General features: G+C 42.7%; 2 protein-coding genes across 2 annotated transcripts; one reads left to right on the top strand and one right to left on the bottom strand.

The window, feature by feature from the left end:
• Window positions 1-14,220: 14,220 nt before the first annotated feature.
• LOC142842431 (propionyl-CoA carboxylase alpha chain, mitochondrial-like) lies at window positions 14,221-57,213 on the bottom strand. The gene is made up of 8 exons (XM_075959153.1): window positions 57,182-57,213; window positions 56,409-56,730; window positions 34,534-34,611; window positions 31,722-31,769; window positions 31,557-31,625; window positions 16,914-17,027; window positions 15,038-15,091; window positions 14,221-14,648 (listed from the first exon to the last, which is right to left on the bottom strand). The coding sequence occupies exons 1-8, from the start codon at window positions 57,211-57,213 to the stop codon at window positions 14,610-14,612; spliced, it is 756 nt and encodes a 251-aa protein (XP_075815268.1). The 3' UTR covers window positions 14,221-14,609.
• A 109-nt stretch (window positions 57,214-57,322) lies between these two features.
• LOC142842432 (large ribosomal subunit protein eL43-like) lies at window positions 57,323-58,305 on the top strand. Its single transcript, XM_075959154.1, has 2 exons — window positions 57,323-57,395; window positions 57,881-58,305. The coding sequence occupies exons 1-2, from the start codon at window positions 57,323-57,325 to the stop codon at window positions 58,216-58,218; spliced, it is 411 nt and encodes a 136-aa protein (XP_075815269.1). The 3' UTR covers window positions 58,219-58,305.
• The last annotated feature ends 3,283 nt before the right edge of the window (window positions 58,306-61,588 follow it).

Raw genomic sequence — 61,588 nt, 5'->3', positions numbered from 1 at the left:
GTTTCTATTGCTGTGAAGAGACACCATGACTACAGCATTTAACTGGGGCTGCCTTGTAGGTTCATAGGTTCAGTCCATTATCATCAAAGTGGGAAGCATAGTGGTACTCAGGCAGTCATGGTGCTGGAGAAGTAGCTGAGAGCTCTACATCTGGATCAGCAGGCAGCAGGGCTGGCTTCTGAAACCTCAAAGCCCACCCTCAGTGACACATTTCCTTCATCAAGGCCACACCTCCTAACAGTGCCACTCCCATTGGGCCTGCTGAGGGCCATTTTCATTCAAACCACACTGTCTCAGGTCAGGCAGTAATCGTAATCCAGTAGATCATTGCAGTGTCAAGATGACACAATGAAGAAAACACGGCAATTTAATAACTGGAATTACATGCAAAACAAGGCAAAGAAAGCACAAATCAAAGTAGAAAGTCAAGTATTCCTGACTAAACTGAGTTGAAACCACAGGAATTATTAGCAACCCAGGACAGTAGGCCCTCACTGCCCTACAAGACCAAAAGTGCAGTCAGAATGGCCACTTGCGTGGAAACTCAAATACCAACCGCGGGTTTCCATCTTCTTAGAGAAACGCAGCTGCCACCTGCTTCTCAAGTGAGAGCACAGCACCATGGAAGGCAGGTATAGAAGTCATTGTGAGCACCTGACTCCAGAGAATACATATTTCACTAGTATTATTCATAAGCATATAGACTGGATTTACTTATAAGACCAAACCTATCAACAGAAGTAGTAACTAATGTAACAGGGCCCTTAAGGCACAAAAATATAACTTTATTAATTTTATTATATATTTATATAATAAACTTATACAAAAACAAGTCTAAATTAAAAGAAATATGGCTTTGTATATAAATTATTTTTAATAAAGAAGCATTAAAATATGGTTCAAAGAAAAAAAATGTCTTAGATAAAAGATACTCTGGGTCCAAAACAAAGCCACCCACCCCAGCGCTAGTACAGAATTGTCATGAGAACCCCCTCCTCCCACTTGGTGCTCACAGCGTCAGCAGCTGCAGCCAGCACTGAGGCACAAGTCCGTAGTCCACAGCCACCATTATTAAAATCCCCTTGGGGCTTGTTGGCAGGGAGTAAATTAAGTCCTTATGTATTGAGAAGCACACCCATTTGAAAAATGTACAGAGGCAATGAGCCTTAACGTTACCAAGTACTGGAACAACAAGGAAACGTGTTCTGTACAGTTTAACTGCGAGGTCTAAATTTAGTATATTTCACTTGTGTTCCTAACTGTGTAAAAACAACTCAACTTGGCCCTTATATTTAATATGCCACTTCCTAATCACACATCCAATATTGGGTTTATTTGCCAAGCACCCACCTTTTTTTAACACTAAAATAAAACCCCTACCACCTCTATTAAACAGATAGCACAGTTTGTTTTTGTTCTTTGTTTGTTTTTTTGGTTTTTGTTTTGTTTTATTTTTTGAGTCAAGGTCTCTGGCTGTCCTGGAACTCACTTTGTAGACCAGGCTGCCTCTGCCTCCCGAGTTCTGGGATTAGAGGTGTGCACCATCACCACTACCCAGCTGAAACAGATTTCTGCAACCAAATTACATAACCCAATAATATTCCTGGTGCCAAAATGTATAATTACATAGCATACTCATAGGGTATTCACACATACAGAAAAGAAAAAAAAAAATCCCACTTTAACTGAAGTCCATTAATACCGAAAGACTAATCGAAAGAAAAGTTGATAAAAGACAGAACCACCTTTAAAACATGACTCTACCCCCAAACACATAACACCATTCATCATGAAAAGAGAAACTCCAGTCTCATACCAACAAGTAGGAGAGTTATAATGGCTCTTTCCCAGGTGAATTTTCAAAGACTTTAAAGCGGCTTTTTTTCGTTATGTTCTAGTTTTGATAACTAGAAAACAAGAATGTAATCCATATGACAGCAATATTTTCAGTCTTTCTCAATTCTAAAAATGTCTGAGTCTCAAGGGAACCGAATCCTTTATCCTTACATTTGATGTGTGTATGTGGTAAAAACAGAAATAATCATTTTCTTTTCCAGCAGGGGCCATGTAAACCCTCCCATTCCAGAAGTCAGACAGTGCCTCCTCAACGCAGGAAGGCCATGTATATCAGAACAGAACATGAAGCTCACTTCCAGATGGCTCAGCCTTTTACCACAAGGAATTTAACTGCACATTTACTAATAAGCAATCAACTGCCGAAGCAGAAGATGCCTCGTGTAAACTATTACCCTAATCCTAGAACGCTCACTCTGCAAGCGACCTGCCGGGGACTCACGGTCTGGAGTTGACACGGCAGAGCAGCCACGGCTCCATCACCTTAGCCCCCCAAACCCGCAGTCAGAACTCTGTTAGATGAGTCAGCACCCTAACTTCTCCCATCTGTACAGCTGCTGGAAGCAGCTCTTACTGACAACTGACAAGCTGCTTAGCACTGCAGAATTTGATAATTCATGTCTTACCAAATTTTTACTGACTTGGAAGAAAATAAAACGCCAATTAAAAGCAGATGTCTCTTTTAATTCTAACTGACTGAGAAACTTACCATTTTTTTTAACACAATGTGGACACAGAATGGACACAGATGACAGTTTGGACAGTTAAATACTCAAAGTTTGTGAAATCTCACAACTTTGAAAGTGATTTTCCAGAACTTAACTCGCGTGGCTTTAATCTGGCAAGGAACCACAGTGAATCACTTCAGGGGGTCATGCCATACGTTTACATGGTTGCATGGTCAAAACATTAACAGACTAATATTCCCAAGATCTTCAGTTTTATCTTCTCACATACAGAAACTTTGCAAAGCACATTGTTCAACTATAAAAGCTTTCCCAACAAAAGCTAACGTGACCCAAGGGCCAGCCACATGTCTGGTCATCAACCTCTGACCCGAATAGACTCTTCAGTACTGTGCGGTACAAAGTCACTGACTTCACACTCTAACCATGAGTTCCAAACAAGTTTTTTTTGTTCAGATCTATTTCCATTTTATGTATATGTGTGTGCCTACTTATCTATATGTACACCGTGTGCATGCAGGCTCCTGTGGAAGTCAGAAGAAGACGTCAGAACCCCTGGAACTATAATTGAAGGTAACAGTGAGCTGCCCAATGTGGGCGCTAGGATCTAAACCCAAGTCCTCGGCTGAGCAATAAGAGCTCTTAATCACTGAGCTGCCTACGTAGTCCCTGAACAAATTTCTTAAATTGGATGTTTGGGCTAGCGCTACAACAATAAGTACACAAATACATAGACAAAGCGTGATGAGTACCCATATACGTAACTGATAACATTAAAACTCATTTTCTTGTAATAAGCTAAAGTTCTGACCACAAAATAATTTAAAATATATTTAAAAATCAAGAGAGATGGGCTAGTGAATTCTCATACCGCTCCATCTTGTTACAAAGTGACCTGTAATAAAATCCCATGTCTCGGAAATACTCCATTATAAAATATCAAGGTTTTACTACAGTTACATGACATCAGTAAGCAACCTATCCTCATGTCCGATGACACAGACCACAGCCTTGGAAGCCAGTTCTCCTTTACTGACCTTGCGAGCTTCCAACAGCTATCAGCAATCGCAGGGTGAGTCCCCAAAATAATTTCCACAATGATCCCAAGCACTCATCCAAAAACCTATGAGATTCAAAGCCTAACAAGCCCTCAACTTTGGAAACAGTCAGCTGAGCTGAATAGCTTGGAAGCAGGAGGATCCTGGGCTGGTTCACGCCCCATGTGTAGTAACAGTATTCTTGCTTCACAGACAGCCTGGCATGTGAAAGCATTTGGGGAGGAGAGGAAGAGGTAGTCTCAGAAAGGAGACCTGAGCAGGAGTCAGCCTGCTGCCTGCATGGCTACTCAGAGGTCCTCGGCGGCTTCAGCACACGCTGCAAGGCCTCAGCTCCTCCGCTCTCTTTATTCCTGCTACACAGTCATCATCCGTAGCAGCTACTGCAGAACAGAGCAGCTCGCGCAGTGGAATGTGAATGACTGACAGTGCTGAAACCTGGGCTTGCCACCGCTAATGAGCACATTAAAGGGAAATGCTCACTAGATGCCTGCAACCTTTTTATTTACCCTGTGTGCATGATTCGACATCAATTAAGACTGGCTGCAGAACAGTAACACCACACTGCTGCCACTCTCAGTAATCAGAGACAAGCAGGAAATTTTCACATTGCAGTGGCTAAAATCATTTTGCAAAAACACTACCATACATGTGGTCAGCTTCAGCGAGAGATTGCTCAGCAGTTAAGCGCACTTACTACAGGGAACCAGGGTTCAGTTCCCAGCACCCACATCAGAAAGCTCCCATGTTGTCTAAAATTTCCCCACAGCATGTACCAGAAATGCAGTGTTCCATTAAGAAGACACTGTCCACAACAGCGCAGGCTTTGTCCATGCCTCTCCTGATAAGGAAGGTCCTTTAACAGTTCAGCCCAGGAAAGCAAGTGGAACCCTAAATATACAACCTTAGCTGCACTGGGACGTGAGGTATGTGCCACCCAAACTCAACCGTGACCTCTTTCTAAGCCTTGGGGACCAGGCCTATCTTTGTGCTTACTCTGCCTCTCTGTGGGCACTACACGTGGTTTCTCACTGGGCTCCATCTCACTGACTGGGTTCAATAAGAGTACCTGGCAGATCTGGGCAGCTGCGCGGGTCTGACAGACCTGAGGCGCAGCACAGTGGGTCCCGCTCAGGACTGGCGCCAGTGCATGCTGTGTTCCTGCTCTCTACCCATTTCTACCAGGAAGAAGCCTAAATAAGTGAGATAAAGGTCTCTTTGCAGTCTTGTTACCCAATGAAGCATTCCACACACAATTTAAGCCTTTGCTAGGGGAGTTCAAGTCTTTTCACCTGTTTGGTTCCAGGAAAATTCTTCTCTCTCTCTCTCTCTCTCTCTCTCTCTCTCTCTCTCTCTCTCTCTCTCTCTCTCTCTCTCTCACACACACACACACACACACACACACACCACCACCACCACCACCACCACCACCAATAGAAGCTGCTGCTGATTCTATTACATCAGTTTTTCTCAGCTGCCTCAAGAGTTAATGGTTATTCCATGAGACAGAAGAATTAGTAAGATTTTGGTAGTATGAAAAAAATAAGGACTACATTTCTCAAAAATTTATTCTATTATATATAAAACACAAATGAATCAAATTCCAATATTTTGTATGTGGCAACTAACTGGCCCTGGAGATGATGATAATTGTCTTTGTTTGCTCTACTCCAAGCACTCACTGTAACAGCACAGCGTGGAGAAAGCCCCCAGCAGCAGCCGTCTACTGGCAGGATTCAAAGGGACACTGGGATTCAGTGCTTCCTGCTTTAAATTAAACTCTAGAATTCTGTCATTGTTATCTGTTGTTGCTTGCTTAGGCTTGCTTAGGTCTGCCCGTAGACCAGGTTAGCCTTGAACTCTCAGCAGTCTGCCTGCTTCTGCCACCCGAGTGCTAGAATTCCAAGCAAGCACCACTAAGCCCAGCTGCATAAAGCTTTTTAAACAGTGGGGTGGGGGCGGGGCGCTGACTGTAAGAGCTGACATCATAGGGACTATTTCCTTTTGTGTATCTCCTCCCACTCTAATGGTAATAATGTTCAGTCAATAATGACACACCTCGAGTGGAAAGAGCTAAGGCTTTTGACAGCATATCCTGTTTGAGTTATTTTGGTTTCTGTTCACTAGCAATTAGAAAAATGACAAAACCCTGTACTCTTTCTCTGTTCCTGAACATGTAAAGACTGAAGGTAAGTGAAACCTGCATCTTTAACAACAGGGAACATATCAAAAACAATGAGGAAAACAACCTGGGCTTGGTGTGGAAGAGAGCATTACCATCTCCAAGTCCAAATTGAGTTACTGCTGAATCTCATCTCTCCTGTGCCAGGCTGGCAGCCCAGAACAGAAGACGTGGAAACACACTGTGCTTCCTTTTATAAATTTTCTTAAATGAAAAACTTCAGACACAATCAAAAGTAGGCTTTATACTATAATGGATCCCTAGGTATCAACCACCCCGCTTCAGCAATTAGTTTAAAACTAATTTTGTTTGTATTTCAGCACTACTAAAACCAACTGAGCCTTCTAAACATGATGTCATTACAAGTTAATTCCAAACCCTGAGCCCATCTATGCTTCACTAATGCAATGCGCCATCATCACAGAGTGAGTGCAGGGTGTAATCAATTCTGCTCACACTCAACATATTTTCTCTAAACTATGGCATTTTTATCAGCAATGACATATGTGAGAGTTGTTATTAATTAGTCAAAACAATTCCTTATAAATAAAACATGGTTGTTAAGAAGTGCAACACATTCTTCTTAGCCTATAATGTGCTCTTATTTCTCTTGCCATCTACAAACAACAAGCTACGGAGTGAAAGACATGCGGCCTATCCAGTGGCAGCACAGGAATGCTCGGCAGATCGGCTCACGGAAAATCACACCCTCTTCCCTGACACGCCAGCATGCCAAACACCATCTCCAACCGGTGCCTTGCAACTAATAATATTCTTAGATAAAGTCCAGTCCAAAACAAAGGCCCAATGTCATCTCATTATTTCTGCTTCTTTGCCGTTTCTAGACAGCATGCACTTAAAAGCTTAATTTTAGAATGAACATGGGGCTGGCCAGGAAGAATCACCAGCCACATGGAAAAGTGATAATTAATGTTACTTCATTTAATCCAATGAAATCCTCAACTTACTTCTTTCACTTTTAAAGTCTTTCCTACTGAATTCTAAACCTAGGAGTTGGATGCAAATACAGCAATAACAATCAATTTTAAAAGAAAGTTCTATAAACAGAATTAAAATTAGCTTAATAACACAAAAACACAAGATAATTCTCAAAATGATCTTTTCACAGTGATTTCCCGAATTTCAGATCTTAACTCAGCAACTTCTCTTGTTGCTGAGTTAAGACAGCAAGCAAGGACAAGGAAAGTCCTGATGAGAGAGGATTAAAAAGCACCTCCGCCTTTCTATCAATGAGAAACAAGCAAAATCTGCAAATAATGTCTGAGGCAAATGAGTCGGAAATGCTAATGAGAGGGGAAAATGACATACGTGTTCAAATGAGATGATCTTATTTGATTCTTCTAATCAAAGACAAGAGTTTTAAACAAATTAAGGAAAATTTAAATGTATTTTATTTATAGTTGAAACAGGCCCCATTTTCTTTGTGGTCTACAGTGATTATTTCATAAAGTTTAGCACAAGAATCAGAAACCATGTCATTATATTATAAGATTTAATATAAATATCAACATACAGCATTCACCTCTTACTTTAGCCCAAAGTAAAATAATACAGTAACAAAACCCATAAGCTCACCATGACTTACTTAATGAGAAAATTCTTACTGCACACAATGAAAAGCAGTTGTTTGTTTTCGTTTTTGTTTTTGTTTTTCAGAAAAGCTTCCCCTACATGCCATAGAAGACCTGCAAGCATGGTCTTTTGATCTCTAACAGCCTACAAAACAAGCCTGTTATGGTGTTGGCCTCCAGGACCACAGGAAGAAACACCGGAAGTCTACGGAAGCCTACAGTGTCCTGGGTTGCTGAACCATGATGTGTGGCGGCGAGATGGACTAAGTTCATTTTTCCCTAACAGTGTCTTCAACTTGCAGTGGGTCTATTGGGACACAACCCTCTGTTGCATTGACAGAGTGAAGAGGAAACTCATGATGCGAGAACATTAGCAATGATATGTACCAAAAAAAAAAAAGCCAGAATGCAAACAACTCTATACCATTTACTCAATAATAACATTACAAACCCAGCTAACATCATTAATCATCAAACAAATTCAAATCAAAAACACCATGAAACACCACTATATGATAAGACAGAAGTACGGCAAGAATATTGAGCAACTATTAGTAGAGATGTACAACTATTCCTCCTAGCACTCAGATTTTAACAAAAGTGATACTTGCTACTTATGTTTAGCAAACACAACTGAAAGTGAGTGTTCAGAAGGTCAACTGTTCTGAGCATGCTCACTTGTAATAGCTAAAAGAGAAAAGCATTCAAATGACCAGCAATACACAAATGGTCACAAGTAAAACTGACTTACCCTTACAGGAGACTATATGACTCAGAAACGAGACCAAATTAATTTCATACTGGTATTAAACAACGATCAATTACAAAATAAGTTTGCTTAGTTAAAAAAAAGGAAGAAAGAAAGAAAGAAAGAAAGAAAGAAAGAAAGAAAGAAAGAAAGAAAGAGAAAACGGGGAACTCATCCAAATTGAATACATCCCGTATGATTCCATCTGTATAAAATTCTAGCAAGGCAAAACAACGTACAATAACATAAAGTGGGTCCCAGTTGCCTAGAGGGAAGAGGGAAGGGGTGGGAAGGGGCAGGAAGGAGAAAAGCCAGGGGCACATGGAATCCTCAGAGCTGAAAGACACACCCTTCCTCCTGATCATGATTTCCTGTGATTATGATGTTAGGAGCGTGCACCTAAGCGGGGAGTAAATTACTGTGGGGACACTTAACTGAATACCAGTATATTTCAATAAAGCCTCTTTACCACAAAAATAAATAAGCAACTACAAATAAGCATTAAATTTTTTTTTAATAAATGCTGAACTGAAGACTGGAACTGACGATTACATACAATTTAAAATAAAAAAATTTTAAATAGCAGGAGTTGATAAATAAACATAGAAAAGACAAAGACATTAAAAAGCAAATATAGGAAAATATTTCAGCATGTAAATACATACTCTAATTCTTTTTTCTGCATCACTTAAATTCTTACATACAAAACCTTGGGGGAGGGATATTAGCACATGCTCACAAGCAATGGCCCCAATGGCTGTGCGAGTCTGTGGACAGATCTAATAGCAGCAGCAACAAGCTTCAGTCTATGTTTAGGACGATGTTGCTGTCCTGGTTTTCTGTTGCTGTGATAGACACCATTACCAATAGCAACTTTGGGAGGAAAGGATTTGTTCTCCTCTTAGAGGTTACAGTGAGAGAAGTCAGAGCAGGAATCCAAGCAGAACAAGAGCTGCAGCAGGGCAGGAACTCGACAGTGGTGCTGACCCCAGCAGCATGGCTGCCTATGAAGGTGTGTGATGGCACATGGGAGTCAGATCTCTAAGAGTTTGAAGCCAACCTGGTCTATAGCAAGTGCAGGTCAGCCAAGGCTAGATAGTAAGATGCTGTCTCAAAACAAAGCAGCAAAGAGACATGATTTTCTTCAAATCATGTGCAGTAGAGAATCACATAATCTGATCTCACTGTCATAAACTGAATGAAATAATTCTCAGAACCAGTGAAATGGCTCAATAGATAAAGGATTTACTCCAAGCTTGACTACCAAAGGTCTATCCTCAGAACATGCATGGAGGAAGGAGAGAACCACTCCCACATGTTGTCCTCTGACACCACACGTGCGTGCACACACACACACACACACAGGTATGTATTCAATGAAACTAAAAAAAATTATGCTTGAGGGTTTGAGTCCATACTTAGGATTAAAGCTACAATCTCATCAGTGTTCTGCCACAGGGATGTTATATCCCTATGTAGGTATAGGAATACATACCTGTATGTATTGGGAAATTGAACTATTGTGTGCCCTCATTTTTTATTTTATGACATTTACTTGTGTGTGTGTGTGTGTGTGTGTGTTCGGAGGCAGGCATATCACACGCTATGGAAGTCAGAGGACAACTGGAAGGAGCTTCTCTCTTTCCACTATGTGGGTCTCATTAGACTTGGCAACACGTGCGTTATCCATTAGGCCATCATGCCAGGCATTCATTGTATGACTGATCTCATTATGTGGCCCTGGCCTAGAACTCTCCACGTACACCAGGCTGGCCTCAAATTCAAAGAGACACACTGGCCTCTGCCAACCAAGTGCTAGGATTCAAAGCATATACCAGTGTGCTCAACCTTATAGTACCCACAACAAATACAGATCATGTGTTCAGAAAACACTGAAGCAGTTCAGTTATATATATTACATAAAACATATTAAATTGAAAAGCACAAATGTTTATTCTATTAAAAATACATTGGTTTATTGGACAATAAACAAAACCAAAAATAAATGAAAATCTCCATATTTGATTAAATTCCAAACATAAGGTATATTATTTCAAAAGCAGGAATTTCACAGTATCAAATTAAAAATACAGAGATTAGGGTCTGAGGGTATAGCTCATCAATAGAGTACTTGCCTAATATGCACAAGGCCCTGGATTCCATCCGCAGCACACACACCCATACACTATCATACACACATATCACATGCACATACACACATAAATACCCAGATTAAGAATCTGTTAGTCTTTCTCAACAAAAATTGTCACCAATGTGACAATCCACCACAGTGGCACTGGAAATCAGCCAATTTCTAAGTATATAAAAAAATCATGGGAACACAATGTTCCCACAATACAACATAACCTATAAGCAATTCCCTTTGTGCTGTTTCTATGACACTCACCAAAAGGACAAGATATTCATTTTCTAAATAATTTATTTATATTTATTTTATGTGCATTAGTGTTTTGCCTATATACATGTCTGTGTGAGGGTGTCAGATCCTGGAGCTACAGACAATTGTTAGCTGCCATGCGGGTGGCTGGGATTGAACATGGGTCCTCTGAAAGAGCTGTCAATGCCCTTAACCGCTGAGCCATCTCTCCAGACCCAGGACCAGATATTCTTTAAAAAGCATCTTTGTAGGCAGAGTTGAGAGTTGCCAGTCAGATACAGAGCAAGAGGAGAGGGAACGTGCAATGCTAATAAAGGTACTGCCACATGGCAGAGCGTAAATAAGGAATATAGGTTAAAATGTAAGAGCTAATTAGTAAAAAGCCTTAGCTATTGGCCAAGCATTTACAATTAATATAAGCCTCAGAGTGGTTACTTGGTACTGGGCAGCCGAGACAGGAAACTTCCACCCACACATCTTAAACGGTAAGCTTTGATGGGACCATATTTTATGTTAGGGAAATTATATGCCAGATATGAATCTTGTCCTGATGCACACAAAAAAGGAAGAGGGCTCCTTAATTATGAGCTACAAATTTTCAAAGCAGAGAAAATACCAAGTCTTTGGGGTCCAAACCATCTTTCTATGGTGGGAAGAACCGTAGTAGCAGTGGAGTGGAGCCTGCCGGAGTCTGGAGGAAAAATAGTGCTGCAGAGGGCAAAGCTGGAGAAGCAATCCAAGGAAGAGTTCAAAAGGTCATGAGTGAATCCCAGATAATTGGATATTGGGTCATTTAGACTGTTGGAGTTTGATTTTGCTTGCTTCAGATTGTGACAGGGCCCTAGTTCTTCCCTCTTGAAAAAAGCAATTTAGATTTTTAAAGGAGCCCACAGCTGAAAGACTTAAACTTTTAAAAGAGGTTGGAATTTTAAAGAGATGGAGATTTTAATAAGTATGAATTGATAAAGACTGTGGGATTTTTAAAAATTATGATTTTAATGTGAGATCTTGGGGATGAATAAGAAAGGAAGGGATATGGCACAGTAGTGATGTGTTTGTGTGTCAGGTTGACCAGAAGTTGGTTGTCCTGGCTGGTTTTGTGTGTCACCTTGCCACAAACTAGAGTCATCAGAGGAAGAAGCCTCAGATGAGGAAATGTCTAAATGAGATCCAGCTGTAAGGTAGTTTCTCATTTAGTGATCAATGGAGGTGGGCCCAGCCCATGGCGAGTGCTTGTCCCTGGGTGCTGTGGGGTATTTGTACACTGTGTGGTGGTGTATGGCTGTGATTGGTGCAATAAAAAGGTGAATGGCCAATAGCCAGGCAGGACTTCCAGACAGAGAGAGAGAGAGAGGAAGAGGAGAAAGAATACGGGTGCACAGATTTCCCCAGAGACTCTGAAGAACTGGACATACAGCACAGAACAGAGGTTAAAGAGCCATGTGGCAGAATGGGAGTTAATATAGACAGGGTGCATTATAAGAGTTAGCTGGAAGAAAGTCTAAGCTAAGGCCAAGCTTTCATAATTAATAATAAATCTCTGAGTCATTATTTGTGGGCTGACGGGTCAAGAAAGTCTGACCAGAAAGCTTGCTACACCTGGGTTCTGTAAGAAGGTGGGGCTGCGCAAGCCCTGGGAAGCAGGCCAGTAAGCAGCATCCTCCATGGCTCTGCATCAGCTCCTGCCTATAGGATCCTGCCCTGTTTGTGTTCCTGTCCGGACTTCCTTTAGCGATAAACCCCAATGCTGAAGTGTGAGCCTGATAAACCCTTTCCTCCCAACTTGCTTTGTCATCAAGGTGTTTGATCACAGCAATGGAAACTAACAGGGCAGTGACCATCACACTGGTGATCACAGCAATGGAAACTAACTAGGACAATGACCATCACACTTGTGATCACAGCAATGGAACCATTGACTAGGACAATGACCATCACACTGGTGATCACAGCAATGGAAACATTGACTAGGACAATGACCATCACACTGGTGATCACAGCAATGGAAACATTGACTAGGACAATGACCATCACACTGGCGATCACAGCAATGGAAACATTGACTAGGACAATGACCATCACACTGGTGATCACAGCAATGGAAACATTGACTAGGACAATGACCATCACACTGGCGATCACAGCAATGGAAACATTGACTAGGACAATGACCATCACACTGGTGATCACAGCAATGGAAACTAACTAGGACAATGACCATCACACTGGTGATCACAGCAATGGAAACAGTAACTAGGACAATGACCATCACACTGGTGATCACAGCAATGGAAACATTGACTAGGACAATGACCATCACACTGGCGATCACAGCAATGGAAACATTGACTAGGACAATGACCATCACACTGGTGATCACAGCAATGGAAACTAACTAGGACAATGACCATCACACTGGTGACCACAGCAATGGAAACAGTAACTAGGACAATGACCATCACACTGGTGATCACAGCAATGGAAACTAACTAGGACAATGACCATCACACTGGTGATCACAGCAATGGAAACAGTAACTAGGACAATGACCATCACACTGGTGATCACAGCAATGGAAACAGTAACTAGGACAATGACCATCACACTGGTGATCACAGCAATGGAAACAGTAACTAGGACAATGACCATCACACTGGTGATCACAGCAATGGAAACATTGACTAGGACAATGACCATCACACTGGTGATCACAGCAATGGAAACTAACTAGGACAATGACCATCACACTGGTGATCACAGCAATGGAAACAGTAACTAGGACAATGACCATCACACTGGTGATCACAGCAATGGAAACAGTAACTAGGACAATGACCATCACACTGGTGATCACAGCAATGGAAACTAACTAGGACAATGACCATCACACTGGTGATCACAGCAATGGAAACTAACTAGGACAATGACCATCACACTGGTGATCACAGCAATGGAAACATTGACTAGGACAATGACCATCACACTGGTGATCACAGCAATGGAAACATTGACTAGGACAATGACCATCACACTGGCGATCACAGCAATGGAAACATTGACTAGGACAATGACCATCACACTGGTGATCACAGCAATGGAAACTAACTAGGACAATGACCATCACACTGGTGATCACAGCAATGGAAACTAACTAGAACAATGACCATCACACTGGTGATCACAGCAATGGAAACATTGACTAGGACAATGACCATCACACTGGCGATCACAGCAATGGAAACATTGACTAGGACAATGACCATCACACTAGCCATATCATTGCATTCATCCATGCCTGGAATTTCCAACTTCTAAAAGGGCTATAAGACAATTATTTGGGGGCAGGGCACGCCACTGATCTCTGTTGTTCCGGGACAAAAGCAGACAGAGACAAATATATAAATGAATGGGCATGAGTGGGTTTGAATAAAACTTTATTTATAAAAAGCAGAACGCTGCCAGGCAGTGGTGGCGCATGCCTTTAATCTCAGCACTTGGGAGGCAGAGGCAGGCAGATCTCTGTGAGTTCGAGGCCAGCCTGGTCCACAAGAGCTAGTTCCAGGACAGGCTCCAAAACTTCAGAGAAACCCAGTCTTGAAAAACAAAAAAAAAAAAAAAAAAATGAAAAAGAAAACAAGTCTGCTGGATACTATGGACCTGTAGGATGAAGATGGATGCCCCAACAATACAAAATAACTTTGGGTGACTGTACAGGCAGCAAGATGTCTCTATCATTTTTACAGTTTTGGAAGTTGCTTATTTCTTGTTTACTTAGGTAATATTATATCCTTCTGGAGTCCTTGACGGAATCTGGTTAGACTCATGCCGGTAAGCCACAGTCAAGTGGCAACACACATTAATGGAGATGGGTTAAACTAATATGTGAGAGTTAGCCAATAAGAGGCTAGAGATAATGGACCAGGCAGTAATTTAATTAATACAGTTTCTGTGTGGTTATTTCAGGTATAAGCTAGCTGGGCGGTGGGACGCAGCCCACTCGTCTTACTACAGGAGCCAGAGTCACCAGAGGATAAGGCGCACAGTGTAAGTTTCAGTGAACAAATCTGGGTCTTCTGCAACAGTGGCATACGCTCTTAACCACCGGGCCTCCTCTCCAGTCCCACATTTAAAGTCTGAAATTTTTAATTTTAAAATTCAAAGGTCAAATAGAGTAACAAATTGATTGAAATAAGTGACTTTAATTCTACTTTTTTTTTGAGACACAGTTTCTCTGTGTAGCCCTGGCTGTCCTGAAACTCGCAATAGACAGACTGGTCTTGAACTCACAGAGATCCACCTGCCTCTGCCTCCCGAGTGCTGGGACCAAATGTGTGCACCATCACCACCCGGCTCTTTTCCATTCTTTTAATTACTATCAGGACCTAGATTACAGAATGAAAACATTCACTTTTAACAATTATCAAAGAGTCAGTAAATCAATCAGAATTCTATAGTTCAGGAGTCCATATCTCTACACTGCTTTCTGAAATAGGGCAATCATTTCTGCTTGTTATAGACTTACCAAACTCCTTGCAAACTCTTTGTTTTCGGACAGGAATCCGTAACCTGGGTGTACCTTAGGAATGAAAAGAAAAGGTTCTTGTAACATTATCATGTTGTAAATCTGCCTGAGCCACAGGATACTCAGTATTCTGCACGGTTGAAGGTGACTTCCTCACAGACCGGTTCTATTGCACTTTTCCTTTGTTCTCTCACCAGGCAGGCCACATTGGCATCTGTGTCTCTGTCCTGACCAGCTGCATTTGTCTACACTATCCAACAGAAACTCACTTGACTTTTCCTGCGGCTGGTCCACAGGCTTAGAGAACTTCACAAGGGCAAGTGGGTCACAGAGTTATGATCTACAAACTGTGGACAAAATAGATGAAAACCTCCACAATGACAGTTCTCCAGAGCCCACATTTGTCAGGTACAGTGGCACTCGGGAAACAGAGGCCAGCCTGGTCTACATGGTGAGTTCCAGGACAGCCAGGGCTATGTAGAGAGACCCTGAATGAATGAATCAATGAATGAATGAATGAATGAATGAATGAGAGCCCAAGCTCTAAGCCACACAGTACACCTTATTCCCAATAGCAGAAGGTGTTCTAACACTCCCAGAGCCTCTGCCAACTGCACTCCAATGGAGGTCTGCTTCAACTTCTACTTTATTTTTTCTTTTGGTATCTATTCTTCCCTCACTCCGTCTGGCCATCACCATCCGTCTGTGCTTTCTCCCCACAGGCAACAGCGTACACTCTAACCCGCGTCCTCATCTCTTTCACTCTCTTACACAGCCAGCCCCAAGCCACACCAGCAGTCAGCGCTGGAGCAATCCCTAGTAAAATACTTCTGCTGAAAGGATGGACGGGTTCCTGAGGAGCCAGAGTCTGAGCCTGAAACAGGGACAAATCTGACACTTGAGAACCAAGCGGCATGGGACAGAGTGACTTACACACTGCCCAATAGGAAGAGACCTTCACTCCATCACTCCATTTGAATAGAGAATGCCGTGTTATGACAAGCAAGAGTTAAGACAAGTTTTACTTCTGTTAAGTGCTAAGACGCTGTAAGCATCCTCAATATGGAGGCGTAGAAGAGGGCTTTGTTTAAGCATTTCTTTCTATAGAAACCAGCAGAGCCAGGTGCTGGCTGCTTCCATCCAGCTGTGGCAATAACTCTGTTTTAATATTAAATGTATACTTGGTCCTCTGGTTAAAAACAAAAATTACCATAGCTGATGTCAGAAATTAGTTTTTTCCTTGGATTCCTCTCCATCCGACCGAAATTGGGGTGGGGGAAAGGATTTACCAGTGTAAGTGATTAGCATTTTGTTGACACTAACGAACTGAGATAATTAGCAAATACACCGTTTTATTTCTAGCAATGCAAATGAGTGTGGACAATTTTTAAATGACTAAATTGAAATTTAAACAGTCTTTTCAGAACAGGAGGTTGGGATCTTTGGGGGTTTCTTGTTTTTGTTTTTCATGCTCTTATCACACTGAAAGGGTTAATGCTCAGAACTAATTGGGATTTCTTTCTTGCTGGCAAATGTGGAACTGAACTGAAGCCGCTCCCTGGTGTGAGAGCTGAGCCCGGCAGCCACCTGCAGCCGCAGCCACCAGCACTGCCAGATGCTGCGAAGCCTTTGATTTCCAGGAGTGAATCCGGCCACATTTAACGCAGGAGACACAAACTACTGCAACAGCATCTCAGTCTCTGGTGTTCTCCAATACACACTCCAGCTCTCCGCACGCTGCATAGGAAACAGCTGCGGAAGACAGGTTCATTCAGACTCAACAGCATCTCAGTCACTGGTGTTCTCCAATACACACTCCAGCTCTCCGCACGCTGCATAGGAAACAGCTGCAGAAGACAGGTTCATTCAGACTCACAGCTTGGGCCCTGGTTTTCCTAATGGCTTCCATGATGGCATCCATGTTGAGGTAGCTTTTACTGGTGGGAGCTGGGCCAACACAGACAGCCTCGTCCGCCATTTTCACATGAACCTAAGGAGACAAATCCTGCGTTAGCAGATGCTCTGTAGAAAAAATTACAACCACCCATAAGCAGACGCATGGAAGTGAATTTCTTTGCAAATATCCGCTAAAATAACAACACCGCTACAAAAAAGGCTCAGGGTCTGTATTAGCCATGACTCCATTAATTCCGCATGCCTCACCCACTGTCTGAGCAAACAATTTCTGTGATACACCTCCCTCCCCTCCTCGGTTCATCCATACATAAATCTGATATCAAAAACTACCTCACTACAAGGAACAGAGGAGCCCCATATTCTAATAGCAGACACATTCATGCCCAGGTCTGGGCAAGCTCCCCAGGAAGTGGGGTAATTAGAGGCGCTGAATGAAGGGACTCAATGAGTGTCCCTGCACAGCATCAGGTCGGCACCAGGCTCAAATTAAAGCCCAGAACTAAAGAGTTCAATATCATAACACGTGAACCAGAAAATTCTGAGAAGCATTTAAATACCCTCACGTTCGAGCTTTGTCCATTTTACATTTAGTCCTAAAAAACAATGACGTGTGTAGTAAGTGCTCAGTCTACTCAAATTCAGGCATGAGCTTTCCACCTTTAAGACAACTCACGCTACAGAATTTGAGTCCGTGTTTTTGCTGAAAGAGAGACTAGGTAGGCGTTCAACAGTGAAAGATAAACTGCTTAATCTCAAAAGAAATCTATTCTCTTTTCACTGAACATACTATGCTTTTGAACTAGAATCTTCTGATAATCTTACAGCTTAAGAAATTCACCATCAGACTATAATCATTTTTGAAAGGCAGATACATACAACTAGGTATAAACATTTATGATCCACTTCTTCACTGAGAGAGAAGGGGGAGGATCTCCAGTAGAAAACACTCGGGTGTCTCTAAGTCATAATCCTTAGTTCTGAACTAATTTTTAAAAACTACTTTTTGAGATGAGATCTGAAAACTTACAAAGCTGCCTTTTAAAAAGATCAGAATTCAATTCAATAAAATTTTCCAATTAAGTAAAAAATATCATTGCATATTAAATGGTAAATGATAACGGGCTCAAGGAAGTTACAGATCAGTATCTTAATACAAAACACTCAACCACAAAATACAAGGAAAGGTAGCCTTGCTTGAAAGGGGCTTTTACGTATTCCTTCATTTAAAGCAGGCTCTCTCCCTTTGCTTATCGCTGCTTGTTCTCACCCTCATGTTTCTCTACTGCTCTCAGACCATTTCAGATCCTGATATTATCAACTTTGTTGTTGTCCTTAAGGCTGTGCCTTTTGTTTGTTTTTTGTAAAGGAAAAATACTTACTGATCCTTTAGAAAGAACGCGTTAGCCAACTGAGGGTAGCTGCTGAAGTTAAACATGCACTTACTACTTTATATGACATATTTCTCTCATCACGTACTGAGTCTTCCCTGGGCACTCACGCTGGATGACTCTCCTTTAATCTGAACTCTCACAAATACTGGCACTGAATCACACTTGACCTAAGAACCTCATTTTAATGTCTTCACCAGCTATCTTCTTATAACATGTATCCCTTCTACAAATCTTGACAGACAAGAGAAAGACTGTGTCTTAAATTCTCTTTTAAATCTCCTAATAAGTTATGTGCTAAAAGTTCAGAATGGGAATAAATTGAATAACCTGAATTATTAAATGGTAAAGCTATTGTCTTTGAAGGAAAAAAGGAAAATGCCACAACAATAAGTCATTGTCTTTGCAGTCAAAGACTAGCTACACCCAAAGAATACCATCTCAGCCTGAAAAATGGGTCTAGAAAGTGGCATGCATATGGTGGAAAGGAAATTAAAAAATACACATGTGCCACAAACTTCTATAATAAACACACACAAATAAGGGAAATTGGGGGCTCTGATGGCACTCTGACTCCCTGAATCGTCTTGTCTTCACCTTCCATGATGTTGCATACATAACCTTCCTTTTCTGTTATTCTTTGCCATAATAGATATGGGTCTGTGCATTTCACAGACCCCTGGTAAACATACCGAGGACAAGCTCTGAGTCTAATACACTGTAAATAAATGGTACCACTCCCCCCCAAAGCTGTGATCTGACCTCCATCCACACTAGGGCACACTCATACACCCACATTTAAAGGACTAGCCATGTAGCTCAGTTTGTTCTGTGCCCACACAAAACCCTGGGTTAGGTCCCCAGCACCTCACAAGCTGGGCATAATGGCACATGCTTATAGTACCAGCACTTGAAAGGCAGAGACAGCAGGATCAGAAGTTTATGGTCATCCTGTGCTATATAGTGAAGGCAAGGACAATCTGAGATATATGTGACTATGTCTCAAAAACAAGAAGAGAAGAGGAAAGATGTTAAGTACTCCGTCAGCTTTCTATAAATTACTATAAATGATACCTGAGGTGAATCCGCTTGAGAAGAGGAAAGGATAACCGAGGCTAACGATTTTGGAAGCTTCCATCTATGACTGACAGGCCCACTACCTTGTGTCTGTGGCGGGACATATGGCGGGGAGTATATCATGAAACTAATTGTTATCTCCTGGCCAGGACTGAAAGAAGAAAGGAAAAGAAGGGGCTAGGGAGTATTCCTCCCTTAATGACAGATCCCCAGTGACAGGAAAACCTCCCACCAGGTCCCACCTCTGAAAAGTTTCTACACCCTTAGAACAGTTCCAAGTGGATGAACCCTTCTCATCAGTTCCTTTGAGAACACTTCCAGTCCAAACCATAGCAATATCTGACATACAGAACATCCTAGCTTAACGTCTTATAAACTAGGGAGTGTTGGTTCTTTTCCCTCCTGGTTTCAGGGCTAATCAAAGCTCCGGTTTCTGCCACTATCAAGTATCAAAGGAGGGGGGGGAAAGGCTCATCCTACATACAACAAGCCTGGGAAAATATCCAAATTCAGAATCAGAATGATGGTCTCTACTGAATATGCATTGCTTTTACAAAACTGTGAAATCAAAGTGTGTAAGACAACTATGAGATGCCAAAGGGCCATCTACACACAGAACCTTACAAGTGGTTTGTGTAGTTTTGAAACCGAATCCCCTTACTGCTCAGAAAGCATTCCAGCTGAGCCATATCAGTAGAGCCTCGGGATCTAGAACACTTAATTACAACAGTTCGTGGAAGATGCTTGCCTAGATTTAATTATAAAGGCTCCTTTATCCGATACCTAATATCCATTTGGGGAATAGGGCATAGGCTGAGAATCACTCTATGACTGACTCACAGAAGAACTCAACACTCAGTTGTCAACAGAATAAAATACTGTCAATACTGTTTTACCCCAACTTAACACTTCCTTCTAGATACATGACGTTCTTGCTTTTAGAAAGCCTGTGCACAGAGACACGCTCTCCTGCCCCAGCTCCTCTGAGGGCTCAGCACAGACACAGCTCTCCTGCCCCAGCTCCTCTAAACTCTTCATACTATGGGCTTCATTCAGATAAAGCATCAGACGCAAGTCTGCCATAACTATCTCCAGACAACTATACTTCTCCTTTGCTGCTCCAGCCAGGCATCCACCATGAGAGCCACTGAGAAGCAGCATGGATAGGCAGAAAGGGAACTGAGCAACTAGAGATCAGGAGAGTCAAGTCCAAAGGGGCAAAGCACACACACTAGCCCTCAGAAAGTCTTGTGAGTAATTTCATTACAGGTGTAATTCCAAATGCACAGCTTTCACAAACTGATCTTTGATACTGAGAAAAACACAATCACGTGATCGGCCATTTCTCTGGTCTTCACAGACTTGCATACAATGCAGCATGAACGAGGGCTGGCACCGTGAGCTGACACCTGAAAAGCTTCTGCTTCAAACGCACAGCAACGAATGAAGTCTACAGAAAGCAGGATGGCGGACGAGCAGAAGAAAATGGCAAATGGAATCAAAATAAGAAAATCACATAACAATGAGCAAAGCTGACCAACTATAAGCAGCTTCTTCTGCCAAAGGTGAGAGGCAGGTCCCTTAGAATGTTGGAAGGAGCAACAGGCTAAGGTGGAGCTGCCCACTGTTTCGGCTCCTACAGCGATTGGAGTCAAAAAGCAGAAGCAATTTTGTGACTGTTTGCCACATGTGTCCACAACCGTGATCCTAAGCTCCAAGCCAGGATCTGCAGAGCACAACGCCAACTGCGGCCACGAGGGCACTGCTTCTCAGAGAACTGAGTGTGTTGTTTCCTTAACCATCTTGGGGGTTTAGGGGAAGGGGCAGGGGACAGGAAAGAGGAAAACAAAGAACAGGAAGCAAGGGGTGGGGAGGTGATGAAAGGGGGTGTTTTAAATCTTCACTACAAATAAAGCCCAGAGACCAAAATTCCAGACCACACTGCAGACTAAGAAAACCACTAAGAAACTCAGCAACAAATAAAATAGTCCAAAAGAAACTAATTTTGCCAGTCTGGCAAACTTTCAAACACATTAATTTTTCATGAGTGAAAGCTTAAACATAGTTATTTCTATACATCTCTCCAGATTGTCATGTAAACTTTTTACTTTGATACTGAGACACTGCTGGATTTCCTGACATCCAAGCATCCCTGTTAATATTCATTGCCCATTGCTTAGTGCACAAAGCCCTAGGCCAGGGCCAGCAGGCTGGCTCCCCTCCTAAAAGATAGACCACGCCCTGGCCTCTGTCAAGGCTAGCCCCACCCAACTCCTTGACCTGTGACTCAAAGCTCCTACTTCTTGCTTTTCTCTTCTCCTCTGCCACTAAGCAGAGGTTCTAAGAGGCAGTCAGATAGCCCAAAATGATTTTCCAGTCTCAGAACTCTGTGCCACACAGGTAATACGGTGCAATGGTGACTTGGAGCATAAAGGTACCCCAGGACCCTCATGACAGAAAGAAATGACTCCCCCAAGTTGTTCTTTGACCTACACATACACACACACACTCTTTCTCTCTTTCTCTCTCTCTCTCAAAAAAAAAAAAAAACATAAACTTAAAATGCTTAAATAATCACAGTTAAGAACTGAACATCTTTAGGACTTCCTACATCTACCAGGCCTTTCTTCCTTGACAAGCCTTATTAGGGTCAAACAACGGTTACTAGTGAAAGAGATTTTAAACACCTCACAAAGGAAATGACAACCAAGTGAAGGGACATGACTAGATGATAAAACATTTCAGCATAAGGACCTGATCATTAATAAGCAATGAGAAACCAAAAACAGAGTAGTGATCATCATCTTAGGTCCTCTATTTTTTGTTTCCGCAATAGCATGCAAATATCAGAAACCTGGCAGTTCCATCTGGGTCGTTCCAATTTGAAATAGTTTCCAAGAGTCTGAGTAGAGATATTGGACAAGCAACAGAGAACTGAAGGCATAGCTGGGTAGTGGGGCGCTTCTTTCACATGTGCCAGGCCTCGGGTCTGGTCCCTAGCACAAAAGGGATCAGGGAAGCAGAGAAGAAGTGTCCCATAAATATAGCACAATAGTTACATCTTCTTACCCTACACATCTCTCCTGCTGGAGAACACCATGAGAGCAAAAAACGGGTTCTTCCTGGTCACTCTTCACACTCAGCCCCAAAAATACACTAATTAAAAAACCTAACCTTCAGGGGTCAGTAATGGCATGAACCTTAATCCCAGCACTCAGGAGGCAAGGGCAGGTTCAAGGCTACCCTGATCCACAGATCAAGTTCCAGGATAGCCAGAGATGCACAGAGAAACCCTGTCTCAGAGAGAAAAAAAACCACAACCTTCAAAATAATAAGCTGTACTTTCTTTGTAAGGAGGAAGGGACTTTTCACATAGTATTGAACACAGTGGGCTAGACTGGAAAGAGGGGGCCACTGAAAAGCAACAAGGAATCTGAAAGTAGCTCCACAGCTTACCAAAGGGATAGTCCTTGGCAGCTCATTGCATCTCTGCAGCACTGGACCCAAACTAAATCCAATGCACTGCATAATTCTGTACATTTCTATCTAGCACACTACAGACACCAAGTGATAAACATAGTATTGAATTTCTATTGTCAATTTGATCACATTAATAAACACCTTTGGGTGCATCTGTGAGGAAAAACCACTGAGGCAGAAGGAAGACAGCTGGATGTGAGTGACACCATCCCATGGACTGAATAGAAAGAGAAAAGGCCCTCTGAGAACTGACATTCCCCTTTCTCAGTTTTCCAATTGGTAGCAAAAAGAAAGAAAGAAAGAAAGAAAGAAAGAAAGAAAGAAAGAAAGAAAGAAAGAAAGAAAGAAAGAAAGAAAGAAAGGAAGGAAGGAAGGAAGGAAGGAAGGAAGGAAGGAAGGAAGGAAGGAAGGAAGGAAGGAGGAGGAAGGGAGGGAGAAGGGAGGGAGAGAAAGAGAAAAAAGCCACTCCCACTAATATGCTGCCCACTCCATGATGGACCGTGTCTGTCTGAACTGTGAGCCAAGATGAAACCTTCTTCTCTGAAGTTGCCTTTGGCCAGAAACTTGGACACAGGACTGAGGAAGGAAGCTAACACAGCACACACACACAATGATACCAAAACAGACTGCCGCCACATACACACTGCCCTACAAACACGGGAGCATCACAGCAAAGACACGCTGTGCTTTCTAATATTGGAGTACTTTTTCCAAGAGGTATTACTTCCAGTCCTCCTTAAATAGATACTCAGAGAAAAATGAATCCATGATTCAGTACTATTTCACATCACAAGGTATAACAACATTAAAATAAATATGTTTATTTTAACTATGTCATTCAAATTCACTGTGTGTGTATATTTCTAGGGATCAAACTCAGGGTGTTTTGTTCTAGTTAGGCAACCCAACCACTGAGTCACATCCCAGCTCCCACTTCTTTTGACCTGCAGAAAGTGCTTTTGGAAATCTGCCTTTTATAATAATGGGAGGGTTTGTCCCAAGACCTTCTTAACTTTTTATTAACAAGAATTTCTGGTGCTAAAGCACTGGTATAGCAAACAGAAGAGCAAGGCTGGTGCCCTGCTGGGCTATGGAGTTGCAACTTTGCTGTTCGGGTTATAGGATAATAACAGGAATAATAATTTTGTCCTTTTATATATACTGAAAATTTAGGAACAAACGAGTAAAATGTTGTAAGTCTCTCTTTGGGGTTTTGTTTATTTAAAATCTGGTGAGCTCAGGGCATGTTGCTCTCCCTCCAAGAGCATTTGCTGAGCATTTGTGAAGCCTTGAGTTCAGCTTCCAGCAAGAGAAAGAAGAGACGCTGAAATGTTCTGTGAGATGACCAGGTACATAAATATATAAACACATCTAATAATCCATATGTGAAGATATTAATACCAAGGTTCTTCTCCTGCCCAACTCCTGAATAAAGTCACAGCCCTTCTTCACCCGATGACTGGTTGGCCCTTCACGCCAGGGGGTTTTAGCCATCAACCATCTAAGCTGCTGTGCTGGGTTGTGACAATTTAGTCTGCTAAGCTCACAGCTCCCAAGGGAGAGAGTTGGTTGCAAGTTTGACTTCTGTTGCTGCTGACCACTATCTATGGACTTTAATAACCACAGCCCACAGGATAACACTTCGTTAGCCATAATGTTGCCTTAATTATGTTAATAAATAAAGGACACAGTTTGGTACAAAGTTTTATTAAATTCGCCAGTGTTGAAAATTTTTGAAAGACTGTGTGTTCATCTGTACAGCATCACTATAAATTTGTCTACAGATAGATACTGTTTGCTTATGGACTTATGCTGTATTTCAATTTATTTTCTAAAGGAGCTCAATTTATGAGCTCCATTTCCTCAAACTCTGTACATTTCTAACTGATAGTTTCACGACAGATGTCTCTATGCATGCTGGGCACAGAATGGGTTCACCTGGCATAAAGAGACCACCCACCACAGCAAAGGGGGCCCACCCCATCTGACGCTAGAGTGTTTTCATGGCTGAAAAAAATTACTGCTTTGATTTTTCCATAGCTTCGTGTATTAAATATTAATTGCTCTCTGAAATGCTTGAATTATTTTTCATCTTGAAAAATAAAGACATGTGAATCTTAGTTTTGAACCCAAGTCATTTATGCAGTAGCAAATAAGCCAGAGTACTCATGATGAATCTAAGAGGCTAAGCAACAAAAACAACAAACAAACAAAACACCATTTTAAGAGCCGGCGGTGGTGGCGCACGCCTTTAATCCTAGCACTTAGGAGGCAGAGGCAGGCGGATCTCTGTGAGTTCGAGGCCAAACAAACAAACAAACAAAAAAAAACCACCATCTAAAAAAGAAAAAAAACAGAAGAGAAGGCTAAGCAAATTCTTAAAGGACTCTGAAATTAAAGATGTACTCTAGCACATTAAAGGGAGGGGCGGCTACTTTAAAATGCAACCCACAAAGCCAACACAATTGACACAATTCTCTATTTTTATATGCACAAAGCAAATTGAGGTTATTTTGTTGAAAAATAAGAGAGTGATAGCTGAATTCAGCTCACATACATAGTGAATTCAGCAATAATTGTATTTTTTAAATACACAACCTGACAGGCACTATGGTAGATAATAATGAATCAGCATGGGAGCCATTTAATATACTTCTTGATTAACTCATTGCCTGTCCGGTTCGCACAGACATGCTTACATGTCATAATCGTCATAATTCCCATCACCCCCACCGCTAACACTCCAGCACCTTGATGAGTGCGCAGCTCCCAGACGGGCCATTGCTAATGCTGTGACTCTCTTCTGACTTCTGCCACTGTCCCGCAGGATCTCCAATTAAACAGAATGCCTCTGATGAGCCGTATTAATGCGAACAAATTCCTGCCAGGGATCCCATCCTATTCCATTTTGCCCCGAAATGTAGAGGAAGTAATTTAGCTAAGCCAAGATAATCAAAACATTTAAAATTGAGAGAGTATAATATCTCTGCAGAATAAGTTTTTCTAAAGACAATAATAGCAGAAAAGAAAAAAAATGTCTAAACATTTCAAATGCATTCTTCTCCTGATTAGTTCTTTATTGAAAGGTTTAGTGTTTCAAATTTGCATAAGTATATACAATATATTCCTGATCTTAAAAGGAGACTAATGGCTAAGTTTTATGAGAAAAGTGAACAACAAGTTTTTAAGCAACTATGCCATTTAAAAATCCCTTGATTCACTAGACCCAGAGGTCCTAGACTGTAAGAGTCCCAGCTACTCGGAATGTTGAGGTTGAAGGATCACTTCAGCCCAGAAGCTCAAACACAATAAAACCTCATTCCAAAGTCCTTACTGCCACCCCCTACCAAAAAATGTTAACAGCCTTCTGACTGATTACCTAAGTGCAAGGACTAAACTAAGTCGATTGAACCAAGTCCTGCCTTCCCTCCGTGTGCAGCACTAGAGCAGCTTCCAGGGGCTTTCCGATGCAAACTCTTCACTGAAGGATGTCAGTTATAAACATCTGTTTAATACCGATAAATACTCAGAATAATCTTTGGGTCTAAACATTAAGAAGTGTTATGGCCTACAAAGTCCAACTGGAAAACATGGATCACAATGGCCAATATCTTAACATATCCTTATTAGTCAAGGCAACTTAAGAATGTATTTCTTACAGGGCTGGCAAAATAATCCAGTAAGTAAAGAGACTTGATACCAGTTCTGACGCCCAGAGTTCAATTCCTACTCCCCACAGGACAGTGGGAGAAAAGACTCCTGCAAGGCATCCTCTGATCACACACCTAATATGGTGCTTGCACCAGGACTGGAGAGATGGCTCAGCTGTTAAGCATTGGCTTCTCTTCCAAAGAAGCTGGGTTCAATTCCCAGCAACCACAAAATGGCACTATTGTCTGTATGATTCAAGTCTCGGGAGCTCCAATACCTTTTTGTGGCCCTTGTGGACACCAAGCATACACGTGGTGCAAACATACATGTAGGCAAAACAATCATAAATTAATTTAATGTAATAATAAATGTATGTAAAAAGAATATGCTACTTAACTATATCACCTTAGGAATAATACTGGTAGCTCCCAAGCCTGAAATTCTAGCTACTAGAGAGGCTGAGGCAGGAAATTCTGTGAGTGTCAAGGTTTTCTTGAACAACAGATGAGTTCAAGAAAAAGAAAAAACTCTAACTTTTGCCCAGTTTGAAATGATGAGAAATATTCTGAAATCATCTATAAAGGGGGAAAATGATTGGCTGTTGCATTTCAATTATATTAATCTTGGTAGATACCTAAAGTAAAACTAGAGATGAGCTAAACCAAGATATAAATATATTTCTTCATAATGATATATATTTAAAGAAATGGGAAAAAAAAGAAGCTATTCCAACAACTTCCTCGAATGGTAAGTGTTCCCCTCAGGTCTCCTACACCACAGCCTACATTAATGTATTCCAGTTCCATTTACCTGATCATTACCCTCTGGTTTGTTCAGCTGGAACCAGCATACACTAATTACTTGGGCATCACGATGTCCTATTTGTCCTCCGGTCCTCCCCAGCCAGCAGGGGAGTATTATCAAGGGTGGGCACAAAGAGTGATGACTCCCTCACTGGACTGTCAATCACCCCTGAGTACTCCCAGGAAACACCACTCCGTCTCATTATGGATCCCAAGGCTGAAACTCAAGCACCCACCAGGAATCACACTTTAAACAGCAGGCTGCTTGGGTAGGATGTAAGTCACCATGAATAGTTTCCTGATTTTAGGGTCCTGTTTCAAAGCTATAAATATCAGATATTGCTCATTTAAATTCAGCATGACTGTACACAAAGCAATAAAATGGGAGTATAGAAAAAATACGGCCAAGTGTTGAAGCACAGAATCATTTTCCTTGTTGAAATGAAGAGTCTTCACCTTTTAAATTTAACCTTGATTAAATCTTTTCGTTCAAAAAATTAATTTCTAACTTTAGTGGTTTAATAAAAATATTTTATTCCTTTATGTGAAAAAATATTTTGATCTTTTTACTTAAAATACAAAGAATCACTGGATGCTACCTGAGAGCATCTGGGACAGAAATACGATCATCTCTAAACAGTTTCCGCACTGCTCACCAACTAAGGAAACTACTAGTCACTACAACAATTAAAAAGTTCTCACCTTCTCTGAACGATCTAAAATCACAGTAAACTAGAAATTAACAGTGTGACATGTTCCTTCCTTGCCTTGTAAGTTAGCAAAATAGTGACGAAGCCCTCATTAGTACGTCAAGAAATTCTCTCAAAATACCAAAGTAGCCTCTGCTAAGAGCCAGTGTGTTTATGCAGGCCTGTCTGCTCTTGTGCTAATGGGAGGCCCTAGCTCACTCTGGCTGGAGAACGTGCTCTCCTGTCAGCTTTCCTAGGACCCTGCTAGGACAGCAGTTCTCAACCTGTGGGCCAAGATCCCTTTGGGGGTCAAAAAACCCTTTTACAGGGCCACCTAAGACCATCTGAAGACACAGATATTTACATTAAAATTCATAACAAAAGCTAAATTCTAGTTTTTATGGTGGGGTCACAGCATGAGGAACTTACTGTTTCGGAGGGCGGCTGTGTTAGGAAGGTTAAGAACCACGGCTCCAGGCCATCCTTCCTCCCAAATTAATGCTCTGTTCAATTTCAAAACAAAAATACTGTGTTCACTAGGGTTTAAAATGAAAAACATACAAAATAACTTAGAAATAATTAGCATTTAAAATATTCAGTTTTCTGATATAAAATCTGGAAGTCCTCCTCATTTAGGTCTTAAAACTTTGATGTTAAGTTCAAATCACACAGTTTGCAGACTAGAAACTCAAGCTTATTTTGCCTTCATTGTCCACCATTCTATAGCTCTTGTCTTAGGACATTACCTAGCATGTCTGAAATGCTACTAAGTTGTCATATTAAGGTCTTGAGAATGAGATGACCAACCTCAAAAGATGCATCAAAAAGGTCTCCAGCCCCTCCACATGTGAGGGCACAGCTAAAAACCTTCATCTCTTTATGAGGGCAATTCCTAAAAATCAGAAAGGAGACCCACACCAACGGCCAAACTTTCCAGGTCCCTTACCTTGACTTTCTAATCTCTACAATTACAAAGCTAATTTTCTATTGTGTATAAGCCAGCTCATTGATGGTACTGTGTTGGTGCCGTTTAAACAGAATAATCAAGCAAGAAAGAAAACAAGACTCAAACATCTAAAATCAGGAATGAAAATGGAGCTATTACCACACCCCTCACAGAAATAAAACACTAACAAAGAAATACCATAACAAGTTCATACCAATGAACTACAAAACAGACGAAGTGGACAGATTCCTAGACCCAAACAAATTCAAATATTGACTAAAAAATAACAACAGAGCATCAGCAGTCAAAGAACAAATACCCACAGAGAAGCCAGATCCAGGCCTCATAGATGAATCATACAAACACTTAAAGAGTGCCAACGCTTTACACGTGTTCCCTGCAAAACAGAAGACTTTTCAATCCATAAGGCCAAGATAACCAATTTTTTGTTTTATTTTGTTTTGTTTTTGTTTTTCAAGTTCTCTGTGTAGTTCCTGGCTGTCCTGGAACTCACTCTGCAGATCAGGCTGACCTTGAACTCACAGAGATCCACCTGCCTCTGTCTTCCAAAGCAAGAATTAAAGGGGTACTCCACCCCACCCTCCCTACTAAGATATTTTAATACTGACCAAAGATAGGAAAACTACAAAGCAGTGTCCTCCAAACTAACAGTCAACTCAAGGATGTTTCCAGTTAGCTTCTGCCTCACAAAGAAAGCAAGAGAATTTATAAAATTCAGATGATAGGTGTTTGGCTAGCAGGCACAAAGCCCTGGGTTTGATCCCCAACATGCAATGAACTTAGAATTGGGGCACATGCCTATAATCTCAACACTTGGGTGTTGGAGACAAGAGAATCAGAAGTACAAGGTTATCTTCAGTTACAGAGTCTGAGTACAACCTAGGCTACATGAGATGTTGTAACGAGAGAGAGAGAGAGAGAGAGAGAGAGAGAGAGAGAGAGAGAGAGAGAGAGAATTTTGAAGAATATATTGAGCATGAAAGGAGCTAGCTCAGTAATTAAGAGCACTTGCTGCTCTTGCAGAGAACCAAGGTTCAGTTCCCAGCACCCACATCACAGTTCACACCCATCTATAACTCCAGTTCCCGGAATTCTGATGCCATCTACTGTCATGTAGGGGTGATGTGGGATGTCCTTCTGTATATGCCTTGCTTTTATTGGCTAATGAATAAAGTTGTTTTGGCCTATGGCAGGGCAGAATATAGCCAGGCTGGAAGGGATAGAAAGAGAGAGTAGGCGGAGAAAGGGAGACACCAGGTAACTGCCAAAAGAAAAGGACCTTAGGAACCTTAGGAACGTTACCGGTAGGCCACAGCCTCGTGGCTATACACAGATTGATAGAAATGGGTTAATTTAAGATGTAAGCACTAGCCAGGAATATGTTAGAGTCATTATTCAAACAGTGTTGTAATTAATACAGTTTCTATGTGATTATTCAGGTCGTAAGGCGGGGAAAAGAACAAGCAGTCTCTGCCTACATAGAAGCATTGCGCAAACATACATGCAAGCAAATACTAATATATATAAAATAAAATCTTTAAAAAATAATAAAGTAGCAGTTCTCACATCATCTCATTATTACCACATGAGAAATGAAAATTATTACTACTGAAATCATCAAGTTTTAAAAAATTAGCAAGGAATAAGGATCAATTTTTTTTCAAATCAAACTATATATACAAAACCAATTTAACTGCTTTTTATTAGAAGATATTTTGAACACAACCATCAAATAAATTATGCAGCTAACATTTATTTTCAGCAAATTAGTTTGCAATTCTTTCATCTAGATTTTTGAAAGGGAAGTTACAATAAGACAGAATGAGTAACAGTTTCGAATAGAACACATTTTAAAACCACTACACTTTAAAGGATCTTTCTACTAAGTTCATTACTAAACTACAAAAGTGACATTATCAAAAACAGAGCAAAAGGACAAAAACCAGTGACTTAAAAGTACAGCTACTCACATCTAGTCCACGGAGTTCTAACACTCTGCCCTCTTTTCCCATGGGATTTCTTCCTACTCATAGTTCATTGCTGCTAGAAAAGGCCTGCTGTGTTAAAGACGCCACCTAAAATTACACACCATCCACCGCTTTATGCCATACCTCCTTTTGTTCAGATCCAATTAGCATCGGCCTATCTCTCATTTATCAAACTTTCTGCTGAACGCATTAGTGCCTTTAGGAAAGATTAGACAATGACAGCATTCCCTCAGCGATCCTGGAACTATGCTGGGAGATGTTCATAAATGGGCACTGTGCAAACAGCCCATCCATCTGCCAACTGTCTTGTGCTTGGTTTTAATCTATTTGCTGACCAGCAGTAAGCCTGGCCACCTTGGTCTGCAGCTTGAGGGGGGCAGGGACAGTTAAGACATTATAATACTTCCATTGTGTTTGTGTTGACAGGGAATAACTAAATAGTTTTTAAAATGGAATACACCTTTTGCAAGTGAAGGAAAAATAAAGTAAATATCCTTTCATTTCTAGCCTGATGGAACCAAATTAAGTCCTGCCTGAAACTAAGTAAAAATATACTCACAGAACTGGCGTCAACATCACTGTGAATGGCAACTGTCTTGATGCCCATCTTCTTGCAAGTTTTAATAACCTAGTCAAAACACATCATAAGTTAACCAAGATCTAGATGCAAAGGGGCTTTAATCCATTTCAGAGAAAAATAAAAAATAATTCAAATTTTACTCACCCTACATGCAATTTCTCCTCTGTTAGCAATGAGAATTTTATCAAAAGTCTGACAAGAGACAAAAAAGAAAACTGTTACTCTTACTTTAAAAAAAAACAAGATTTTCCCACAATTAACAATAAATGTATGTTTCTAGTACACAATTACTCTCTAGAGTAATACTAAACACTATAAATAATATGTTCATTTACAACCAGAAATCAATTAAATTCATCTGGTGTTGACTGAGTTTTCTGTCCCACCAGGTCCCACAGCCGTTCAGTTCCAAATAATCACACAGAGGTCTACAATAATTATAAACTGATTGGCCTATCAGTTCAGGCTTCTTATTAACTCTTATAACTTATATTAGCCCATAATACTTGTCTGTGTTAGCAACATGGCTTGGTACCTTTTTCGGCGAGGCAGTCACATCTTGCTTCCTCTGTATCTGAATGATAACTGCAGACTGAATCTTTTCTCTTCCCAGAATTCTCATTGCCCTGCCTATACTTCCTGCCTGGTCACCCTGCCTCTACTTCCTGCCTGGTCGTCCCGCCTATACTTCCTGCTTGGCTACTGGCCAATCGGCATTTCTTTAAAATACAAGTGACAGGGTACAGTCCATTGTCCCACAGCAATCTGGTAGGCTCTGGCCCAATAATAACTTGGTTAAAGCATTAATTGACTAGGTTAAATTATTTAAATAACCAAACTATACTGGTTGCCACAGAGAAACATGCCTACTATATTACAAAGTTCTGGATTCAACTCTCAGCACTTGCTGTTTTTACAGAGGACCCAGCCTCAGTTCTCAGCACCCACATGACAGCTCCCAACCATCCATAACTCCAGTGCCAGGGGACCCAACACCCTTTTCTGACTTCCTTGGGCACCAGGCACAAGGTACACATACACACATGCACGTAAACACTCATACACATAAAATAAAAATAAAATAGAGTGTATTCTTGTATCTTAGGAAAGACACTGTTTTAGCCTACATTTGGAAAGCCTAAAATCTCCAAACTGGAAAAACTTCAGAAGTCTTGATTTAACACACACGGCTTAGTCTCCTAGGCAGCCTGAGACCATCCTTGCTGCTAAACTGGTAAACTCTTAACTTAATGAAACCTGAGCCAGTCTTGATCACAGAATCCACTCACCGAGGCCTCATAGTGTGAGGTCATCTACCTTTCCTTGTTCAAACGGTCACAATAAATTCCTGTTAAACAGTACGTATTTCCTAAGAAATGTGGTGCTCTTGAAACAGTCAAGTTTTAACCAGCATTACACAGACTGCATCTGGTAGAAGTGTTGGATCACTGCTGTTAGTTACAAGCTAAGCAACCGTTGGCACAAATATGCAGTATAAAGTATTATCAAATCATAAAGACACAGTAAAAGTCCCTCTTACTTCCTGTTCCACAGTGACTCTAAGTCAGTCTGGAGTTGCCCAGGATGAAAACCAACAATTCTGCATGTTCTCCTACCCTGGATTCCCAGGAAGCAGAGCAAAGATCATGGAAGCACCTCCCACTGAAGCCTGAAGGTAGTAAGCACACACTCAAAGAGGGTTAGCGCTAGTGACTGCTATAGAAGGGGTTAAACTCTCCCTCCCTCACAACGGAATTTAGGTTTTAGGTCTCTGAGAAGGGCAAAGCAAGTGTGTCTCCCAACAAAGGGCTGTTTATCCACATTGCCCTTCCATTCTGGGTCTAGGGAGAAAAACACAGAAAGCCTAAGCCAGCCTCACAGTGTCTCATGGACAAATCCAGCAGCCCCCTGTGAGTCATGTTCAGACTTGCCCAAGCTTGTGCAAGCATGTCTCAAAATGATAAAGACTAAAGCTCAATGAATTAAAAATATACTAATGTAACTGCTGCTGGCTTAACTAACTACGTATGAGATGACCTGACTGTCCCTCGCTGTGTCTGAAAGGAGCCTGCACACTCATCTCAGGGTCGTCACCATTTTGCACAGGTGAACGGCCCTGCAAATGCTAGAATATTAATAAACGCCCTTTGCTTTTACATACTGTTTGAGTCTGGGGTCTCGGTCCCCTTCAGCATTTCCTCAGACCCTTACAGTACTCATTCCTACAGCACTCACGCCAAACTGTCTAAGCAGTAAGAAAACTGTGTGAAAATCAATATTTGCATTTGGCATGTCTTCTATATTCATAAACTGTACAAATTCAATATGGATCAGCACATCAATCTTCCAGCCATAAATTTTCTTTTAAATTACACACATAGATGCCTCAAAACCTTTTTTTAATTTATGTATTTTATGTGTATGAATGTTTTCTCTGAGTGCATATGTATGTACATGCATGTGTGGGACTGGTACCTGTAGAGGTCAGAGGAGGGTTTCAGATCCCCTGCAAGTGGAGTCACAGATGGTTCCGGGATGTGGGAAACTGAACTCGGGTCCTGTGCAATAGCAACAGGTGCTCCAGCCCCTCAGAAATTCTAAAGCACTGAAGATACACCCTGGTCCCTGCCCCAAAGGCATTCTTCCACTGAAAAAAGGTACTGAGGCACATGGCTAACATAGATCAGAATAATGGGTTAATCAAGATGTGAGAGTTAGCCACTGAGAGGCTAGTGCTAATGGGCCAATCAGCTTATAATTTATGGAGACCTATGTGTGATTTTCTTTGGGGCTAAACAGTTGTGGGAACCAGGCAGGACAGAAACACAAACAAGCATACCATTCATGTTACAATTACAACATCAATAAAATTCAATCCGTCCACTGAACACGATGCGGCAACAAGAAAGTAAAACTATTCTAACTTAACTCTTGAGAGTGTTCATAAAATACTCACTTTTTCTTGAGGGTCATGTCCCGCAGAACTGAGGCTTCTTGACACCACGAGGTACTGCTGTGAATAGACAGGTGCACGCTATTAAAAAATAGAAAAAAGTGAAAGCAATTAAATTCTTGTGGGTTTTACCTTTTTTCAGAATACTTCTTTAAGTTTGCTTCTACCTAAAATTTTCAGTCTACATATACAATGCTAAGAGCATAACTTGGTTATCAATCAAAGGGAAACCATAACTGAAGACTCATCCCTTTGACATGTGAGAGGAACCAAAGGTGTGAGACGAAAACATGGAAACAGAGGTGGGGGCAGAGTGAGGAGCACACACCAGATGGGGGTGACCCATCAGAGCAGGGCGTGACCCACCAGAGGGGGGATGACCCACCAGGGGGGGATGACCCATCAGAGAGGGGCGTGACCCATCAGAGAGGGGCGTGACCCACCAGAGCTGGGGTGACACACCAGAGGCAGCCTCTGAAGGGTGTAGCAGGTGTACATTTCAGAGGAAGGGCGTCCAGCTAACATACTGTGGCTTTAAGGTGCTTTGATTTCTCAATTCTAACAGTGACTAGTAACTTTAAAAAAGTTCCCTTTTTATTTGCTGAGTCATTACTTTTTTCCAGCACACAGGGATCTGATGGATAAAAGTCTGAAAATAATGAAGTTCACTTCTAGTTTATTTTATTTATGGAGAAAGTGTATCTTAATGCCTTAAGACATCAAGAAAATAAATAATGAAAATTGTGACACATATGGGATGGGATCTGACTATGTCTCTGACTGGATGTCCTTATTGTTGGTTTGGGTTTGGTTTGGGGATTTTTGCTTGAGAAAGGGGCTCACTGTGCAAACAAACTGTAAAAAAAAAAAACTAAAAACAAAGCTCAAATGCAGAAGCTAGCTGGGCATTTCTCCATGTCTGCTGGGTCACATATACAGTGAGCTACACAGCAGCCCTTACAGCTTCACCCGTGGACAGAAGAGCTGGCATGCTGACCAGCTCTCCTAATATTACAGCCACACAGTGGTCTCCTGCAGCACTGTGCCAACCTACTCTGTTCAAAGTAATGCTATTTTACCCAGGCATGGGGGCACAAGGTGGAGGCAGGTGGAGCCCCTAAAACCCATGACCTCACTAGCTACACGTAATTTCTGAGTTCACAGTGCTAGACACCATGGGTCCTCTCCTACTGAGTGGGTCTTAAGTCCAATCAGATGACTGATGGTGACCCAAGGATATAAGTGCTATTATTCCATCTTCCAAAATCTCTTTTATGTAAGGCAAAAACCACATGTATCTTAGTCACTGAAATCAAGTGTATTGGGGTTATAGATGCAGCTCCTAGGCTACTTGGCACCCACAGGTGCCTGGCATTCATGAGGGCCAGGTTTCAATCCAAAGCACACAACATAATGATATTAATTGGTACACTTCATTTCTGATGAGAGAAATCAAATGAGATTTTTTTCAAGAGATTCACAGACATTCTCAGTATCACAGTTACTTCACTTAAGAGACTGTGAATAAATGATGATACTTTCTTATAAATTCCAAATGTCTTTGCAAAAAGCAAAGCTTTGACGAGGATTTACTAAGAGGATAGTTTTTAAGACCTTGCAGTAAGAAAGAATTTCTAGATTCCAGAATACTTAGCTAACTGGCATGCTTACATGGGAGGTTATGCCAGTCTGTTCAGTGCAGCATGAATAGACAAAAAAAGTTTGCTGCTTATGAAGTCGATGATAAAATGTAGTGCAGTCATACAGTGGGGAACTCTCTAGAAGCTACGTACAACAGACTAAATCTATGTATTAACTGCAAAAGAAGAAAATCATCAGGAAAGAAAGTTGAAGTAATGGACATATTATAGTGACGCCTGTGTGAATTTGAATAAAACCAGCTTATCAACCCGACTAGCATACTGATTATGAAAAACACTTTTCTCTGAAACCCTAAAGCATTAATTTTGGGCACATGTATCAGTTCCCAGAATTGGTTACGGCTGTTGATATTAAGAAAGTAAACTGTGGCCAAGCAAAGTAATTAAATGATACAATCTAAATATCCATTTTTCTTTAAAACAAAAGCTCTCTGGGACAAGGAACAACAGCAATGACAAATGCAAACTGACGCTTGCATTTGGGGGAAGAATGCAGCTTTCCACACAGGAGAGGAATGACAGCGCCTGAGGACCAGCACAAGCTCCACCTCACAACGAACGCTTCTCTCTCAGTTAGAAAACAAGAGCCCAGCTGATTTCCCCCCAAGGCTCTGCACTGACCAGAACTGCTATTATTCAAAATAAGAACTTAGTCCCTGCACACAAGAGCCACCAGGAGTTACAGAAAACACACAGTTTATTCTAACAACACAACAGCCAAGATGGTGGAAGCGCTGTCAGTATTGAGCCTCTATGACAGGAAACAAACAGAAAATGCAGAAGAGCTTTTATAATTTTGAAAATGTGAACATGCATTATTCTAGGCAACTCTCTGAATAAAAACCTCAGGTGCACCACACTCCATGGGTGCAAGAACAATGGACTTGGCTAAACTTGGCTAGAGAAAAGAGAACACTCCAGAAACCTCTAAGCAGCTAATCTCTGAAGAATGTTTGAGCCAGCTAAATCTGTGTATTATGTATTTACTCTCAAGAAAAGATCAATAATGTAAAACTAGAGTTAAAAAACACCTACACCACACAGTTCAAGAATTAACCAAATCTAATACAAGTCACTCATGAACTAATAGAAGAAACGTAACAGAATGGGTGAGTGAGCACCATGGTTGTGGAGTCTTCATGCCCTGAAAGCGCTTGGCTAAAAGATCTAAGAGGCTGTACTTTGCCAGTTTTGTATGAGATGGATACACAGAGAGAAAATACACTTTGTAGACATGTGGAGTCACAACAGTGCAGCCCAGCATTTGAAAAACCATGGATGCCTCTGGGTAGTCAGTACCTAGAGACTGAAATCATTTAAGGTGACAGAACTACCCAGGAAAAACAAGAGGCTAAGTGTGCCAGCCTTCCCATTCAGTCTGAAACTGCTGGTCTGAACTGGTTGGATCTGCTCGTTCACCTCCAGCAAGAAAGGCCTTCATAAAGTTTGAAAGCGAAGAGCCAAACTACACACAGGGCCTAGGTTCAATATCCAGTACCACACAAAATGAAAGTTTTGAGGAAAAACTTTTAAACAACTGAGAACTAGCACAAACCAAAAAAGGAAGATTGAGGTGTTCCCAGGTGGCATTGCCATCAGTCTCTCTCCTCGGAAAGGAAGGGTCACTGTATTCTTCCTTCCTAGGGAAGAAACCAATGCCTGCTAACAGTATGGTCACAGATGTGGCATGACCATCAGGCAAGGCATGAGCTGATGGGTTCTACTGCTTTGGAAGTATAAGACACGGAACAATGCACTCCTATGGGCCTGAATTTCCACCCATAAAATGTAAGTCACACTATCTCCCTAGACCCCAAGAGACTTGCTACAAAGGTCAGATGAGTCTTCACAGGCTGTCAAGTGTGCCCCAAAGGTAAGATAACACGCAAAAACTCAAAGTGCCCGCTTTGTCCGCAAAGAACCATATTAAGCCACCTAAGAACTGCCAGGAGAGTAATGTTACTCATTGATCAACTACCACCTAGACTCAGATTCCAACACAGGAACAAATCTCAACCCTGACATTTCTCAGGTGCAAAGGAAATGTCATCATGTGCAAACCAAGGTATTCCTGCTAAGAGCACTAAATAAGAGCATGTTTACCTGATGCCTTTAGACAGGTTACAGCAAGTTACAGACAGAAAGCAGGAAAATAAAGATCCTTTTTTGGGTTGGAGCTGTGTCTCCCTGTGAGTAAAACGTGCAATCATCCTGAAGAACAGTTCCCACATTCGTCCTACCCTGACCAAAACCATGTAAAATCCCTGCCCCAGCACTCAGGTACACAGCACACAAAACTAAAACAGTTCTGGAGACAAGCTAACTCAAAGAAACAAAGGCACCTTGCCGGGACAAGAAACACAAGCTGATGCTTCATGTCTTCGTGTCTTGGTGAAGGAAGGTCCTCTCCTATAAGGACTGACTTCAGCATTTCCACAGACCCCATGGCCTTCTGAGAGATCCACCTCTCTAAATGGAGACTGGACTCTGTTGACACACACAGCTCTTCCTTCAGACACACCCTGACGGCTCACCTCAGTACCCATCCTGAGCAGAACAGCTCACACTTGAAGACAGTCAAGTCTTGAGATCCTCTGGCTCTGCCTCCACACTAAGCTAGAACGTGAGGAAATTATATACTTGATGGAGCCCCAAATATACTCCAACTCAAAAGCTTTATCTACCCTCTTAGACACGGGTAGGTAATGGTAATGCCATCCCTCCTATGCCACCTGTAGGCATACAGCCAAGGTCAACGCAGACCCTCCTCACCAAGCATGCCCTGGCTACTGTGGCATTGCGAACTCACACATGCTACCTCATCATGGTCACTTTTTTAAATGTTTATTTAATTTTATGGATCTGTGTTTATGCATAGATAGGTACCATGTGTGTGCAGGAGCCTTCAAACTTCAGAAGAGGTGTCAGGTTCCCTGACACTAGAGTTACAGATGGTTGTGAGTGGGTCCTGCGACCAAACCCCATCCTTTGCAGAAGCAGTAAGTGCCCTTAACCACTGAGCCATCCCTCCAGCCCCCACAGCTATTCCCAATCCTGAAAGTTCCTGCCTCCCAAATCTGCAGGAAGACTACTCACCCAGCATTCAAGAGTCAGTTCCCATACCTCCAGGTAGAATCAGTCCAGTGACACATCCACAGGGCCATACTATCTGATGTGGCAGCCAGCCACCTGCTGTATCCTGAGCTTGTGAAATGGGCCTGGGGGCGTTAGCCTGCATCCAGATACAGTCAGAATAAATTACACACTTGACCTTGAAGACAACTGCCTGATAAAATCACAGGAGGCCATTCTTTTGACTAAGCTTTTGCTCCAGGCCCGAAATGAGTAAGGATAAACTATTTTATCTTTCTGGAAGTCAGGATTTGAAAGGGAAGCGGCCACGTTTCTGAAAGACAGTTCTAACTGCCACAATATGAAGCGCTCTAGACTTAGTTCTTACACAGAACTTAACCCACAGGCATCTGACGTTCACAAGTTAGCTACTTTTCCACTGTTCTGATCTCTTTGTACCCTTGTAAGGACCAATCATGTGCTGTCCAGCCCTTTACAGTCTCTGAGTCAAAGGTTCTCAACCTTCCTAATGCTGCAACCTTTTAATACGGTTCCTTGTGTTGTGGTGAGCCCCAACCACAAAATTATTTTCATTGCTACCTCATAACTGTAATTTTGCTACGCTTATGAATCACAGTGTAGATAATTTTGGAGAAAAGTTTGCCAAAGCCATTGGTAACCACTGCTCTAAACCAGCCTTCCTCCTCTCAGCTGCTGGGGACACTAATTCTGCCTTGGAGGAGGGAGTGACACCTGTCTCCACAATTGAAATTGAAGTTAAAAAGATGGCTGCATTGGTATTTTTTCGGTGGGGGACCAGAGCCTCACTCTGTGGCCCTGGCTAGGCTGGAGCTGCTGTGCACCATGTTGGCCTCAGACTCACAGAGATCCATTTGCCTCACCTTTCATTTAATCTTTTAATTTTCCATTGAAATACAAAAAAAGACCCTAGTATTCATTTTTTAATGTTTTAAAAATAAAAAATTGGTCTTTTTCCTTTGTGTGAATGTGTACATGTTTATGTACTTATGTGCACGCAAATACACATACATATGTGTGCGCATGTATGTGGAAGGCAGAGGATGTCCCTGAACCCAGGGCTCACTGAATGGCTAGTCTGGCTTTGCTCACCCAGCACTGGGGTTATAGTCGCATACTGTGTCAGATGCCGGAGAGACTAAGACTGTTTCTCGTGTCAAACGGCAGACACATTCCAAGCCACCTTCCCAGCTCTAAATGTCAATACTGAGTCCACTTCTTTTACATTACACAGTAGGACAACTTCACAGCCCTGATCTCAAACTGCAGAATGTATCAGAATCACCTGGAAGGATTGCTGAATACGAGACAGCTGGAGTCATCCCAGATGCTTGGCCTCTGCAAGTCTGGGGAGCTGCGGAAGGAGACTTGCAACAGGCTTCCAGTCAGGGTGCCACCCTGAGAGCCACTGCTCTACAAGCATCCCTGAGGGTAAAGTAGACGCCAGTCTCCAGCCAGGGCTGGCTGCTGGCTTGATGTTTCCTCCCGTTCTATCCTCTTGACCATACCTATCCATGATAAGCCCTACAGCTCATATCCAAAGATCCCCACCATCCCACCTCCACAGACTGTTCTCACACAGCCACACTTTTCAAACAGTGCCAAGTTCACAGCAACCAGCTAGAGGTAAAATATCTCCCCTTTAAAAAAGAAAGAAAAAAGAAAGGGGAGGAAGAAAGGAAGGAAGGAAGGAAGGAAGGAAGGAAGGAAGGAACGAAGGAAGGAAGGAAGGAACGAAGGAACGAAGGAACGAAGGAACGAAGGAAGAGCAATAACAAGTCACCTCTTAAATTGCTCATTGCCTTTTGGGTTTTGTTTTGGTGGTGGTGTTGTTTCGTTGACATACTAAAAGCAGTATGAAAAACCCAGTATCGATTTGCAAAGCTGCATGGGTATTCCACCTGGGCAATGCTGAGATGACACCAGACAGACTCTCGCTATGTAGCCCTGACTGCCCTAACATTACAATGCAGTTCAAGCAGACCTCGAACTCACAGCAATCCTCCTGTCTTAGCCTCTCCGGTGCCTAATTTACAGGCAATAGTACCACCATGCTGGGCTTAGAATAAGATCTGTTTATTCTAAAAAATTAAGTTTCCTTATTCATAGATGGGGACAGCCATCTAGTCTATTACTTTCTTCTCTTTCAAGACTACTATAAAAATCAATGTCATTTTTAACCTGAGAGACATAGTTGTCCTTTCTCCTTTTTATAACTAGGTTTATTAAAACCACAACTAGGTATGATAAAACCACTGAAGTCTGGCCACCAGCGAGCTTCAAACCAATGAAATTCTTGTCATGACACACTAGGTTGTGCTCTAGTCTCTATACTTACACACACACACACACACACACACACACACACACACACACACTTTTTCTTAAGTTTGAATGAGACACTCCAAAGAGGTAGATCAAGATGCTCCCAGAAGCCATAGGTTATCAAATGAAAATACAAGTGCCAGGGGCAGGCTACAAGTTATTTGCTAGGAAGTATTCTGAGAACCAAAATAATACAGGTTATTGCCACTGCTATTAGTTTGCCCGTTAGAACTATATGGTAAGATCCTATTGCTGAATACACCACAGGCCACAGGACATAAAGAAATTGAGCTGGAACTGAACTAGACGCTTCCTCCCTTACTGGCTTGCTCTCATAGTTTAAGAAGGTACAATGTAGGATGCCGGAGAAGGAAGGCCAAGTCTTACTCAGTTATGGATACAGCGCACCACACTGCAGACCAGACAGGCAAGGTCTTACTACCTGGGGCAATCATGGTAAGTCTGTTGGGGATGGGGGGACACTAACCACTGACTAATGGTGACTGAAGCTCACTCCACAGTAAAGAATTTACAACTGGTACTGCAACCTGGTCAAAAGCCCAGATGGTAGAGATTACAGGCCATATAGTGGGGGAAGCTATGTTGCTATTTTCTAAGAGAACATGGTGCCTTCCAATTATTTTAGAAATAATTATATTTAGGTCCATATATTAGTACTACTACCAGCTTTGGTCAGAGGAGCTTCTTTTAAAAAAAGAAAACAACAAACAAACAAGCTATGAGTAGGCCGTGCTGGAGCCAGTCCTCACTCAGGTCATCGGCTGGGCAGCAGGCTCTTTCAGGCTGGACTGTCTCTCTCAAAGTGGGCAGCCTTAACTGCAGAGACTCGTAAGTGGTCCAGCTGTGATTACCGGGTGCTCAGCGCTGAGTGGACATGTGCATCATTCCCACCAATGTCCAGGGAAATCTTACAGAAGAGAGGTGGAAAGAATTTCAGAGTCAGAGGACTGGGCGGAATTGGGAAATGCTGTGTTCTGGGTGTGACATGGCCAAGAATTCACAGAAGTTACAATGACCTGCGTAAGAGCTACACAAAGCTGAACTGTCCACATCCTGTCCTCAAAGCCTTCTCCCAGTAGACTACTGTTCTGCTCCTGGGAGGTGTCTGTCGCGAGTCCATGAACAAAATCATACAGTACAATATGTGTGTGTGTGCTGTGTCTTTATGTCCAAAGAATCATTCTTGGAGCCCTTTATATGTAATTCCATCCTAGGCCACAATCAATTTTGAATTTAGGGCCAACATATATTTCAAATCTGGACTGTACTTACAAACTCTGCCGTTACTGCTCTAAGCAAGTCACCAACACCTTAGACTTGACCTTCAGCAGCCTCCTGACAGGCTGGCTTCCTCGCTGCCACTCTCCCCATCAAACTCATACTGAGACAGTCTCCAGACAGTAGTCACGCTCTTCTCAAAATGTGAACCAAATTGCTCGAAACCATCCACTTGACTCTAATTTATTTGTCTGTTTGGAACTGGTGATGCAGCCCAGGATCCCGTCCGTGCTAGGCAAGCACCCTACCACTGTACACTCCAGTTCTCTTATGTTTTACTTAAGTTGCCCAGGTTGGGCTGAAATGTGATCCTCCTGCTTCAGTTCCCTGAGTAGTTGAGGTAACGAGCCTGTCCTACCAAAAGCCCAGCAGGACTCTCACTGTTAAATCATGGGCGAGAGAGGAGATGACTGTGTGGCCTCCCTCACAAACCTCATTGCTTAGCACGGGTTATCTCCATGTTCAAATGCCATGTGTGCAAAATGTCTTCCCTTTCTCTTTAGGAAACATTTACCCAGAACCAACATTATCATTACTTCCTATACAGATTCTCCTTCAGATGAAGCTTATTGATATAAAGTGCAGACTTAATCCAATCAAGTTGGCCATCAATGTTTACCATAATAGTGTAACAGTTGCCAACTTAATAATTGGAAAATTTATTCATATAATAACAACGTGCAAAGAGAAGATCATTGTGATAGTCTTTTGCTTACCAAAGTAAACAATGTATTGAAGAGTGTGCTGGAGGGTGAAATTCCCAAAGGTGCAACAAGGAAGATTATATAAGACATTTTGAAACACCTCTCCTTGGCTATAAGCATGAATAGCAAAGGTAGTGTAAGGTTAAGCAGATGCTGTCAGGCAGACAACCTGTCTTAAAGCAGAGCAGCAATGGTCACTGAATCAGGCCCACTAACAAACATCCTTGTGGAGGGAAGAGGAGCCCCTTGTGAAGCCTGCATGAGGCTTCTACTATTCCCACATCTTCAAAGCAGGAGTCATTTTGTATATGTCACTTTATCATGCTGCTGGAGCAGCTAAGCACCCACACCTAAGCCCACTGACTGTTGACACTATAGAAGGTGACTTCAACAGTGAAGTCCCTTCCAAAGAACTTAACAAATTCTTTCACCAACCTTTATTTTTAATCCTGATCTCTCTGTGCCCGTGATGCACTATGTTTTACTTTTTCCTGGTCTTTGTATATTTTAAAGACTTATTTTCTGTGGTTATTTGAGTGTAAGCATATATGTAAGTGCACTACATACAAGTAATGACCACAAAAGCCAAAAGATTTTTATATCCCCTCTGGAGTTACAGAGTGTTATGAGTCACCGTGTGGGTAGCAAGAGCAACAAATGTTCTCAACCACTAAGCACATCTGCAACCCCAATTTCTCCCTGTTCTTATCAGTGTGTATCACAATGCCTGAGTCTCAAAAGATGCTTCACAAATATTCTTAAATATTCTTTAAGTGCAAAGACAGGTACGATGGCGGATGGATGGATAGATGGATGGATGGATGGATGGATGGATGGATGGATGGATGGATGGATGGATGTAAGGAACTAGGTCTTGAATGTGCTTCCCTTGTATTAAGAATTGGGTCTGAAGCCGGGCGGTGGTGGCGCACACCTTTAATCCCAGCACTCGGGAGGCAGAGGCAGGTGGATCTCTGTGAGTTCGAGACCAGCCTGGTCTACAAGAGCTAGTTCCAGGACAGGCTCCAAAACCACAGAGAAACCCTGTCTCGAAAAAAAAAAAAGAAAGAATTGGTTCTGAAAGCATGCCCAAAAAGAGTCACAAACTGAAGACTTGGTACCCAGTATAGCAACATTCAGAGGTGGGTCTTGAGAATGATTGGATCATGAGAGCTCTGACTCAAACGATGGCTTCGTAATTTGATGGCACTTGTGGAGAAGCCGTCATTGGCATTATCAGTAGTCAGATCCAGAGATGGGGCCTACCTAAGGAAGGTCACCAGGGGAAGTTCCCTGTCTCTCTGCCTCCTGTCCATCATGAGATAACTGCCCTGCCCCAGCTCATGTTCCCCACTGTGATGCTCATCCTCACCTTAGAGACCCAGAGCAGTAGAACCACACAATCATGAACAAGGACCTCTAACCCAGCTCTCCTTTTTCGTCTCTTGGGTACTCATCGGTGCTGAGGAGTTAACTGACACACTGCACCTTGTCAGCTGTAACCACTGACACCAGCATGAAACTCTGCATTCTGTCTAAGTTAACTGACACACTGCACCTTGTCAGCTGTAACCACTGATACCAGCATGAAACTCTGCATTCTGTCTAAGTTAACTGACACACTGCACCTTGTCAGCTGTAACCACTGATACCAGCATGAAACTCTGCATTCTGTCTAAGTTAACTGACACACTGCACCTTGTCAGCCTGTAACCACTGATACCAGCATGAAACTCTGCATTCTGTCTAAGTTAACTGACACACTGCACCTTGTCAGCCTGTAACCACTGATACCAGCATGAAACTCTGCATTCTGTCTAAGTTAACTGACACACTGCACCTTGTCAGCCTGTGACCACTGATACCAGCATGAAACTCTGCATTCTGTCTAAGTTAACTGACACACTGCACCTTGTCAGCTGTAACCACTGACACCAGCATGAAACTCTGCATTCTGTCTAAGTTAACTGACACACTGCACCTTGTCAGCTGTAACCACTGACACCAGCATGAAACTCTGCATTCTGTCTAAGTTAACTGACACACTGCACCTTGTCAGCCTGTAACCACTGACACCAGCATGAAACTCTGCATTCTGTCTAAGTTAACTGACACACTGCACCTTGTCAGCCTGTGACCACTGATACCAGCATGAAACTCTGCATTCTGTCTAAGTTAACTGACACACTGCACCTTGTCAGCCTGTAACCACTGACACCAGCATGAAACTCTGCATTCTGTCTAAGTTAACTGACACACTGCACCTTGTCAGCCTGTAACCACTGATACCAGCATGAAACTCTGCATTCTGTCTAAGTTAACTGACACACTGCACCTTGTCAGCCTGTGACCACTGACACCAGCATGAAACTCTGCATTCTGTCTAAGTTAACTGACACACTGCACCTTGTCAGCCTGTAACCACTGATACCAGCATGAAACTCTGCATTCTGTCTAAGTTAACTGACACACTGCACCTTGTCAGCCTGTAACCACTGATACCAGCATGAAACTCTGCATTCTGTCTAAGTTAACTGACACACTGCACCTTGTCAGCCTGTGACCACTGATACCAGCATGAAACTCTGCATTCTGTCTAAGCATGCTTTCTTTCCAAAATTTCCATTCACATCCTTGTCCCCTGTTCACTTACCAACACACACACAAATGCACGCACGCACGCATACATACATACATACATACACAAAAACAAAAGGGCTGGGAAGATGGCTCAGTGGTTAAAGGCTCTTCCAGAGACTGGGGTTTCATCCCCAGCACCCACATGGCAGCTCACTCTCTGTAATCTCAGTTCCAGGGGACCCGATACGCTTTTCTGGCCTCCATAGGCACTGCATACACATGGTACACACACATACATATGGGCAAAACACCCATACACATTGGTTCTTCCTTTCTCTTGATCAGAAATGTCACCAGTTTCCCTTTTTAGTTAGAACAGGGTTATTGCCATGTTTTTAGTTAGAACAGGGCTAGCCATGTTTTTAGTTAGAACAGGGCTAGCCATGTTTTTAGTTAGAACAGGGCTAGCCATGTTTTTAGTTAGAACAGGGCTATTGCCATGTTTTTAGTTAGAACAGGGCTAGCCATGTTTTTAGTTAGAACAGGGCTATTGCCATGTTTTTAGTTAGAACAGGGCTAGCCATGTTTTTAGTTAGAACAGGGCTATTGCCATGTTTTTAGTTAGAACAGGGCTAGCCATGTTTTTAGTTAGAACAGGGCTAGCCATGTTTTTAGTTAGAACAGGGCTAGCCATGTTTTTAGTTAGAACAGGGCTAGCTATGTTTTTAGTTAGAACAGGGCTATTGCCATGTTTTTTCTGTTTTGAACTTAAGAACCAAACAGTAGCCAAAAAGTAGAAGTTTAAATATACAATGACCAGCCTACAGGGCATGGTGGCTCATACCTTTAATCCTAGGACTCAGGAGGCAGAGAGGGGTGGGGGGGGGATCTCTGAGTTCAAGGTCAGCCTGGTCTACTGTGTAGCCAAGGCTACACAGAGAAACCCTGTCTCAATAAAAGAAATGAAAAAATAAATAAATGTACAAATGCCATCAATATTTTATTACACTAGAAATTATCTTCTGAAATATGCTTAGATGTTTTTCCAAAGTGAATTCTCTCAGAAATTCACCAAAACATTAGAAAGATTTACCTTTGGCCAATCCTAAAGCACCAGCTATTTTAAGTCTTGTTTCGTTTTGTTTTTTGAGACAGGGTTTCTCTGTGTAACAGTCCTGGAACTCGCTTTGTAGACAAGGATGTTCTTGAACTCACTGAGATCCGTCTCCCTTTACAAGTGAACCGTGCATTTTAAAAGCACAGGCTACGTTTTCAAACTGTGACCATATCATACAATGAGACTCATTCAGATGACAAACAAGTTATTATTCGAAAAGCAAAGCTCTGCACTCACACTGTCCAAGGTTCAGAGTTTACTCCAGTCAACTATGTCCTGAATTTACTTAACTGCTCGAGCTCAGTTTCCTCGTGTAAAGCCAGGATTTCTGACCAAGCTGCTCCATGGTTAAGACAATACATGAAGGGCTGGGTATGTACCACAGGTGGAGTGCTAGCCCAGCAACCACAAGCCACTGGGTTAGTTACCCAATACCACATAAAACAAGAAGTGGTGGACATACTAGTCATCCCAGCACTCCAGAAGGGGAGGCAAGGGGAGAAGAAGTCAGAGGGCAAACTTAGCTATAAAGAGAGTTGGAGCTTAGTCTTCAAGAGACTTGCCTCAGAATGAGAGAGGGAGTGAAAACCACTTAAGGCATATAAAAGCTCAATAAACCATTGCAATTACCATAAAACTAACACCTCTAGCCACTGAACGTACAAAAAAATGTATTTAAACATAACGTGTTTTAAAAATTGATTTACAAAACAAATAAGTAAAAACTAAACATGAAGTCAATATGAGACAGGATGGAAATACAGTTCTCAAGGTGTGGACATGGGAACAAGTAGCTCCTAGCTTAGGAATCTGGTTGAAACCTCTTGTCAGCCGAGAATCAATAATTCCAGCACAATTAACCACATTTTCTGTGAAGGTTTCCCACATAGACATAATACACCTTTTATAGAGAGAATGATAACAAAGCAGGGAACGTTATAGGCCCTGAGGGGACCTAATACTGTTGTTTTTCTAAGTGGACATCTTGTTGGTGTGGAAAGCTCAGAGCTCTTCTGGAGGACCCAGGACTCAATTCCCAATTATCTACATGGCAGTCCACAATCACCTGTAACTCTAATTCCAGAGGATCCAATGTCCTCTCTGACCTTTATAGTCATAAGGCACACACATGGTGCACAGACATACACACAGGCAAAACATCAATACATATCAAATAAAATAATAATTTTAATTCAAAAATGGAAACTCTTTCAAACTGCCTTCTTGATGTTTATGTCCACATCCACAGACTAAAGCCACTCAGCCTCAGAGAAGCTGGATTTCAAGGGCTGCAGTTACTGTAGAGGTTCATAACTGGTCAGTGGTAAGAGCAAGTGATTGCTGAGTGCTCAGTCCTGAATGGGACATCTCTACAACCCCTTCAAAGACTCAGAGAGCATCACTAGAGAGGCAGGAGAAAGACTGTAAGAGCTGGAAAATGAAGAACAGCATGTGAAACCCTGTCTTCTACAAATGGTGTCACCACGGCAATCATGAATTCATAGCAGCTACGATTACCTGCACAAGATCTAGCAGTCAACATCCCCGAAAAGAGAGACACTGAAGACCTCACTCCCCCATCTGCCCCCAGGAGAAGCTATTGGCTGGTGAAGGTTACTAGAGGAGTGTAATTAAATTAACTAAAACCCAAGTGGAATGGGTACCTTTAATGTGGGCCAGTCTATAAAAAAGTCATAAAAAAGGAAGCTCTCTCTCTCTTTCCCTGATTATTCTAGATCTCTCAGGCAAATTCATTCCTTCACATTACAGCCTACTTCTTTGGGATTCTGGTATATACTGATGACCAGATGAGCCATCACCCTCATGGACTGAACTATTGGATTCTTGGACCTTCTTGATAGACAGCCATTACTGAACTAGCTGGACCACAGACTTTAAGCCATCCTAATAAATCCCCTTTACGTGGGTAGGTAGGTAGAAAAACAGACAGGTAGGTGGAAGCTGCTGGTTTATTCCTGGCTGACCAGACCTGAAATAATCACACAGACGGTATTAATTAAAACACTGCTTGGCCAATCACTTGGGCATATTGCTAGCTAGCTCTTATATCTTAAATTAATCCGTTTTTATTAATCTGTATATTTGATGGAGGAAGGTCATTGGTTAATTAATAAACTGCTTGGCCCTGATAGGTTAGAGCATAGGTGGGTGGAGTAAACAGAACAGAATGCTGTGAGGAAGAGGAAGTGAGCTCAGATGCCATTTCCTCTCCTCTCTGGGGCAGACATGATGAACCTCCAAACCAGGATGGACGTAGGCTAGAATCTTCCCGGTAAGCGCACCTTGGTTAAAGCAAGATATGAGAGCCAGTAAGAGGCTAGAGCTAATGGGCCAAGCAGTGTGTAAATGAATACAGTTTGTGTGTTATTATTTCGGGGCATAAGCTAGCCAGGTGGCCAGGAGCCAGGCGGTAGGAACGCAGCCCGCAGCTCCTACTACAGAACGGCGCCCAACATGGGGCTCGAACCCATGACCCTGGGGCATGGTCTCTCAGCGGCTATTGGCTGGAGGAGTGGAAGGACCTCCCGCAACATATATTGCCACATGGTTGTGGTCTAATGACAAGGTTCTATCTGGTGTCTACTGTTTGTCTCCTACAGGGGCTACATGGGATCTCACTGACTATTCCTACTTTCTCCTAGCATTCGGCTTAGTTTTCCTGGCCAGTACTATTCTGCCCTGAAGTTTCTTTAGTCATTAACCAATAAAAGTAACACATATACAGAAGAACTTCCTACATCATCTCCCCTTTTCTGTCTAAATAAAAAGGTTTTAACTTTAACATAGCAAGACTACATACAACAGTTATCAAGCAAGAATTATAGTTACAATATTTATATATCTACTTATCTTTTATCATAACTAAGAAAAATCATAACTATATATTCTTTAACTCCATCAAAGACTCCAGAAGGATATAATATTATCTAAGTTAACAGGACATGCATTGTAAGCAACTTCCAAATCTCCAGAACTGACAGACATCATGCTGCCTGGACAGTCACCCAAAGTTCTTCTGTAATGTTGGGGCATCCATCTTCGGCCTGTAAGGCCCATAGTATCCATCAGACTTTTCCATGAAGCAGGAAATTACAAAGACAGTTCCACTCGTATTGGTAGTTTGTCAGTCACTTTTCTGTGTGTCCTACAGAATGTCTGGCAGACTCTTTCATGAAGCAGGAACCCTGAAGGACTGTCACTTTAGGCAAGTTCAGCAGTCATTTCTCTGTGGGTCCTCCATGTCCAGTTCATACAGCATAACATAAAGCAGTCCAGGCAAGAGTGGTTTCTTGGCAAAATGGCTAACCAACTCCATTAGGGGCCTCTTTGATACCCATCATCCTCTTGAAGTAGATTGGTGCTACCAGGAGCAGATGTGCCTCATTGTCATGGAAAGTCCTAAGTTCTAACATTTTAAATAACATATTCTGTGAGTTTTTGAAAGGTCTGAAGAATACCTACGCATCTAAAACATATCTCTATATAGCTAGAAAAACTAACATAATTACAAGCTTGACTATTAGAGATGATTATCTATTGACCTGTATTTCTCAATTATACATTACATTTTAAAACGAACTGCACAAACACAATGCCTTAATCAAGGGCAGAAATATACATAAAACAAAATTGACCTTAAATAAACCAAGACCCATACAAAGTATTCATCTCTATATCACAGACAGACAGATTCTATCAGTTCCGTTTCTCTACAAAACCCTGAATGATACAGGGAGACAGAGAGGGTTTTTCTTCAGTACTGTAGTCACTGGTAAATTGTTCATGTACCAGTAAATATTCCACACCCATGCTCCTACAAGAATTAAAAAAAAAAATGACCCACACTTAAGGCCTACACTTGTATGCTTGTATATCCTTCCAGTTTGCCCTTACTGCTTTCCCAGATATTTTCTGGAAATCTCAAACAAGACCAAATGCCATTCCAGAATTCACTTAGGTTCCTTAGCAACTCTGAGATACAACTTCAGAAACCACAAAAGCAGAAGGTATGATTGCTGTAATGACACTTAATTGCAAATTCCCTTATAAAAGCCCACACTTGTGTTCTTGTGAAGACCTGGACACCTCTACACCTCTACACTCCTCTCTCTCTCTCTCTCTCTCTCTCTCTCTCTCTCTCTCTCTCTCTCTCTCTCTCCCCACCCCCCCTCAATTCCCATACTTAAATCTATAGGTTAAAAATGTCTTTTAATAAATTCCAACTGTGTTTCAGTCTGGTTCAGTCTAAAATACTTTTCTGCAGCAAAATCAAGACTCCAGGCTTACCCGAGTAGGGGCTTCCTAGGCTAGTCAAGAGTAAGCTCTCTGCTTCCCTACATAAGGTTTACAGAAGTAGAAAGGCAGATGGGAGGGGAAAAGTCTTGAAAAGTTTCAAGCGGAGTGGTGGGATACAGTTCAAGTTTACATAAAGGAGCACGGAGAGAAGGCAGGGAGGAGTCAGAGGGGTTGTGGCAGCACTGTGCCAACCCACACTCGGCACCTTCTACGGCACTGTGCTAAGTGACAACATTCACAAGAAGCAGCCTCAGCTGATACGCTAAAAGAACATAAAATTAAAAGCAAAAACAAAACAAAAAAAATGGGCAATGGGGTGCACACCTTTAATTACAACACTCGGGGACAGAGACAGGTAGATCTCTGAGTTCGAGGCCAGCTTGGTCTACAGAGCAAGTTCCAGGACTACACAGAGAAACTCTGTCTTCATTTAAAAACAAACACATGTGCATCCAAGATACAGCCCGTTGGTCAAGTGCATGCCTAGCATGTATACTGCGCTGGGGTCAACCATCCTATATAAACTAACTCCAGCATTCAAGAAGCAGAATAACATCAGAGGTTCAAGGTCATCCTCAGCTATAGAGAGTTAAGGCCAGCCTGGCCTATAGGAGATCCTATCTCAAAGCAGGGAGGTTAAAGATTTGACTTAGTAGTTAAGAGCACTTATTGCTCTAATAGAGAATCCAGGTTCTTTCTGTCACCAGCTTCCACATGGCAGCTGACAACTAATTCCAGTACCCAGGGCTCCAGCATCCCCTCTGACCTCTGAGACCTCATGCATGCACTTGGTACAGATAAACTCATGAAAGAGTGTACACACCTTCAGTAAAAATACAAGGGACAAGTGGTACGGGAGAATTGTCTGTATTCTGTCAATCATGTTTAAAATAAACGCTGATTGGCTGGTAGCCAGGCAGGAAGTATAGGCGGGAAAACCAGACAGGTAGTAGAGGTGGGACAATGAGAACAGGAGTATTCTGGGAAGAAGCAAGCTCTTTCCCCTAGTCCTGTCCAGACACCGAAGAAGCAGGATGTGACCTGCCCCGCTGAAAAAGGTACTGAGCCATGTGACCCAATAATGGGTTGATATAAGTTATACGAGCTAATATGAAGCCTGAGCTAATGTGCCAATCAGTTTTATAACTTATGTAGACCTTCTGTGTGATTCTTTGGGACCTAACAACTGTGGGAACCGGGCAGGACAGAAACCCCAACAAGCAGGCCCTCATGTTACAGGGGCAGGTGCGCTGGCTCAGAGGGTAAAGATGCTCACTGCATATAGCCTGATGGCATTGAGGGAGAAAACTGGCTCCTGAAAGTTGTCTACACTGTGGTAAGCACACCCACACTCACACTAAATAAATGCAATTTAAATTAAAAAAAGAAAGAAAGAGGGAGAGAGCAAGCTAGGGAGACGACTCAGTCAGGAAAGAGCTTGCCATGCGAGACCGAAGTCTGGTACCCTAAAAAGCCTATACACCTGTATCCCCAGCTCTAAGAGCGCAGAAGCAAAAGTCCTCAGGGTTTGTGACTAGCCAGTCTAACTGAACCAAAGAGCTCCAGATTCAGTAGGAAATCCTGTCTCAAAAATAAAAGGGTGGGGGGATGGATAGTGATTGAGGAAGACACCTGACAGTGACCTCTGGTCTCCACATATATGAACACACATATGCACATACACACACAGTGAAAGCTTCTTTATTACACAGATAGCACCTGGTATCAAGTAATGAAGCCTCTTTCCTCTGTTAGCCTGAATCTAAAATATCACAGTCCTTCCATCTATCTTGCAACACTACGGGATTAACACTACCCTAAGAAATCCCAAACATAACTTGGTTAACAAGTTCACATGGTCTGATTCCTCCCCAGCACCACCTAGGCTCTGCCGCTAGCCTCAGTGGACTCCAGCACCCCCTAGGCTCTGCCGCTAGCCTCAGTGGACTCCAGCACCCCCTAGGCTCTGCGGCTCCCTCAGTGGACCCCAGCACCCCCTAGGCTCTGCCGCTCCCTCAGTGCACCCCAGCACCCCCTAGGCTCTGCCGCTCCCTCAGTGCACCCCAGCACCCCCTAGGCTCTGCCGCTCCCTCAGTGGACTTCCCTCTGGACACAGGCTCTCACAACACTGTTGTTTTCCTTTTCCTAGAAAAAAGACCACCTCATCCTTCAAACTTGTATACTTTTTTAAGCATTTTATTTTTATGTTATGTGTATGAGTGTTTTATTTACACGCGTGTCTGTGCGTCACATGCATGTCTGGTGCCTTCAAAGGCCAGAACTCTAAATGGTTTAGAGCTGCCATGTGAATTTGGGGGATTAAATCTGGGTTCTCTGGAAATGCTCTGAAGGGCTGAGCCATCTCTCAAGGGCCAGTTGTAAAATTCTTTTATTATTGCTTTATTACAGGTGTGAGTATGACGGAGGTGAGAACACAACTTTGGGGAGTTGGTTCTCTCCTTCCACCTTCAGGTGAGTTCCAAGTATGAGCCAAGGTCATCAGGGCTTTGTAGCAAGCACTCTTAACCACTAAGCCACCTAACTGACTCTTGCTGAAATCTCTATTTACAAAGGGAGCTGTTGTTTAACTTAACTAGCACAATATACTCAAAGAAATACTATTAATAGTATTGACTGTTTCTTGGAATCTAGGTCAATGATGCAGCTCTACCTAAATGTACCAGGCAGAGAGCTGGATTCCTGGGCAAGTCATGTGACTCTGTGGGCCTTGAGTCCATCTTCTCCACAAGTGGCATTATACGCCTAATATGAGGAGAGAATGAATCAATCCAGAATAGTGGTGTACATTACACAGGTCTAAATATCCTTGACTTGGTCAACTCAGTCTATTTTATTTTTTCTCAGCACCAAAACTTCTCAATAAGGTTTTATTGTCTCATTACTAGAGAAATTTGTAAACACTGGGAACTGTACTCATCTACACAGGAGACAGTCAATAAAGATTTTTGTAATTTATTTTTATTTTTAAGTGAATTTGTGTTTTGCCTGAATGTATGTCTATGCGAGGATGTTGGATCCCCTGGAAATTGAGTTACAGACAGTTGTGAGCTGCCATGTGGGTCCTGGGAGTTGAACTTAGGTCCTCTGGAAGAGCAGTCAATGCTCTTAACCACTGAGCCATCTCTCCAGCTCCCAATAAAGACTGTTTTACAAAACTCTCTGAAAAGGCATACATCTAATATACAGTATCCAAACCTGGTGTGATGGTGCACACCTATAAGACCAGCACTTAGAGAGTGGGAACAGGAGACCAAGGCCTCCCCCACGACACAGCAAATCTGAGGCCAACCTAGGCTAACTGAGACCCTGCCTCAAGAAAACAAATCCCACAAAAGAATAAGTATTCAAAGTATGAGTCCAAAGTCCCTACCTTTCCACTACAAACCATTTCATAGTGTCAGAGATTTTGCAAGAGCAAAAATAGATTGATTACAGGATGATAAAAATTAAAAAAAAAAAAAAGCTGTGTGGCGCAACACACGGAACAGTGAGAGCCAACATTCTGAGGCTAATACGTCAGAAACTATCCTTCAGCTCACGATGCCTAATGGACCTGTTTCCACTTCCTTAAAGAGAATGAAATGAGCTTGGCTATGGAAGTACACACAGCACCCAGAGGCGAACGGCAGGTGGATCTCTGTGAGTCTGAGGTCAGTCTGGTGTACACAGAGCATTACAGAACAGCCAGGGCTGTACAGAGAGACTTCCATCTAAATCAAAAACAAAAACAAACAAACAACAAAAAATATGAGGCAGATCATTTCTGAAGGGTCTTCCAACTCAAATTTCAAAATAACCATAAACCAAACATTATAGAGATTTTATACCGCCCCGGGGAGGTAGAGAAAGATTTGACACAGGTTTCTTCTACATAACCTAGCATGGTGGTGAACTCCCAATCCTACCGCAGCCTTTCCAATGACGTGATTACAGACGCACAACACTTCGCAACTGACTGAACGATATACATCAGAAAAGACAGGGAAGCTTAATAGGCACACAACAACAGCTCTCAAAGGGTTTTCACCCTTTGCTCAAGGAACAGTAAATCCACTTTAAAACTTAAGTAAGTCAGTGCGGCAAGTGACAACATATTCCATGAGTAAGGAGAAAGGAGGCTCACACAAACTCCAATCTGTGGGCCAAAATGTTACCATGACACCCAGGGTGACTGGCGGTGAAGTATGTTTCTAACCAGGCTAAGTAAGCACTGCCAAGGAAGAGAAATAAATGCAGAAGGTGCGTTTCCCACGCAGTATAAAGTGGTGCCATACAGTTTAAACAGGCTTTCGGCTCACACTTGTGGACTCTTAACAATCCTGACTTAGAACAATTTTCTTTTTCTTTCAAACCTTTGTACAAACTCGCAGTCTTTTAACTATTCACATAGCAATCCATATTCACACAGCAATCCTTCAAAGTCGCTGCAAAGTCAGCAAAGGAGCACGTGAACTGTAGAACTCTTACAAGCTGTCTGGAAAGCTGGGAGAAGCCAGCTCCGCCAGGCGCTGGGACCCCAGCACCCGCAGAGGGTTTCTCTCCATTGGAAGGCCCGTGCCCGCCCGGAAGAGCTCAGGCTAGAGCCCTGGGGCGCGAGCCTTCTCCCAGGGATGCCCCTGCCAGGACGGAATGTGAGCACAGCCGGCTCGGGATATGCGGCCTGGGGCAGCCGGGATGCACCGCGGGTGCCGCCTGGGAACCCGGGGCAGCCAGGCCGTTGCAGGCAAGCCCGGCGTTGCTCACCTTCAGCATCCACAGCAGTTGCTGCGGGGGCCGCCGCCAATGTCGCCCGGCCGCCACCGTCCCGACCCACAGCCCCGCCATTGTCGACCCTGCACACCGGCCGGCCGCTGACCTCTCACCCCCGTCAAGGGGCGGGGAAGGGGAGCGTCCGGGATACGGCCAATCAGGAGCCTCGGGTCCTAAGCTCCGCCCCCGGATGAGTGGGTCGCGGAGGGAGCGGATCCCAGACGGAGCGGCTCCAGACCCGGCCAGCGGAGAGCGGGCGCGCGTTAGGACCCGGGGGGAGCCGACCACGGTTCTCCCACGACCGCGTCTCCCCGCGCTGAAAAAGCTGGCTTAGAGCCCACACTGGGCGGCCACAGATCCACCGCTAGCCAATCGGGTGCATCCGTGCCCCTTTTACTTTCTTGCTGGGTATTTTAAAGCAAATCTCACCTGTAAACACCTCTGTATTGGGACGGACGCTCAATTACTTTGCCTGCCCCGAGGAATCAGTTTGAAAGGGTCACGAAGTCAGGCAGCTGCTGCCTGGGGAGAGCAAGAAAGACAGGTTTGCGGACCGCAGAGAGCAGCAAGCTCTGCAGTAGGATCATAAAGGCAAAGGATTACCTATTGCACTGGCGCCAGAGGCTAAACCCAGTTTCCTAGTTAGGAAACTCGATTTCCCTTGCCCTTCCTTCTCTCGCTACGACTTTAACCACCGTTTTTTTGCTCTTTGGATTCGTTTTTTTAGGCTTTGTTTTTATGACAGAGATTCCTTCGGTGAGACGGGCCTGTAGCAGAAACTAATTGTGTTGGTCTCCATTTTGTAAGAAAATTGGCCTCGATTTCAGAGATCCGCCTGCGTCGGCGCGTGACCTTCTTTCCTAACGAAGACATGTTGGTGGAATCTGGAACCAGAAGTTAACCACATCATGAACCTGGAATATACTCTGAAGAGCCCAGGTCGCCGACACTACAGCCGTCACTGCAGTCTCCTACTGCACTGTTATGCGAGAATAGCTAACCTTTCTTTTATTTAAATCTCTGACATTTTGTCTGTTATGGCAGCTCACCTCATTAACTTTCCCTACGAACATGTGAACAATTATCAAAAAAACGAGCAATACCCACCCTAGTTAGGACACTGATGACAGGCCAGATACATGACTCCACCCGTCCGGCTTTGTGATCCTCTGACTTTAACTGGGGTTACTTAGAACATTGGTAATGGAAGGGACGCTGCCCCAGCAAACCATTGCCATTACGTATCCTCAGAGAGAGACAGAACCTTCTGAGCCCTACCAACCCTTCACAAGGGACCATTAATCGACTCTTTAATTAATGGAACCTTAATTTATGAGGTCTCATCTGAATAATCACAGATGTTCTGGTTTCGAAAGGGCAACCGCCATGTTAATGACCAGTGGACAGTGTTCCACAACACAGCTAAAACTGTATTCTAACCAGTTCATCAAGTCTCCGGAAATAAGGCCCCGCCATAAGGAAGCTTGAACCCCAGCTCTCTGTGCTTGGCTTAGGTTCCGGCGACGTGGCTAAACGCACCAAGAAGGTCGGGATCGTCGGGAAATACGGGACCCGCTACGGTGCCTCCCTCCGGAAAATGGTGAAGAAAATTGAAATCAGCCAGCACACCAAGTACACATACTTCTTCTGTGGCAAGACCAAGATGAAGAGACGAGCCGCTGGCATCTGGCACTGTGGCTCCTGCATGAAGACAGTGGCTGGCGGGGCCTGGACCTACAACACGACTTCTGCCGTCACAGTGAAGTCTGCCATCAGAAGACTGAAGGAACTGAAAGACCAGTAAAAGTGCTACCATTTGATACCCAAGCCTACTACAACAGTGCACAGCCAACTAAATAAATGGGTTAATTTACGTAAAAAAAAAAAAAAAGAGAGAGAGAGAACCCCAACAATGTCAACCAGGGAGTGAAGGCTCTTTAAGGCTACTGCATGCTTTTGGTAAAACCATCACTTTCAATATCATAGACAGCATTGATGACCCTGTCACTGATGGAATGCACAATTCTAAGACAACACTTCCAAAGGAAAATTGATCTTTTGAGCTGAACATCGCAAAACCTTACAGGATTTGCGTCATGTGGTTTGTGATGCTTACTATCCCCAAACCATGCTTCCTGTTAGCAATTATCTGAAAACAATTATTCATTATATTTCATCTAAGTGTTTTTAAAATTCAGTTTATGGGGGCTGGAGAGATGGCTCAGTGGTTAAGAGCACTGCCTGCTCTTCCAAAGGTCCTGAGTTCAATTCCCAGCAACCACATGGTGGCTCACAACCATCTGTAATGAGGTCTGGTGTCCTCTTCTGGCCTGCAGACATACACACAGACAGAATATTGTATACATAATAAATAAATAAATAAATATTTAAAAAAAAGATTCAGTTTATGCTTTGCCTACATGTATATGTGTGTATCACGTGTCCGTGGAAGTCAGAAGATGTTGGCTACCCTGGAGCTGGAATTACAATTGGTTGCCAGGCACCACGTGACTTCAGAGAGCTGAACTCAGGTCCTCTGCAAGAAATATCAGTTCTCTTAACCACTGAGCCATCTCTCCAGCCCCTTCATCCAGTTCTCTATCTGTGACCAGCAGAAAGTAATCCTCAGAGTTGTGAAAGTATATTTAGATCACACTCCAGATTCTAGGTGGTTCTTGAGAAGTCTAGTGCCAACTCATTCTTGATCTTCCATTTCCTGTTAGAACCATCCAACTGATCCTCTACTATTGTTTCTTGGTTATAGAGCAAAAATAAGTTGGATAGTAAGGAAAGTGTGGTGACTTGGAAATGATGTCCCCCATAAGTCTCTAGCATTTGAATACTTGGTCCCCAGGTAACGGCTGTTTGAGGAGGATTAGGAGGTATGGCCTTCCTGGAAGATATCACTGGGGATGGGGTAGTTCCCAATGTTTCCAGTTTGTGGATGCAGATGTGAGCCCTCAGCTACTGCTCCAATGCCATATCTGCCTGCCTGCTGCCATGTTTTCCATCCTTCTGGAATCATAAACCCTTCCTTCTTTTCTCTTTTCTTCTTTTTCCTACTTCCTTTTATTTATTGGTTATGTCTTTCATATCATGGATCTCCACCCCATTCATTCCCCTATCCCTTACAGCCTTCCCCCCAAAATAAAATAAAACAAAGTTCAAGAGAAAGAGAAAAAAAACAATCTCATTCTGGAAGCTGTAGGATGGCACAATGAGTCACTGAGTGAACATTTTTATCCACATATCTTTACTTGCAAATTTTCATTGCAAAGAGTCGCTGGTCTGGTTCCAAGGCTCTTATTTCTGCTACACCATTGATGCTGGGCCCTCTCTGGAGCTCCTCTTGGTTATTCTGCTCTTGCCCTGTGTCTTGGAGATCCTGCAGCTTTGGGTCTTCAGGACCAACCCCTTCACATGCTCCAGCGGATCAGTCAGGGAGGATGTTGGGGTGGGCCAACTCATAACCCTGGTTCTGGGCCTGGGTTGCTGGGTTGATCAGCCTGCCAGCTCTCCCTTGTCCTCACCACCAGAATGAGCTCTCCTGCATTGCCCTGGCAGTTCACCCCTTGCAGCAGTGAGCAAGGGGCGGGGCCAGCTCTCCTGCTTTCCCATCCTCAGGGTCAGATCTCCCAGGCCTACACCTTCAGGGCCAGCTCTCCTGTGTTACCCAGGCATGGCATGGGGCCACTCTTCCTGCCTTGTCCTGCCTCAGGCATGAATGGGTATGTGTGTGGGTCTCTCCCCGCCACCCATGCTGTCACATGACAGATGAAACCTTTCCTCCTATAAACTGCTTTGGTCATAGTATTTTATCATGGCATTAGAACAGTCACTAGAACTTTCTAGAGTCCCAAGAAGCTACATCCACAACAAACAGCAAGCTTGCACTGCACTCCACTGGGAGACCACAAACTTTGAACTACATATATATGGCACCCTATAAATGCAGATTACTAGGAACTCTGCCCCCATAGCCGTGACATATATACAAAGGCTCTACTTCCCTGACTTAGCCTGATCAATATACTAAGTAAGCAGAAGAGAAACTGTACATGATTCTGGTGCACGAACGGTAAGCTGAAGCAGAGCCTTGGTTGCCCCTGATGACTATTAGCAATGCTAGACTAGAAACCACCTAGAATTCTCTTCTCTGTGTTTCCTAGATTAGCGTTAACCAAAAGAGAAATCTGAAAAACAATTAGACTGCAAAAGTCAAGCTGTGACTACCACTCCCACCAAGTTACCACTGTAAGATATGAAACATTGTTTCCTGGAAGTTGTGTTAGTCCACAGTCTCCCCTTTGCCTAACTGTCTGTCTGCTGACCAGAAGCTACCATGAGAGACGTGGATGCAGCCCTACAGAAGTGCTAACCATACTGGAGTAACTTCTCACACGATGTCCTTTCTCACATTCCCTGTTTAGCAGCCAAACCTTCTGATGTTTTTGGTTGCCAGCCCAGCCTTAAACGACTGAGCCATCTCTCCAGCCCAGCAGCCAAACGTTTTGTTCACTTCTGCCAATACTTTAGGCAAAATCACGTTGTCTTCTTTATCTGATTCTTGTAGAACAATCTTTGGCAGAGCTCTAGAAATAGCTGGAACTTCGTTCTGAAACACTAAATTCCCACCTTAAAATGATACTACATTCTATCAGTCAATGTAGCATCTCCTGGATATCAGTGGTGAGTGGATTTTTGTCTTAGTCCTACCCACCCACAACCCTCACCAAATGAGTCTAAACAAACCAAAGCATCCTCTCAAAGAATTCCATAATAGAGATAAGTAACCCTTTCCTACAAAGGGACACAATAAATAGGTAAGGCGTGGAGATCCACATACTTCTGTACCCATGCACACTTAACTGCATGACAATCTTTTTAAAATTATAGGCATGATGACACATACCTGTAGTTCCAGAACTTGCGAGGCTGAGCCTGGACCATAGCAAGTTCAAAACCAGCAGGTAATACATAATGAACTCTTGGCTAATCTGAGCTACAGAGTGACACCCTGTCTCAAAAATCAAACAACGGCAACAAGGCGGTGAGGCAGGGGTTACATATCATCTATTTCCCACTACTGAGACCTCTCAGGCAGAGGTCCTAGGCTCAGGTATCTAGTCATGATATCCATTTCAAGCTCACAGAGTTTATTAGTTGCTTTTCTG

This window comes from Microtus pennsylvanicus, unplaced genomic scaffold, assembly GCF_037038515.1.
Source record: "Microtus pennsylvanicus isolate mMicPen1 unplaced genomic scaffold, mMicPen1.hap1 Scaffold_80, whole genome shotgun sequence".
Taxonomy (NCBI): domain Eukaryota; kingdom Metazoa; phylum Chordata; class Mammalia; order Rodentia; family Cricetidae; genus Microtus; species Microtus pennsylvanicus.
Note: the sequence above shows the minus strand (reverse complement) of the source record. Positions and strands in the feature narration are given on the sequence as shown.

Excerpts from the sequence above, each read along its gene's own strand:
- LOC142842431 (XM_075959153.1), bottom strand. The coding sequence starts at position 57,213 with ATGGAGACCAACACAATTAGTTTCTGCTACAG. Across the intron at positions 17,028-31,556 it reads GTGATGTTGACGCCAGTTCT|GTTCATGTGAAAATGGCGGA; the intron begins GTGAGTATATTT and ends TTGTCTCCTTAG. Across the intron at positions 14,649-15,037 it reads AAGAGTTTGCAAGGAGTTTG|ACTTTAAATGTGGGACTGGA; the intron begins GTAAGTCTATAA and ends TAAAAATTTCAG.
- LOC142842432 (XM_075959154.1), top strand. The coding sequence starts at position 57,323 with ATGAACCTGGAATATACTCTGAAGAGCCCAGGTCGCCGACACTACAGC. Across the intron at positions 57,396-57,880 it reads CTGCAGTCTCCTACTGCACT|GCCCCGCCATAAGGAAGCTT; the intron begins GTTATGCGAGAA and ends TCCGGAAATAAG.